We start from the raw sequence: 72,089 nt of genomic DNA on the forward strand, positions 1-72,089 counted from the left end.
AGTCAGAAATATTCACAGAGCATCATGAGCGACAAACCAAAAGAATAACAACCTCCATCCGGATGCTCCAATCATCAGGATCTTCAGATGGCACTGGGTGTTTTAGGATTGAAGAGAATTGCTCCATCCAAGGCTGGAGCATTGGTAGCAGCAAGGCACTTGTTTCCATCTAATCACCAGTAATCAATTCACTAGCAGTCTAGCAATAATAAAATACATTCACTCAATCAGCCAGCTTTTAGAAGCAATATACCTTATATACACCACTCAAAACCCCGAGCACTGAAGTGCAATTGTACACTATTGAAAGCGCTTTAGACCTGAGACATTTATCATAGATCTGTAATGATAAATACCCACAAAAAAAAAAAAGATAAGTGGATTCATATGATGTCTTGTACATGAAAGAAAACATTTCAGAATAATTTTGCGAACCTACAATTAAAGCATCGATTTTTCTCATATACTTGAATGGAAAAGAACATGAATATGTAATTAAGAAGAAAGGTAAAAGGTGACTTGAGTTCCTCTATTGTTGCATCAAGTTTCTGATTTCTTGAGTTAAAAAAATCTTCAGGTGAAGCCAAGACAAACAAAGAGTTTCTGCCAAGCCACATAATATAATACAATTCACACCCTCCTAAGGTGCCAGCATAATGTCCATACACATACACCTTTTTAAAAATAGGATCAGAAGACAAGCACCACAAATAGCATTCTTCAGTCAATAAAAGTACACAAGCACCTGTTTAAAAAATAACCTCCTTTTCTTACAAAGATAAATTAATGGATGTAGTTATTGTCTCTAAATTATATATTAAATACATCTTCTAATCCATAATGTTCTAACAGAATAAAAAGATATAACTAATTCTAGAACAAGTAAGCGATGGCAAAGGTTCCCAGAGCCCAATATTAAGAAAACAAAAGAATTTTTCAGGCTCTCGTTTAGAATTATGAGTCCCATACACAAGTGCAAACGTTTAGCCTATACTTATTATGTAAAGTAACAAATAAAGGGGTATAAAGTGATTAATCAGGTTGTGCTGGTGATCTCTTTATTAACCTAAACCTGTACTGTACCTTTAATGTGACTAGTTCTTCTCATGATACGGATCAGAAATCTAGTGCAACTGCAAGTCATAGCTTCCAATACTTGCTGATAAAATGTTGGACTAATACAGTTTCCAATACTTGCTGATGGAGTGATGGACTAATACAATGTATATTGCTCGTCTAAACATGATAGTTACTGCCTAAAAGTTTAAAAGTAGTGTCTCATATCACTTACTTGTAATTTATTAGATAACTTGGATATGAACATTTTACCTGAGGAGATGACACAATTGTGAGCAAGCACGGGAATAAAACTGGTATAAGTTTAGGAACCATCTTATCATCCATATCTGAAGAAATAAGTGCCAAGCATCTTATAGCCCCGTGCACTGGGACAATCAGCGACAAAGATTAGATTCACTCACAAAAAATTAATGGGCAACTTCAAAGGAAAACAAAGGACTCACCAGCGTTCAGTTTACTCTGGTCATTAATCAAACTTAAAAGGAAGGGAGCTAGATCCGGCCAATCATCCGGCCAGTCATACTGTGCAATTGTTGATACAGCCACACTAACCGCAGTACAGATCTTCTTGTGTGGATCATCTAACAATGAAAGAAGTATTCCACGTATGGATGACTGAAAAATTAACAGAATGAGGGGTCATTTTATATGTAACAGATTTAAAAGATATCTAACTTCTCATGCTTTCCACTTTATGAAACCAATCCAGGGAAGCAACCATGATGTGGAATCGGTTTGAAGAGAAGATTCATAGGCCCAAGTTTCGGACAATTGTGGCCATTTCAGTTAGGCAAGTGATAAATTCAAAGGAATAACAAATAAGAGTTGAAGGACACAAAAAACTGCGACCTAAAAGTGGTTTTAGATGATTAAATGAAAGTAAAACTCAAGTTCTAGATAACTAAATGAAAGTAAATTTCAAAGTCGAGATCTTTAGACGAAGGCATTCCCGTTTCTGCTGAAACTCATAGATTTGATCCATGGTGAGATATGCATCAAGAAAAAGGAATAACCTTTTCATCACTGGAAACAACAGGATGCTCAAAGCCTTCCTCATCTTCACTCCAGTGTTTCTTTATATATTGCTTTAGCAGGACTGCTGCTAAGTAATGATTGTTAATTACACAACTAAAATAGAAAAAGAAGAAAAATGCCCTCACAGAACAGACATTATGCAACTAAAATATGGAAAATATCATCTATTAAAACAACTGGAGCACAGGATATCTGTCTTAATCCAAATGAGAGATTTCGGTTCGCAGCAATGCTAGCTAAGGCCACACCAAAACCTATTCAAATAAAACGAAAGCAAAATCAGTGGCCATACTTCAATGAGGAAGCATAAAAACAAATAATAAAATGACTTTTCTGAAACAGTAAATTAGTGTTTGCAAGAGCTTATTTTAAGTGCTTCCAAGCTTCTAACCAGTTAAATGTTTGGAAATTGCAAGAAGAAGCTCTAAAGCAGTTAAAACAAGTTCTTGCAAACTCATGGCATTTCTCAAATCATTATAGAATTGCATCACAAACATCGAAACGCCTGCTTCAATCCTCCAAGGTAACGCACTACTCGGCAAAATGAAATTCAATTTCACAATTTGCATGTCTTTAGAGTTTAAAGTCGTGACATTGGGTTTGCCTCGGAAAATTTCGGGAGTTTCATAGCCGCTCACAATGGAAAACCCAACATCCAAAACTTAAAAAGCACACTGAATCGAACCCAACCAACTGAAAATCACGACAGAAATTCATATCGCCACGTGAATGAAATTAGAAAAAAAAATCCTCAATTAAAAAACTTTTTAACCATCCAAGTAACGAAGATAATCAGAATCAAAGACAGAAACATCACGTCTAACAATCGACTCAATCAACATAACTACAGCGCGGATCGACCTGACTGCGAAGACACTTGCTGAAGTGAGGTCTCCGCGAATGTTCGAACTTGGTGGTCGGGATCGAGCGACGCGTTCAAGCAGCTGATGAGCCATTGCTGATCTTGATCCATGAACAGATATACAAATACAAATACAAAGTATAAAATGCGTGAGTGTATCTATATGTGCGCGTGAATTCACCGCAAATGTGTGTTTTCGATGCCAGAAAAATGCGGCAAAAGGGAGGGAAATATATGTCTCGGGTTTTTGTAGTCGGGGGAGTTTTATAGTTTGCTAGGGTTTTTGTACTCTCTACTTTGACTATGTTCACTATACATAACTGGAATTACCCTTTACCCCATTTGAGATGTTTTATTATTATTATTTTTATTTTGGATCATGCTACATGTACAAATTGGATTACAAGTTGGTTTACAAATTGCATTTCCTCCATATCTTTTTGAAAAAAAAATTTCAAATAAAGTGTAGAAATAATTTTGTCAATTCAATTGTATTTTGTAACCCAACTTGTAATGTCATTTGTACATATAGCATTTTCCTTTTATTTTTATATATCAATTGGAAACATATTCGTGGACGCCCTTAAAAAAATTTAACTAGCCACGAAGCACACGCGCTGCGTATATATAAAATTATTTTTTTAAAATTAAAATATATATTATTTTTAAAATCTTAATATGGTGAAATTTTTTAGACAATCATGCACTCTATTTTAAAGAGCAAAATTATGAATTATAAAAAAAATTGGAAGTTAGTTAGTGGGTATGTTACTAGGTATGCACCTGTGCGTGAATTTAGAAGCGAACATGTGAAATTTTAGAACTAATTTAGGTATGTGTATTAAATATTTTTACTCTTTTTTTAGTTAGTAATGCATGTAATTATAATTTTGAAAGAAAGACCATTTTTACAGAACACTTAAAAATATCAAATATAATTAATATAATTTGCTCTTACTTTATTAATAGTAATAGATAATGTATGTAATCTCTAAAAAATAAGTCTTAATATTGCTCGAATATAGTTTGCCTAAAATTAGGGATACCAATCACGTAGGTCGGATTGACGCTATGACTCATAAAAAAAATTTCTCAATCCGAATCCGAATCTGAAATTACCAACCCGAACCTGATTAAGCCAAGCAATCCAAACCCAATCTTATTTGATTTTTTTAACAAAATAATAAAATAAAAATTCAAAACAAATAATAATAATGATAATAATAATAATAATAATAATAATAATAATAATAATAATAATAATAATAACAACAACAACAACAACAACAACAAGAGTAATATTTAAATTTAAACAAATAATAACATAATTTTTGGTTACATATGATTTAAATTTGAAAGTATAATAGTAAAAATTTAAAAGATACCACACACAATAAACAATTGTTTAAAAGAATAAAAATTTTACAAAATAAATGTTATATGATGAAAAATTATGATATCAATGTACTAGTTTTTTCTTCAAACATAAAATATATAAAAATGTAGTCAATGTTTCTTATTTTTATATAAAAAATAATTTTAAAAAATTCGAATCAACTCGGGTCAACGCAGGTCGACTCAAACCACTTAATTTTTTCGAACCATATTCCGGACCCATCTTTGAATGACCCGAATAACCCCCAACTCTAACCCTATATTTTTCAGGTCGGGTTGACTAGCCGGATTCATTTTTGACATCGCTACCTAAAATAGCCTTTTTTTCCCCAAATATATTTCTTAGTTTCCCAAAGATAATATTGTATTATATTCCTAAAATAATATTTAAAATTACAAATTTTTCAATAAATAAAAAAGTATATTTAGATTTTTAATTTTTAAAATTCAGTTACTTACGAGAATTTAATTTTTTTTTAAATTGTTATGGACAAACATATATATTTTGCGAATTTTTTTTCCACATGTGTTAATCTTTATAAAAGTTTGATCATATTATATTCTTGATCAGAATATAAAAATTGTCCTATATTTTAATGATAATTAAAAAATTTATGTAAAATATTATAAATTTTTTAATGAAATATTATAATTTTTAATGAACTAATAAAGTGTAGGACAAGAACACGAAGTGTAAGATAAACTGCTTACTTCCCGGGTTAGTTTATAATGGTATTCCGTATCACTGTTCGGACCTTTTTTTTTTATGATTTAACAGTTCGATTGTCGGTTCGATTATAAAAACATTGCTACCAACTTCATATTTTTAGGATAATTTAATTTCTTATTTGATGATCACCGTCACAAATTGAAACCTCCTTTCTTTGTGAGAATAAAATAGAGGGGAGAATTACAATTTTGGTCCTATAATTTGCACATTTTTCATTTTTGGTCCTGTTAAAAATAATTTTGTAATTTTAGTCATGTAACTTGCATTTTTTTTATTTTTGGTCCTATTAACATTAATTCGCATTTTTAGTCCTGTAACTTTCATGAATTTTTTACTTTAAGTCTTGTTAACATTGAATTTACAATTTTAATCTTGTAATTTGCAGTTTTTTTTATTTTTAGTCCCGTTTGCATTGAATTTTCACTTTTTGTCTTGTAACTTCTATATATTTTTTCTTAGTCATATTATCAATGAATTTATATTTTTAATTCCATAAATTTCATACTTTTTTATATTTTTATTTATAATATATTATGATTTACATATTTTAAAGCTTTTAAAATTTAAATGAATTAAATAAAAAAATTCAACTAAAATTATTCAAAACAATTTCACACTAAATATCATCTTATTATAAAATACATAATATAAATAAAACTATTAATCTAATGTGAATCATGTTTTTTTGGGTTTAGTTTTGATATATAATATGAAATCGAACCATATAATTTTTTATTTTAAATTTTATATCCGACCAAAATTCCATTTTTGTTTTGGTATTTTGTTTCTTGAGTTTGGATTTATGGTCATTTTTGTTTTAACCAAATCTTAAGTATTCACGTCATCTATGCTTGTTGTTATGATCGAAAATATGTGTAGAGGGGGGGGGGGGGTGAATACACTATTTTAAAAATTTAACGAGTCTTCGATCTGATTTGTTAAAATCAGACAGAAGTTTTTGTTGCTTAAAACTTTTGATCTACTCGAAAGATATGAAAGATAACATGCGGAATAAATCTTTCTTGCAGATTGAATATATGTAAAGCTAAGGCAGATAAGGTAAAGTAAGTGCAGTAAATAAACGGATAGAGTTGTTTCTGGATATTCGGAGATGAATTCTCCTACGTCACCCCTTCTTCTGTTTCCAAAAGGATTTGACTAAAAGATTTTGATTTATACAAGGCTTTGTACAAATCCAATCCAATCAATCCTTTGAGAGGAACTCCTAGCAATACTTTCTCTTGAAGCAGATCGAACTTTCTGCTTTGAATTATACAGTACAAATACAGAGTGTATTTCGGTATTTTGATCTAGATAGCTATGAGTGACTTTGATCTGTATCGATTTCGTATATGCTTCCTTTGAAGTTTGATCGATCTTGAGAATATCTTCTAACTCAGAATATCAAGACTCTTATCTGATAATGTGTGTATCTGAGTTATGCTAAGTGAAGGCTTTTTGAATGAACTTCGATTTAGATATCTCGTGTTTTTCACTCTTGATCTCGTATTTGAATCTTTGAAGTGTTTGAGTATTTATAATCTTCAAAAGTAGTCGGTGAGCCGCCAACAATTTCTGATGATGAGCCGCCAATCAATCTCTGATAGATAGCGCCAACATATCTTAATAAATAGCTCACAAATATTGACTTTGATGGAGTCAGATTAACGTTCAAAATATCATTAAATGATTTTGTCTTTTCTTCAACAATCTCAGCAACGGTTACTTTGAAGTGAAGCTTTTGATCTGGTTGAAAGCATGTTAGATCTGTCTTAGATCGATCTGTAAAATCCGTTGAGATTCTTCTTGATTGATCTGGATATCGGACACTTGTTCTGGCAATTTATACTTCAATTTGTTTATCCGAATATCTTTCATTTTGATCTGGCATTATATTTGATCCGCTTGAAATCTCGGACATTTGATCTGGAAGAATCCGAATAGATTTAGCCCTTAGATTATTTTATTACTTGGTTTTGTTTTGACTTGTTATCACCGAAACTATTAGGGTTTGATCTCCAACAATTTCCCCTTTTTTGGTGATGTCAAAACCAAGTTCATTTTCGGATCAAAATTTGATAAAGGTGATAGATCAAAGAGCTTTCCAAAATTATTTTATCATAGATCGAATAATAATTTTAGACAAAATAAATGTCAAAAATTAATTTTCCAAGATGATCTGATCTACTCTGCTCTTCTTCTGATCTGGTGGTCATTACTTCTTTCATTTGCCTTTGGCTTTAGATGAGATAGCCTTTTCCCCCTTTTTGGCATCACTACTCTCAGATAGAAGGTCGAGGATAACCGTGAGTTGGGTACCAAAAGTGTCATGAATCTGTTTATTGTGAGCTTTTGTAGAGGCTTCGAGTCTGTCAAGTTTCCGAAGAATATTTATATATTCTCTAGCTTGTTGCTTCTGAAAACTCAAAACAGATTCACTGATGTTATTTATTATTGTCAGCACGTGTGATTTGAAATCATAAAGTTCTTCAGATGTCTGGATCTGATTAACGTGCAATTCTCTGACAATAATAGATAGTTGAGCCAAAGATTCAGACAGAGAATTATCGGACCTATCTTCATTTGGACGAGTAGATGAAGTTGCTGTAGCTTCAGATGAGGCACAAATTTGAAGTAGTGGAGCAGAGATAACCGGAGGTGTAAGAACAACATCATCCATAATCTTCGACGATACATCTGGATCTGTGATCTCTGAGAGGGTTGCAGATGGAAGACTTAACTTGTCTTTGTACATGATGGTAATAGGCCTGAATAGACTATGAATAAGATCAGTCCTAACTACCTTAAAGATAGGAGGCAGATCCATTACCAATCGTTCAGAAGAGACAATCTTCATAGAATCGTCATATAAGTGATGACTTTGTTCATCCACTGGAACGAACGGTACCATTGCTGTGTGCGGATCAATAGCAGAGATCTTCGTTCATTTTGGAGAGTCCACGATCATTTCTTCAATAAAAGAATCTTCTTGAGCAGAAGTATCAATTGGCAACTCATGTGCAACTAGTTCTTCTGTAGGAATAAGAGTTTCATCTGGTAAGTTTGTGAGAACAGTTGATGCAGCCAGTGGTACTTCTATTTCACTTTCAAAGTCAGGATGTACAGAGAGGTCAGTTCGTTTTGTAATGATAAACTGATCACTCGATGTATCTAAAAAATGAGATGAAGTCATTGGTTCCTCGGATAGGGATTCCTGAGCATATTGATATGTGGGAGAAACATCAATGATTAATGACTTCTGTGGAGAAGAGGCAACTCTAACAAATGAGACAGTTGGAGAATTTGGATCAGTAGATAGACTGAGTTCATCCGATAAAATAAAATCATCTGTGGCAAATTGCATATCAAATGAAGAAGCCTGTGCTTTGATTGGATCTTCCAGAGGAAAGTCTTGTCTCATTAAATTTGCCTTTGTAGTTAACACATGAGCGTCATTCTCCATTTGAGTAAGTGCGGCAAATATATCAAAGTTGTTCAAACTAGTGGGATGAAGCTTTGCTCTCTGTATTCGAATGTGATATCGAAGAATGCTTTCCTGAAGCCTGAGTTTTACAAACTGTAAGGCCCTGAAATTAATCATTTTGGGATTAGTGGAATTTATTAATTATTAGAATTGAATTGATGGGAATTAGTTGAGCCGAGATGGAATTGATTTAATTTGGAGTTTCAGGGATCGGTTTGCGAATAAGTTGGTTGACTAGTCTTTGGGGACTTATTATTTTTATCTACCCTACCTCTCTCCTTAACCCATCACTTATTCTCTCCCCCATCCCTCCTTCACGTCGACCGAGAGGGAGAGAAGCCATGGCTATCGATTCCAAAGCTTCTTCTTTCGTCCGATTCGCTCAATCCGACCGTCAGATTTCAGATTCGAGTTGAGATTCTCGATCACCGCAACGAAGGCTTCGTTTGGACGTAAGTTTTGCTACGATCCATGAACTTTGATTTTTGTTGGGTTGTCAGAATTTGATAATCTTCGAGTATGTTGTTCATGAGCTAGCATAGATCGTGTTTTCGAAGTCGGTTCAGAAAAAGAACGAAGTTTGGATTTTATATGATTTTTGGAGGTTAATTTCGAAAATGAGTCTTGGGTTTTGTTTGGATTTTGGTTGTTTTATGGGATTGGAAGATGGTATGAGTTGGTTTGTGTTTTATTGAGGAGGAATATTGATGTTGATGATTTTTGGTTTGACCGTTTATAGCCGTTATGCCGTCGAAATTGAGTTTTGGATTATCGGTTGTTTATTCGGTTTGATTTCCGGGTTTGTTTGAATTAGTAGATTGATATCGAATCCGTATGTTCAACATTTCAGATTTGAGTTGAAAGATTCGGGTTTGGATCGAACTTGGGAGTTGAATCGTCTCGAGAATTGAAGACGGTATAGTATTTAACTTCTTGCTTGGCTTGTTTTGATTCAATTCGATATTGATTGAGTTCGTTTTTATTTTCAGATTTGAATCCTCGGCGAACTTGGAAAGGTAAGAAGACGACAATGGAATGAATGGGACGATTAGCTCGAATTTGAATTAATTCGAGTGCCCAAAAGAAATCACATACTTGCATGCTACTTGAATTATATGATATTTGTTTTACTTGAATGAGTTTTGACTTGCATTGCATTCATATTGAGCCAATTACCTTGGTTTTACGGGCAAGAGAGGCCCAAAAGAGTTAGACGTTCTGTGGACTATAGTTGAGTGACATTGGTTAGCAGATTTTTACCAATTGTCGAGAAACACTCTCTATAGGTGCCCAGAATCTAGAGGAGTAAAATATTCACCGTCCACCTCGATCGGGAGAGTCGGTGAGTTGGTGATATTTTATCCTCGGGATCCCAAATAAGAGAAGAGAACCTTTACCTCGTGATTATCCAGACTTGATAATCCCAGAGTTTTAAAGACATGCATTGCATTGTATGCATTTGAATTGAGTTTAGACATGCTTTTGGAATTGCTTGTCTTGTATGTATATATATATCTTGTTTCGATATATTATTTGATATGCATGTTTTGTCTCTTTTACTGGAAATTGTATTCTCACCAGATTATCCGGCTGTCGTTTTGTTTGTATGTGTACTTGACGACAGGTGGGGCAGGATCGTGTCAGAAGATACATGACTAGATCGAGTTGGAAGTGATAGAGTGAGACACTGTCTAGAAGTTTGTTCTTTTAGCAATCTTGCATTATAGGGTTGATGAAATTTCATGTCTTGATTTATGTATAGGAAACTCGAATTTATTTGATTTGTCGAATGACCCTATCGTCAAACTTCTTATTGTATTTTTTGGGCAGAACTTAGAATATTGTATGTTCTAAATGTTTATATATATGTGTTCTTGAGTTTAGAATTGATCGGAAATGCTCTTGGTTGTTTTTTTCAGTGTTTCCTGGTTTCTGTCCATTTGGCCTGCGCGTGGGCGAGGCTGGACCTCACGCGCGCGCGGCTAGCTTGGAGGGGCTCTGGAAGTTTTGCCCCCGCGCGCGCGAGCACTTCCGTGAGCCTCTGGACCTTTTGCCTGCGCGCGCGCGAGGAGAAAGATCGTGCGGGCGCGAGGCAATCCTTTTATAAAAAAAAAAGAAAAATTGATTCAATTTTTTTCCGCGGCTCTTCGTGATTGATTGTGTTTAATTATTCGAGATTAGATGATTAGAAACGGGGTCTCACACAAACTCTCTTCTTTCCAGAGCTCGAGAAATGACTTGAGTCTCAACCCATTCAAGAATTATTTCTTCAAGAGATGCAATGCTCTCCAGTTTGTTCAAATTTTTGATATTGGTGAAGTGATCCTTAGTGCGATGAAATACCCATTTATCAAAGATCTTCATCTTTAAGCCGACATGTTTGACAATGCGATCAGCAGTAAGATCAATTAGTTGTTGAGTCTTTGATTGTGGATTTGATACACCATCAGGATTTTTGAAAAATCCAGAGCAAAAAGCAGTGATTTTCATCTGAGGTACTGGAGGGACAATATGTTCAACCATAGAAATAGGTATGGCGGGAACTGGTTCAGGTTGGGTAGGCATAGGGATCCGAGGGGGGAGTCTAAATGTCCTCCTTCTCTTTTGAAAATGTGGTGCAATAATGTCTGCAAGAATCATTTGATCTGATTCTGAGGTCTCTGAGTCAGAAGAATGAATCACCACCTTTCTTTTTGCTGAAGATCTTTTCTTTGGAGTAGCCTTTTTGTAAGGTGATACTTCTTTAGCAGCTTCGATTAATAGAGGCTTGCTTTCATCTGGAAGAGTAAGATCTTCAGTTTCATCTGAATGAGATGAACTATGTTTGAAGACTATTAATTGTTTAGCCATGTAAACTTCAATTGCTCTCTCATTCAGAGTCTTATGCGGATGAAGTGCAGATGAGGGTCCCAGATGGACATTCAGATCATTCAATATATCTCCAATCTGAACTGCAAATCCCTGGGATTGTTCTGCATGAGCAGTTATCATAGCAGATAGGATGTTGAACAGAACAACAGACCAATTTACAGTAATGCCAGCAGAGATAGCAACCATAACATCAAATTTTTCAGATGTAATAGCATCAAAAGAACCTGCTTTGGCCAAAAGAGACTTGGCCACAATATCATGCAAAATTCTGAATTCCATCTTCAATTCCTTCTTTTTGCAAGGAATGCGGACTGGCTTGTCCGTCAAGGAGTACATGCTCTTCATCTGTTTCTTTGTTTCAGTAGAGATAGTCAAGAAATCAGTGATGCCCTGTCGAGGTAGATCGAATGAAGTGGTGAATAAATAAGATGTAAGTTGGACTGATTCTCCACCCAAGGTTGCAAATATAACACCGTCTTCGAATTTGGCTGTCTGAAAGAATTTGGGCAAAGCCTGCTTGTATAGCGATTTCCCTCCTTTGAGAAATTTCCTCAGTACAGATGCTTCAATTTTTCTGAACATGTCCACCATTCCTTGATCTGTAAGATCGAATATGATGTGGAAATCTACTAGAAGAACGTTTTGAGTAATGGGTGTCATGTTGTTCCTGCAAAGATCAAAGATACGAATGCGAGTATTCTGTTCTTGCTAAACAAATTTAGGGCTTCGTAGAGATTTGAAGAAGAATAAATCCGATAAGTTTCAATAGCCTAAATACGTGGCACATGACGTAAGCAACTATTCAAATTCAAATAAAATGCGGCTGATGAGATATATCAAGCACGCGACAAATAAAATAGTATTTTAATAAATTCTGGGGAATGTAAAACGACAAACAAACATCCCCTTATAAATAGGACACTCGGATGAAAGATCTGAGTAACCTTTCACAATTTAAGAGAGAGAGAGAGAGAGAGAGAGAGAGAGAGAGCAAATAATAGAATCATGAGTTCCAATCAGTTTGTTGAAGAGTTTAAAGAGGAATTGCAAGAGTTCATCCTAAAATGGGTGATGAGGCTTTGGTTCAAGGTTGAGGAGATACGGATGTATCAACAAGCGCCATTCCCTCCACGCAAATATGAGGATGATTGCGAGTTAGAAGATCACAAGGATAAGTATATGGAGTTGCTGGGTGCCATCACTGTTGATGAGATTCTTACACATCAGGGGGTGTCCTTTCTGAGGTATAGGAAGGAGGTGAAGGTCCTTACTCATCTGATTAATGCAGGTGAGTACAAGGGTAGGCGATTTGATTCGGCCCTGATTGAGTGGTTGAACCTGTGGCGTCTAGATGCTGATATGAGGAAGAGGGTCTGGGGTCCAATACGACAGACTCTAGGTGATTAGGGTAGGTATTTTGAATGATGTAGTTGTATTTTGTAAGCTTCCGAAGTTTATGAAATGAAATATTTTGCTAAAAACTTTCTATCTTGTTCAGTAGATTAAACGAAGTGAGGTAGCATATAATACAGAATAAGACTATGAAAACTTCTAAAGATAAATAAGGGAAAATCAGATGAGATTGTTCCGGATGAAATTTTATCAACGCTTCATCGAAAGCAGATGAAACATTTAAATAGTCAGAAGAGAGGTTTCCTAGAAACTGAACAGACAATAAATTAAATGCATAAGGTCATAATGATATTTTGAAAGTTTCGAAGCAAGATAACACATAAACAGAAAAAGAACTATTTATGATTGGACATGCTGTCTGTGAAATAATTGCGTGACTAATTAATTTCTTGCATGGAATATGAACTGATATTAAAGTCAAAGTAATTTTGATAGGCTTTGAGAATCTCAAGAAGGATTGATGCAATCCTCTAGATATGCAGATTAACTTTTATCAGCTCATAAACAACATTGATTGGACAGTTGTGAGGTTGATACAATCGATGTCCCTTCATTTTCTTGCGATGTACCTATAAAAGCAAGACTAAAGGAAACATTAGAAACACAAGATAAAGCATTCAGAAGATAATAGCTAGTATGAGTAATAGTAATGGTTTATCAGTTGAGCAAGAGTATGAGATCCGAAAGGAACTGTACAGGAGGAGAGTTTTCGAGAAGGGAATGAAGATGTGGCATTTTCTTGACTCTCTACGTTGTCCTCGTCGTGCTAACCTTCCTCCATTGACTCCTGCAATGCGTCGCCGTAATCATGCTAGAATGCGATGGTGCAAATTCATGCTTGGTACTCAAAATACTCGAGATGTCTTGAAGTCTTCAGGAGTTCGGCTTCTCATTCTTCTCAAGGAGCGAGATGAGATGCAGAACATATGCTTTGAAGATGACTTCTGCAATGGTCAAGGCTCTCTAAGTGCTTGGATGATCAACTGGAGCCAAGAAATGCGTAGTAGAATAGATTCTGCTCGTGTAACTTATGATGCAGATCAATGAATGAAATGCAATATCTTTATGTTTTTCATATGTTCCTTTGTTCTTGAACAAAAAGTTTTATTATTGTATATCAAATATTCCCCCTAAACAAGTTCTTAACTAATTAATATCAATTAAACCAAGAACATTACGAAAATAAGAAAACTTAGCGTCGGGTAAAGACTTTGTGAAAATATCAGCAACTTGCTGATCAGTTGAGACATGTTCCAGATGAACATCTTTCTTTTGAACATGGTCTCGGATGAAGTGATGACGAATGTCAATGTGTTTTGTTATGAAATGCAAGATAGGATTATATGTAATAGCAATTGCACTTGTATTGTCATAGAAAATAGGTGATTCAGATGAATCAACACCATAATCTCTGAGTTGCTGTTGAATCCATAACAATCGTGCGCAACAACTTCCTGCGGCTAAGTATTCTGATTCAGCTGTAGACGTAGCAATAGAAGTTTGTTTCTTACTAAACCAAGAAATAAGCATGTCTCCAAGAAATTGACAAGTACCACTTGTGCTTTTATGATCAATTCTGCAACCTGAATAATCTGCATCTGAATATCCAATAAGATTAAAACTTGAATCCTTTGGATATCATAATCCGACGTTCTGAGTTCCTTTAAGATATTTGAAAATCCTTTTGGCAGCAATGTAGTGAGATTGCTTAGGATCAGATTGAAATCTTGCACACAGACTGACTGAGAACATAATGTTCGGTCTGCTTGCTGTCAGATAAAGTAAAGAACCTATAAGTCCTCTGAATAAGGTTTGATCTACTGAAGGTCCAGCTTTATCTTTATCCAATTTGATAGAAGCGCTCATTGGTGTACTAGCAGCAGAGCAATTCTCCATTCCAAATTTCTTTAGGAGTTCCTTTGTGTATTTAACCTGATTTATAAATATTCCTTTGTCCATCTGTCTGACTTGTAATCCAAGGAAGAATGTTAATTCTCTCATCATACACATCTTGAATTTGTCATACATCATCTTAGAAAATTTCTTACATAATTTGGGGTTAGTTGACCCAAATATGATGTCATCAACATATATTTGCACTAATAAAGTATGATCGCCTTTGGAAAATTTAAAAAGAATTTTATCTACAGAACCAACAGTAAAACCATGAACATTAAGAAAAAGTGAGAGAGTATCATACCAAGCTCGTGGAGCTTGTTTCAACCCATAAAGAGCTTTATCCAGTTTGAACACATGATCTGGATAAGTTTTGCTTTCAAAACCTGGGGGTTGTTCAACAAATACTTTTTCTTGGAGAAGACCATTGAGAAATGCACTTTTAACATCCATCTGGAATACCTTAAAGTCCTTGAAGGCAGCATAAGCAAGAATATTCTAATAGCTTCAAGTCTAGCTACAAGAGCAAATGTTTCATCAAAATCAATACCTTCTTCTTGTCTGTAACCCTGTGCTACTAATCGAGCCTTATTTCTTATTACCGTACCACTTTCATTGAGTTTATTTTTAAATACCCATCTATTTCATATTATAGATTTATCTGAGGGCCTAGGAACTAAATGCCAGACAGAGTTCCTTTAAAATTGGTTCAGTTCATCTTGCATAGCTTCTATCCAATTACTGTCAAGAAGAGCTTCTTCTATCTTCTTAGGTTCTATATGAGAAATAAAAGCAGCATGCATGAATTCATTAATCATCTGACCTCTGGTTCTCAAAGGTGCCGATGGATTACCTATTACCAGACTTGGTGGGTGAGTTTTGGACCATCTGTAATGATGATCTGTGTTTCCTTGTTGGATTTGATCATTGTGAGGTTCAACAAGATCTGTGTCAATTAGTATGTCATTATCAACTGGAGGTTCTTCTGTTCTCTGTTCTTCACCCTGATCTGGCTCATATTGAATTTCTCTGTTCTGTATGATATGGATCTCTTCCTCATCATCTGTGTCAAGCTTTGAATATTTTATTCTGATACTAAGATCATTTAAGCTTGGAGATTCATTAGTGATAGATGTTTCATCAAACACAATGTGAACTGATTCTTCAACTGTTAGAGATTTAGTATTAAACGCTCTATATGCTTTACTAACAGATGAGTAACCAAGAAATATTCCAGCATCTGATCTGACATCGAGTGCAGTCAGATGAGTCTTACCATTTTTATGTATGAAACATTTACAGCCAAATACTTTGAAATAAGATATCACTGGAACTTTACCATACCAGATCTCATAGGGTGTTTTTCCAACTTTCTTATTAATCATTGATCTGTTCTGAGTATAACAAGCTGTGTTTACAGCTTCTGCCCAAAAATTTTGTGAAATACCTGAATCAGCAATCATTGTTCTAGCAGCTTCCTTCAGAGTTCTATTTCTCCTTTCTGCAACACCATTTTGTTGTAGCGTTCTAGCTGCTGAATACTCATGCTTGATTCCATGATTTTCAAGATAAGTAGACAGAGTTTGATTTGTAAACTCGGTTCCTCTGTCACTTCTAATTTTATCAATCGATTGAGATTTCTCATTTTGAAGTCTTAAGAGAAGTTTAATCAATTGGGTGGCAGTTTTATCTTTGTATTTTAAAAATATCGTCCAAGTGAATCTCGAGAAATCGTCAACAATAACTAGGGTGTACTTCATTCCCCCTAAGCTCGTTACTGGTATAGGACCAAAAAGATCCATGTGCAATAGTTCTAATCTTTTGGAAGAAGATTTACATCCTTTTTTATTAAAAGTTGATCTGATCTGCTTACCCAGTTGGCAGGCAGAACACACTTTATCTTTTGAAAAATCAATTTTAGGCAGACCTGTAACCAATTCATGTTTACTCAGATTGGCTAACGCTTTGAAGTTTAAGTGATTTAGTCTCTTGTGCCATACCCAATTTTGGTTCATCTTTGTTGTTACCAGACAGACTGTAGTGAGTGGTTGATCCGACCAATTACCTTATAAGTATTTCCACTTCTCTCACCTGTCATAATGGTTAGTCCAGATTGATCTTTTACAATGCAAGTGTGCTTTTGGAATTCTACACAGTAGTCATAATCACACAATTGACTAATACTAATCAGATTATATTTTAAATTTTCTACAAGTAATACATCTTTAATGCGAATATTTCCATGGATAAGCTTACCCTTACCCATGGTTGTACCTTTAGAGTTATCTCCGAAGGTAATCTTAGGTCCTGATCCTGGAATATAGTCAGATAGCATTCTTCTGTCTCATGTCATATGCCTTGAGCATCCACTATCCAAATACCAAACTGTTTTCTTAATGAGTTCATTTTTGTTTACCTGCAAAAGTAGAGTAAAATAACTTTGGTCCTCATTCCTACTTAGGTCCACGCTGGATTAATCCCTTTGGAATCCATACTTGTATTATTCTTACAGGCTTTCCATGGTGTCTTCCTTTTGAGATAACTGATTCATCTAATGACCTTTGTGCATTGTGCTGTGTATGCCAAGTGTAGTGATCATATTGATTGTTACTTTTTGACTTCCAATACTTTCTATAAAAGTTATTAGAATGTGGTTTATGTTGAGTTGATGAAGTTCTTTGCCTTTCAAGACCATGTCCAGACCAATTTGATCTAGGTTTAGTCCATCAAGACTTAGATCTGTCTGGCTCAACATATCCCAGCCCTCTATGTAAGAGTTTACTCTGTTGAGGTATTGAATATGTCATAGGAATCTCTGGTTCATATATCGTGCTAGATCTCACAAACTTCATGGATTTAAAGTTGTTATTTTCCAGGAAAGATTGAGTAGTTGAGATAGATGAACTTCCTTCATTCATGCTGTAGCCTAAGCCAGATTTATCTCCAGCTTGCTTCTGCATTCCGGTAAGTTTATCTAAGGATATCGATGCTTTATTCCAAGAGTTTACTAGATCTGTTAATATCTGATTTTCAGATAGAGTTTCTTGAAGCTGACTTCTCATATCATTGTTCTCAGTCATTAACAAACTTATCTGAGCTTTTAGACTGTCTGATCCAGTGTACTCATCTGAGTTACTTTGATCTGACTTATCTGTTGAGCTCTTTCTATTTGTTCTGACCTCATCAAACTTATGAGATAGCATGTGATATTCATTAACCATATTATTTAATGCATTAATAAGATCTTCCTTACTAAATTCATCAGAAGTAAAGTCAAGTACCTCTCCATCATCTGGAATATCAGCGTCATTAGCCATAAGACATTTGTTAGCTTCATCTCCACTTTCACTTGATGATGTTTCTGAATCAGATGAAGTGGAGTCCGATTCAGCCCATTTGTTGTTGCTTTCATCTGCTAATAGGGCTTTTTGTTCTTTCTTCCTGCTAAATCTCTTCCTTTCTTCTCTTGAATTCTTCTTGTATGATGTTCTTTTCTCATCTTTCTTAGGTTTGGTACAATCGGCTATGAAGTGTCCTTCTTTTCCACAATTGTAGCAAGCTCGATTTTCTTCAGCTGGTTCCTTTGGTTTGAAGCTTGATCTGTTTGTTCTTTGGAAATTATTGTGATTCTTCCTCTTGAATCTTCCAAACTTCTTAACAAATAGTTACATTGCATCACTACTGATTTTTTCTGCGGTTTTCATTGCTGGGATTTCATCTGATGCAGTGAGAGCTTTAGTAACTTGTGATGTTGATGTGTCTTCCTCAGTTCGAACTCCCAGCTCGAACTCATAGGCTTTGATATCTACAAATAGATCATGTAGTTCGATCTTATTGAGGTCTTTGGATTCTCTCATTGCTACTGTATTCACATCCCATTCTCGTGGAAGAGCTCTCATGACTTTGAGTGCTACTTCACGGTTGCTGTAACTTTTTCCGAGTGCATTTATCTCAATCATAATGCTGCTGAATCTTTTATCAAATTCATTCATTGTTTCTCCTGGTTTCATCTTTATGTTATCAAACTTTTGAATGGCCACCATGAGTTTGTTTTCCTTTGTTTGATCATTTCCTTCACATAGTTGGGTGAGCTTTTTCCATATTTCTTTGGCAGTAGTGCAGCTTTTGATCTTGCTAAACATGTTCTTGTCCAGAGTTTTGTATAGTATGTCTCGGGCTACATTGTCCAGATTGGATTTCCGCTTATATTCAGAAGTCCATTCAGATCGAGGCTTTTCTATCATCTGTGGAGCACCTTCAGTGATAGCAACTGCAGTGTTAACTTTCATAATCTTCATTGGTCCATCTGTTACTACGAACCACATGTCATCATCCAGTGCTGATAGATGTGCATGCATACGAATTTTTCAGTCATCATAATCTTCTTTTGAGAACATAGGAATTTTACTAAACGATGTCATAGCTAAAGATGCCATAGTTTAAGAGACGATTCAGGTGATAAGCAAGAACTGCTCTGATACCACTTGTTAGGATCGAAAATATGTGTAGAGGGAGGGGGGGGGGGTGAATACACTATTTTAAAATTTTAACGAGTCTTCGATATGATTTGTTAAAATCAGACATAAGTTTTTGTTGCTTAAAACTTTTGATCTGCTCGAAAGATCTGAAAGATAACAGGCGGAAGAAATCTTTCTTGCAGATTGAATATATGTAAAGCTAAGGCAGATAAGGTAAAGTAAGTGCAGTAAATAAATGGATAGAGTTGTTTCTGGATGTTCGGAGATGAATTCTCCTACGTCACCCCTTCTTCTGTTTCCAGAAGGATTTCACTAGAAGACTTTGATTTATACAAGGCTTTGTACAAATCCAATCCAATCAATCCTTTGAGAGGAACTCCTAGCAATACTTTCTCTTGAAGCAGATCGAACGTTCTGCTTTGAATTATACAGTACAAATACAGAGTGTATTTCGGTGTTTTGATCTGGATAGCTATGAGTGACTTTGATCTGGATCGATTTCGTATATGCTTCCTTTGAAGTTTGATCGATCTTGAGAATATCTTCTAACTCAGAATATCGAGACTCTTATCTGATGATGTGTGTATCTGAGTTATGCTGAGTGAAGGCTTTTTGAATGAACTTCGATTTAGATATCTTGTGTTTTTCACTCTTGGTCTCGTATTTGAATCTTTGAAGTGTTTGAGTATTTATAATCTTCAAAAGTAGCCGGTGAGCCGCCAACAATTTCTGATGATGAGCCGCCAATCAATCTCTGATAGATAGCCGCCAACATTTCTTAATAAATAGCTCACAAATCTCGACTTTGATGGAGGCAGATTAATGTTCAAAATATCATTAAATGATTTTGTCTTTTCTTCAACAATCTCAGCAACGGTTACTTTGAAGTGAGGCTTTTGATCTGGTTGAAAGCATGTTAGATCTGTCTTAGATCGATCTATAAAATCCGTTGAGAGTTTTCTTGATTGATCTGGATATCGGACACTTGTTCTGGAAATTTATACTTCAATTGGTTTATCCAAATATCTTGCATTTTGATCTGGCATTATATTTGATCCGCTTGAAATCTCGGACATTTGATCTGGAAGAATCCGAATAGATTTAGCCCTTAGATTATTTTATTACTTGATTTTGTTTTGACTTGTTATCACCGAAACTATTAGGGTTTGATCTCCAACACATGTCACAAACAATTTTTGGTATAAATATTAAAAAATGAAAAAAATTACAAATTACATGGTATAAAAATAAAAAATGTGCCCTTCATATGAATAAAAATAAAAATTAAGTGTTAACAAGGCCATTGAATTCCCCTTTAATATGATTAAAAATAAATAAAATTATATGGTTCGATTTCAGATTATATATATAAAAACTAAATCGAAAAAAATGATTCATATTAGATTAATAGTTTTATTTATATTATGTATTTTATAAGATGATATTTAGTGTAAAAAATTTTCGAATAATTTTTAGTTGATTTTTTGTTGATTCATTTAAATTTTAAAAGTTTTAAAATATGTAAATCATAATATATTATGAATAAAAATATAAAAAAATATGAAATTTATTGAATTAAAAATATAAATTCATCGATAATATGACTAAAAATAAAAAATTATGAAAGTTACAAGATAAAAAAATAAAATTATATGTAAACTGGACTAAAAATGAAAAATAATGCATGTTATAGGACTAAAATTGTAAATTCAGTGTTAACAAGATTTAAAATGAAAGTTCATGAAAGTTACAGGACTAAAAATGCGAATTCAATGTTAATAGGACCAAAAATGAAAAAAGAATGCAAATTACAGGACTAAAATTGCAAATTTACTTTTAACAAGACCAAAAATAAAAAATGTGCAAATTACAGGACCAAAAGTGTACTTTTCCCTAAAATAGAGCAACATAATGTTATCCAAAATATGCAAACTCAAAACGTGAATATTACAGAAATAATATTACAAGAAGAAAGAATGATCGTATAACAATTCAATAGTATAACGAATACACAAATACTGAAAAGTATAAAGCAAACAAGTAAGGAAATAGTCAAGCAAACCGAGGCCTGTAACTAGTACAGTTTCCTTAAAACAGATTCGTCCACTCCACTAGATGCTTGAGGATCAATACGTATAGACGTTTGTTTCCCAGGATACAACGGAAAAACCAGTAGCAAACTAAGAACAAATTCACTACTCCGGCGAACTTGAATCGTACCTTCACTTTATCACCAAAATTTAACGGAGGCCAAAAGAAAAGCTAACAATATGAAATGCAAGAGAATTCTTGAGTGAGATCTTGAATAATGTGTGTGTTTGGATTGAGGAAATGAGCACACTATTTATATGCTTCAAAAAGCACACCAAGAGTCATAAGATTAATTAACTCAATTAATCTTTCATTTAACTCAAGAATGTGGAGAGCCAAAAGCCTCAAATTAATTCAAGAATGTGGAGAGCCAACAGACAATCACACATTCATGATCCATTATTTTCATTCAAAATTTTTATTTAAATATATTTCCAACAATCCCCCACATGAATGAAAATTGATACGAATTTTGTTAATAAAGCTCTACAGTTGAATCCTGCAAAGGATAGGTAGGTGTTATCCTTTGAACCTTTCCTTGTGAAAGCATAGTAATGTACTGGATTGAGAATCTTTAAAAGCCCTGTGCTTATCCTCAACATTCACTGTTTGCAATAGGAATAGACTAGGGATAACCCCCACAGTGATCTACCAAACCAGTGCGATTAGGTTATCCCATTGAACCTAGTTCTTGGGATCTCCAGTCAGCATAGGTTGGGTTTTTTTTTTGCACCAATTTATTCCATAGGCTTCAGTATCATTCCTTTTGAAGATTTTTCAGCTAAATCTTTGTTTAACCCTTTGGTTAACGGATCCGCTATATTATCCTTTGACTTTACATAGTCAATAGAGATAACTCCAGTTGAGAGTAGTTGTCTAATGGTGTTGTGTCTACGACGTATATGTCTAGACTTTCCATTATACATCTTGCTTTGTGCCCTTCCGATCACAGATTGAGTATCACAATGAATGCAAATAGTCGGTACAGGTTTCACCCATCCTGGAACATCTTCTAAAAATAGACGAAACCATTCAACTTCTTCAGCACACTTATCAAGTGCAATAAACTCAGATTTCATCGTGGATCTGACTATTACAGTTTGTTTAGAAGATTTCCAAGCAATTGATGCACCTCCTAAAATGAATACAAATCCACTTGTAAATTTTGAGTCTTTCATATCAGATATCCAGTTTGCATCATTGTATCCTTCAATAACAGCAGGATATCTGGTATAGTGCAGCTCATGGTCACGAGTGTATCTTAAATACCTTAGCAATCTTATAATTGCTTTCCAGTGTTCATCTCCTGAATTACTGGTGAATCTGCTCAATTTGCTTACTGCATAGGTTATGTCTGGTCGTGTACAACTCATTAAGTACATCAGACTACCAATGACTCGAGAGTATTCTAGTTGGGAGATACTCTCACCCCGATTCTTCGATAGATGTTGACTCGTATCTATCGGGGTTCTAGCCAATGCAGAGTCATCATTATTGAATTTCTCAAGAATTTTGTCCACATAATGTGACTGACATAGAACCATCCCTTCTGATGTTCTATGGATTTTAATTCCAAGAATGACATCGGCTAATCCCAAATCTTTCATGTCGAATTTTGAGTTTAACAATTTCTTAGTGGATTTGATCATCATATCATTGCTTCCAATGATAAGCATGTCATCTACGTAAAGACACAAAATGAAGTAGCCACTTTCAGTGTTCTTTACGTATACACATTTGTCACACTCGTTGACTTTAAATCCACTTTCTAGCATGGCTTTGTCAAATTTTTCGTGTCATTGTTTTGGTGCTTGCTTTAAGCCATACAAAGACTTCACCAATTTACAAACCTTATTTTCTTGCCCAGGTGCAGAAAATCCCTCAGGTTGTTCCATGTAAATTTCTTCTTCTAAATCTCCATTTAGAAAAGCAGTCTTTACATTCATTTGGTGTACTTCAAGATTTCGCAAGGCGACAATTGAAAGTATCACTTGAATTGAAGTTATTCTCGTTATTGGAGAATAAGTGTCAAAGTAATCAAGCCCTTCACGTTGACGGTAACCCTTGATTACGAATCTGACTTTATACTTATCTACTGTTCCATTTGATTTCATTTTTCGTTTAAAAATCCATTTATAACCTAGTGGTTTGCTTCCCGGAGGAAGGTCCACTAGTTCCCACGTATGATTTTGCAAAATGGATTCTATTTCAGAATTTATAGCCTCTTTCCATTGAGGTCCTTCAGATGAATTTACAGCTTCCTTGAAGTTTTGAGGTTCACTTTCCATCATGAAAGTGATGAAATCTGGACCAAATGATTTCTCAGCTCTAGCTCTTTTGCTACGTCTAGGTTCAACCTCGTAGTTAACCTCTTGTTTTTTTTTTTTTTTATTGTCTCATGTAATCTTTTGGATGAACTTGGTTCTTCCTTAGATTTGCAAGGGAACACATGTTCAAAGAACGAAACATTTCTTGATTCCATTATCGTATTCTTATGAATGTTGGGAATTTGAGATTCATACACAAGGAATCGATAAGCGCTACTGTTGTGTGCATATCCTATTAAAATGCAATCAACAGTTTTTGGTCCAATTTTTACCTTTTCCGGAGTAGGTACGGCTACCTTGGCAAGACACCCCCATACTCGCAAATATTGGTATGAAGGTATTCTTCCTTTCCATAATTCATATGGACTTTTATCTTGCTTCTTTCGTGGTATCTTATTTAAAAGGTAATTAACTGTTAGAACAGCTTCCCCCCCACATGTTCTGTGATAAACCAGAACTCAGTAACAGTGCATTCATCATTTCTTTCAAAGTGCGATTCTTTCGCTCTGCGAAACCATTTTGCTGAGGAGAGTAAGGTGCAGTTCTTTCATGTCTGATACCTTGTTGAGCACAAAACTCGGCAAATGGTGATTCATGCTCTCCTCCACGATCACTTCTTAGCAACTTAATTTTCTTGCTAAGTTGGTTTTCAACTTCACTTTTGTAGTGAACAAACTTCTCAATAGCTTCATCTTTACTTTTAAGAAGATACACATAACAATATTTTGTGCTATCGTCAATAAAAATAATGAAGTATTTGTTTCCACCACGTGTTTGTACTCTTTTTAAATCACATAGAACATAGTGTATCAAATCAAGGGGTTCACATTCTCTTTCAACTGTTTGAAAAGATGATCTTGTTAGCTTTGCCTCAACACAAGTTTCGCATTTGTGTTGTGTATCAATTTTGAATGTAGGAATGTTTTTCAAGTTAATTAATCTACGAATCGTATCATAATTAACATGTCCTAGTCTACCATGCCACAAATTGAAAGACTCAAGCAAGTAAGCTGAAGATTTCATTTTATTGATCACGGGCTTAATAGCCATTACATTGAGTTTGAACAAACCATTGCTTGCATAGCATTTTCCTACAAACATTCCACTCTTAGAAAAAACAACTTTATCTGACTCAAACACAATGCGAAAACCATGCTTGTTAAGCAGTGACCCAGACACCAAGTTTTACGGGTGTCTGGCACATACAACACATTGTTCAAAGTCAGCTCTTTTTCAGAGGTCATCTTCAAAACCACTTTTCATTGTCCCTTGATTTCAGAAGTTGCAGAATTCCCCATGAACAGCATTTCCCCGTTCATGGATTCCTCAAGATTTGCAAACATCTCTTTGTCAGAGCAAACATGGCGAGTGACACCAGTGTCAATCCACCACTCCCTTGGGTTTAAACCAACCAGATTCACTTCATAAATGACAGCACAGAGGTTAATGTTTGAAACCTCATGGGATATGTTCTCCACCATATTCACCTCTCGATTTTTCTTTGGCTTCTTGCACTCAGAGGCCTTGTGACCAGTACCATCACAGTTGAAGCATTTCCCGTAGAACTTCTTCTTCGTAATGCCTCCTTTTGGTCCCATCTTCATCCTTTTCTTCGAAGGATTGAAGTGTTTCTTTTTCGAGCTTTGGCCATGCTCCACAACATTTGATTTAGCAGCAACTGGAGAAAACAATCGTCTTTCAGAGCTCTTGTTGTCTTCCTCGATACGAAGTCGAACAATGAGTTCTTCAACATTCATCTCATTTCGCTTGTGTTTCAAGTAGTTCTTGAAATCCTTCCATGCCGGTGGTAGCTTCTCAACAATGGCCGCCACTTGGAAGGATTCACTCAACGTCATCCCCTCAGAGTGAATCTCATGAAGAATCACTTGGATCTCTTGAACTTGACTGATAACTAGCTTGGAATCCACCATCTTAAAATCCAGAAAGCGGCCTACAAGAAACTTCTTGGCCCACGCATCCTCGGTTTTGTACTTTCTGTCAAGGGATTCTCACAGCTCTTTAGCCGTTTTCTTTTCGCAATACACATTGTAGAGCGAATCTGCCAATCCGTTCAGTACGTAATTTCGGCATAGGAAATCAGAATAATTCCATGCCTCCAAAGCACTGACGGATTCAACATCTCCCTCACCCTCCTTGAGCTTAGGAGCATCCTCCGAGAGGAATCTGGCCAGGTTCAACGTCGTCAAGTAGAAGAGCATTTTCTGCTGCCACCTCTTGAAGTCCGCACCAGTGAACTTCTCAGGCTTTTCTCCGTGACTGTTTGAAACAGGAACGGCAGCACCACGTGGGGCAACAGGAGGAACGACACGATTTGGAACCGTGACAATAGGGGCAACATGAGTAGTCTCACTTGAAGCAGAAGCCATTTCTGAAACAAATCACGTAGTGGAGTTGACGAATCTGTTTTAAGGTTGTTATCCAAAATATGCAAACTCAAAACGTGAATATTACAGAAATAATATTACAAGAAGAAAGAATGATCGTATAACAATTCAATAGTATAACGAATACACAAATACTGAAAAGTATAAAGCAAACAAGTAAGGAAATAGTCAAGCAAACCGAGGCATGTAACTAGTACAGTTTCCTTAAAACAGATTCGTCCACTCCACTAGATGCTTGAGGATCAACACGTACAGACGTCTGTTTCCCAGGATACAACAGAAAAACCAGTAGCAAACTAAGCACAAATTCACTACTCCGGCGAACTTGAATCGTACCTTCACTTTATCACCAAAATTTAACGGAGGCCAAAAGAAGAGCTAACAATATGAAATGCAAGAGAATTCTTGAGTGAGATCTTGAATAATGTGTGTGTTTGGATTGAGGAAATGAACACAATATTTATAGGCTTCAAAAAGCACACCAAGAGTCATAAGATTAATTAACTCAATTAATCTTTCATTTAACTCAAGAATGTGGAGAGCCAAAAGCCTCAAATTAATTCAAGAATGTGGAGAGCCAAAAGACACTCACACGTTCATGATCCATTATTTTCATTCAAAATTTTTATTTAAATATATTTCCAACACATAAACCACTACAAAAACCTACAACAACAACATCTCTTCGAAGTTGTTTATCAGGATAGTGGATACCACATGCATATGCTGATACGCATTCACACGTCAACGAGCCCGTGGGATTTGGTGGGAATGGATTCTCAACCATGAACATCATCTATGCTTTAGCCGACGGAGGATCGAAATTGTGATATTGTTTTCATTCTTTATTTTGTTGGACAACTTGGTAGGATTGAACTCTAAAAAGAAATTGTAATCCGAAAGACCTGATGGCCGATGGGATTTCATATGGTTTGGATACAGAAGCTTTAAAAGTTTAAAAAAAACACTTAAATAAGTTAAACTTTTTTAAAAAAATATTATTAAAAAAAAACAGAAGCAGTTTTGATGTTTGGAATGTCAAAAAGTGCTTTTATTTAAATTTTTAAATAGCCTTTTTAAAAAACACTTTTTAAAATGCATTTTTAAAAAAAAATTAACCAAACAAAATTGAAGGTCATATGATAATTTCATGAGAAGTTCTTATATAATTGTTTTTTATTAAATATCGATATGATCACTTAATCTAATAATCAAAATTTCAAATACTTCCGACTAAAAATAATGACTATAAACGATGACATTGAAAGAAGAAAAAAATTGAAAAAAAAATAAATTCAATGAACTTTCTAATCTCACGAATAAAAAATTATTAATACATAATACAAATAGAATAAAAATCATCAAACTAAAGAAGTGTAAAAAATTTATTTTTCATAAAACAAATAAAAACTATAATTTAAACTTAGTAGATGAAATAAATAATTATGACCGATTTTAGTAAAAATCAGCTCAATAGCCGAATAAGAAATTACAAAATTTTAGAATCAAAAACTAAAAACCAAATAAATTAAAAATAAAACATCAACCGCAATATATAAATAGATCACAATAAAATTTCATGAAAAATGACAGATAGTTGATAGAATCAAATTTACCTGAATGAAGCAATTTAACAAAAAAAGACGGTTTTTTTTGTTTCCAAAGAAATAAGTTTTTTTTAACCCCTAGAAATGAGAAAAAAAAACAAAAAATCGATCAAAATTTCAATTTTTTAACAAAAATATTGAGAAACACACCTAATATTCTAAATAAAAAATTATTAATAATTAAATAAAATTTAAAAATTGAGGCCCCGCACCAAGGAAAGCCCTAGGCAAACCGCCTAGGTTGCCTTCCCTTGGATCCGACCCTGCTCCTTGCAATCAATTGACTTTGATATCAATTGTAGGACTGAACATTCGCTGTTTTAAACCGCACAGCAACTCAAACGTCACAGTTCGATCATTTTACCTACTAGAGAAAATTATTACACCCTAACAATGGAGGTAGGATTTGGAACGAGTTTAGAGCCATTATCTATGTCCGAGAAAAATTGAATTATGCTTTTTTTTAATAATTATCTAAACACGATGATTTTTTGTTATTTTAAATTATTTCTTTTTATTTAATATAAAATTTTAAAAATTTAATTTATTAAAGCAGAGAGCTTTTAATTAACTATATTTCAATTAACTGGTGAAATTTGAGATGAAATTATGATTATATCCTAATTTAATTCCAAACAAAACCAAATTTATTAGATAAATTATTCATTTTATACGGTCTTCTCTTTTTTTAGCCATTAGATTTTATCTTATTTATCAAAATGACATTCGCTATCTTTGTTTGTATCTTTAAATTTTTAGATTAAATATTTATCACTTTTAAACATTTGAATATCTAATTTATCAGTGACATGTAAAATTAATGTACATTAAAAATTGGAAGATATGAAATAGTTATTCAAAGGTTCTCAAGCTTTATATAGACTAGTAACTATGCACATGTGTTGCATGTGTAACGCAATATATAAATATTATATCGAATATACTTGTAACACAATTTTAGCTCTAAAACATTTGATTTTGTTATGACATTGTATAAAATCAAATAAGTTGTGACATATTTTAGCATTTTTTTCCGATATATCTAGTCTAGGAAAAAAAAAGTAAAAGTGTTATGCATGCCAAAAAAAATCCAGCACATTTCTATAATTATAATATTGACTCAAGTAGGAAAGTATAGATTAAACTCTTTATTAAAGATAAAATATATGAAATTATATTGAATAAATAATTAATATATGCTTAATTAAAATGATTATGTAAGTGGATAAAAATTAAAGAGCAATAGACTTAAGAGTCATAGAACTTGCTACAATAAGAAAATTTGTGATTTGCATCACGTTGTGCATTGGATATTAACATTATCTTCACCAATCAGACCGTAAATTTATTCATATAATGACATTGTCATAACATATTAGCAAAAGACCTCGTTGGATATCCAATTCTTTTTCTGAATCTTCACCTTCAAGAGAACACAGAGCTGCAGTTATTGAAGTAGTCTTGAGCCACATCTAGCTACAATATACTCAAATCTACTATGCTTGAAAAGAAAATAGGACAAATCCATTAGAGATATATATCTATCACATACAATAAATAATTTAATGAAAAATAAAATAAGAAAAATATTAAATACCAAAAGTACACATCAACTGTATAACAGTCTTATCACCATCTCGTACGAATTTCAGAATCTACTTACAACCAAAGAGTTCACACTGTTGCTCGTTTGGGGTCATTCGACCTTGCAGAGGGGGTAATACCCCCTCTGCAAATGGACGGCCCGGATTGGCCAAAAGCCAATTTCCATCCGGGCCCCACATGAAAATTGTGGGGCCCGGATGGTAATTGGCCAATCCGGGCCATCCCTGTAGGGTCGAAGGACCCCTCGTTTGAATATGCAATTAAGTAAAAAAAAAAAAAACTAATGAGGTAAACATGGTCTTAAACACCACAAAATAAACATTTTTTGAGAAGCCAATAACATCATGAGCAAATCTTTCTCTTTCCTTTGTTGTCATTCAGAATTGAATTTAATTAAATATATTAGATTTGATAGATCATATATTGTAATATTATAGTCACCAAATTAAATTTTAACTCCATGTATTATCAAAAACAAATAATGAAAAGCGGCAAAAATTGAAGCATCTAAAAATTTTAGACAGATTTTATAGTCTAATTTAGATGCATTATTATTATAATAGAGATGCAAAAACATCGATCATTTTCAACATATTGTATATCAGTTCATTGATTAATTATCATGTCAGTCCATTGTTAACACATGTTGATAGCTCGGCTTTAGGATAGATGAATATATTATTAAATTCAAAAGTAAGTATGCATTTCACGTTTTAAAGATTCGTTTTAAAATTGCAAAAATTCAATTTTGAATTATCATGCATATTTTGTCAAGGAGTGAGAAAAAATACCGAAATACCGAAAAACCGTACTGAAAAAATTACCGAAAAAATCGGTATACCGTACCGAAATTTTTGGTATCGGTATCGGTATGGTAAATTTTTTTTTCAGTATACCGGTATATACCGAAAAATAATTTTTTTAAAAAAATATATATATGAAAATTTTCGGTATACCGATTTTTTTGCCGGTATACCGAATTTTTTTCGGTATACCAAATTTTTTTTGAATTCGGTATCGGTACACGGTATAGATTTTTGACATACCGAAAGTTCGGTATACCGAAAATTCGGTATATTCGGTATACGGTACGGTATCGATATGAAAAAATTCTATACTGATTTTTTTGGTACGGTATACGGTATCCGATTTTCGGTACGGTATACCGTATACCCACCCCTAATTTTGTCTAGTAACTTAGTTACCACATCATGTGAATATTATGTATAAAATATACGTAGGGCTTGAAAACTTCGATCATAGTAGGTGGAACATGTGTTAATAGGAGAGATCTGTCCATTCTAAAGCACTTCTTGCTATAAAGTGGTCACATGCGAGAGCTTCGAAACAAACACGCATGAAATAAAATCTTTTCGCTTAATTTGCTCAATTTTGAACCATTTTGATAAATTTTTACTTTAAAAACTAAACTGTCACGTAACAAAATTAATAAGGCTATCAGCCTAACAATTTGGCCAACAAAAAAAAACAAAATTAGATGATAATCGTACTCATATGACATATCTATCACAACAATAATCACGCAATCACCAATGAAGAAAATCCGTAGCACTTAAAAAAATTCAAGATCCATACCTAGAGTCAAACAGATTAAATTAGGAATCATAAAATTTTTAAGTTTGGGACGTGCAGTCGTGCAGATTTTAAAATCCAAATTTAAAAGTACCCACATAAATAAATACTCAAACAATAAGTAGAGCAAGTTTGCAAATAATAAACAACAAACTTAGATAATAGCCATACCCAAATCAAAATATCCAAATTTAAAAGTACCCACATAAATAAATACTCAAACAATAAGTATAGCAAGTTTGCAAATAATAAACAACAAACTTAGATAATAGCCATACCCAAATCAAAATAATAGTGGACAATGAGCGATGCATGAGGGAGATGTTGAGCCTACTTGGGTAGAGCTTAGCACAGCCGAGAGAGAGACATTGATAAGTTGGAATTTGAAATAGTAAGATAAGAGAAGAAATACTGATTATTAGTTTTTTTTTTTTTAAATTTGAAAATCCAAACTAAATTTCTATGTTGAAGGAAAATGGGAAACCGTTCTAAGGTGGGAAATGGAAGGAAGTGGAAAGTGGCCATGTATATAAATTTTATTGACACCATGATTCAGTGGTTGTAATGTGGAGGTTATCCAAACGTGAAGGATCTGCATGAAGTAATTCAAGAAAAGAAGAGGATACCCTCAAGGGGTGTCCAAGTTGATGGAGTAGGTGAACTCTTGACCAGAGGTCAGGAGTTCGATTCCCCCTGCCAACACTTTTTTGGACTAGCCTGTCGCACAGAGTTTGCCCTTTTTCTCTTTTTTTTCCCCTGACTAGCGTAGTTTGCAGGCTATTGCGTTAGTCCGGAGGTTTACCCAGGGTACACCGAAAGATAGCGATTGCGGGTTCCCACGTCACAAAAAAGAGAGGGTAATATGGGAAAAAGATCTTGGTGGGCATACCAACCTACTACTAAAGAAGTTATTATCAATTGCTCAAGTTTAATAAAATAAAAAAGATGAATTCTTATATACACTAGCGATAGAAGCACACACAACTGCGTTTGTGATATAATATATGATATTTTATGATTTTTTATTTATGAAATAATATATTATTTAGTAGTGAAAAATTCGTTATTGAAAAGATAATATAAATTTAATATACTACTATATTCAAAAAAGTAGAAGAGAAAAAATTGATGAAAAATGTGGATAAAAGTGTAAAATTAGAAGATATTTTTTATGTGTCATGACACACCAAAAATTGAACTCTACTCCGCAGATATTTGCGGAGGGAAACCATGTATGGTGGAGAAATAAACAATATCAGATCTTCTGTTCCATTTGCATAGAATCATCATCATGGCCGAAATCACAAACATCATCAAAATTCTCTCGGATTTTACAAGAAACCAAACTATAGCGGATTTTTGTAGAATAATCACAAAATTTGGAATATTAATGAAAAAATATTTACAAACATAAGAGGGTTAAAAATCTTGATTCTGAGAAAAGAAGTCATCCACCAAATAAATACCAACAAAAAAAAACATTTTGTGATTGCCTATACCAATTCTGGGATGCCAAGAAATCACCATGATCGGTTAAAAAGCATCATTAAAGGATACCCAAAGAAACAGAAATGTTCCATAACAGCAGTTGAACTCTGTCTGCATCGAGCCAACGATAAAGAAATCACCGATTTTCCAACAGAAAACGGCATTCTAGGACTTCCACTTTCACCAACTGGAATTTTTGTACCGTTGGCCAATCGGTTCAGAAGATCCCATCTGGACCAGATATTAGCATGCTTGAAGGTCAATTGGCAAGTTCCTCGGTTTTTTTATCATTGTGAAAATGATCAACCACATTATCTCATTCTATGTGCCCCCAACACAAAATGACAATATACTGATCAAATGTCATTTTAAGGATCTATGTATAAACTCCATATATCATAGCCAAGCTAACAATTCACCTACAAAATTAAAATTATCTAGCAAGGAGTTTATTCTTGTTAATTACGAAAGTAAAGATGAAAAAGATCCACAAACTATGAAATTTCATCAACTACTCAACATTGAAATATATTCGTCAGTGCAAAGTTAAGCAAGAAATGAATGGTATGTAACTAATGCTTGCATGAATGTTACTAGACAAGGATGAGAGAAGCAAGGCACAATTTCCTCTCACAACTCAAGATTTTCACCAGCTTCCTTTCAAGCAAATCACATGAAATAATTGGTTTCTGCCAGTCGATTGAGTGCATTCTTTGAAACTATGAAACAGAAGCCCGCCAATTATGTGTTCAAGGCTGACTTGATCCTAAATAACACTATAAACCACAAGAAGGAACAGGTTGTCATCCGAGCTTACATAATTAGCATCATACTAATTTGTTTCTAAGAGAATCAGATTTATAATGCCCCCATAATATGAAATACAAGTTCATGATATTAAATCACATACAATACCAAGAAAAGTATTGGCACATTTTCTGCTATCAATTGAGATTGTCCTTCATCTTCCATTTGCAAAAGGTGAAACAAGGCTCTCAAAATAGATATCCGCTTCCAGAAATTTCTCGAGATTACTTATTTCAGGAATCCTGACAGAATTATCTCTCGGATTGTACACTACAAAATGCATCCCGAAGACCAACAAAAGTTCACCATTGTGTAGCATGAACAATGGTTTCGAGTACAACAATTTCCCAGGAACATCCATGTAAGGAACCGTAGCCACTTTAGTCCAAGACTGCTTAACACCATACTCTTTCAAGACCCACAAATCTGCATTGATACATAGATAGTTGCAAAGAACACAAAGGCATTCTCCCAGCACCCCTAGAGTTGAGTCAAATTCTCTCTCACCATAATTTGGTTGCTCCACTATCCCATACTCCTCATTTTTCATATCAAGGGAGACAATATCCCATCTGAAATCCAAACCAAGTTTACTAGAGGCGGACCAATGAAGCTTCCCACTAGCAAACTTGCCCGAATCATCTAAAGGAACACCACCCTTGAAATCCTCCATCCTCTTCCAAGAATTGGTCTTCGAACTATAAATCTTAACCATTGACTCATATGCACCCGCATTTCCAAACACACAGAAAATTCCCACAACCTTGTAATCGTCATCACACTCGTTATAACCAAAGCCATATATATTGTAGAAACCTCGCTTGATATTGACATTCACAGGCGGCAATTTTTTTGATTTTCTGGTGGATGGGTTCCAAAAGAACAATTCTTTTTCATTTAAAGCCAAGCAAATCAAACCATTACAGGAATCCACAAACCAAACAGCTCTTTGCGTATGCTTTTTTGGATAATCGATGCTACAAGCATCAGTCGAAGGTTCTTGCATCAAGGAGCTCAATGGACAGTGTTTGAGGTCAAAAGTGGGGCTACAGATTGTAAACATGATTCTGTAATTCGATAAATTCCTACCCACTCTAGAATTATTGAGGTGGCTTTTGATGAATTGTCGGCTACAAATCAATGTGAGCCACGATTTAGAAACACACCTGAACTTCAAGAGCGACTTGACTGGTAGTCTTGCAAGTATTTCCACTATAATTTCTTCAGGAAGACAGGGGATTCCTCCATTGACGGGTGTTTGAGGCTCAAGGGGCGCTTTGTTTTTCTTGGATTGATGATTGGCTGAAGAATCTGGCGAATCTCTCCCAGATTCCATCGAAGAGTTCTCGGTCGATGCTTTATCTAGACGATCGAAAATTTGCCCTAATTAAGGTCTCTCCTAAATGAAAAAAGAAAAATTATTCTGCTACATCAGTATGACCTGATTTGATAAATATGTACCCTTGATTATTAGAACTAAAAATTATGTGCACATATCTTAATTATGCATAAGTGAACTTGATTTTTTGATATTAAAATCAAAATTTTATACAGTTTTTCTTTTATGTGCAAATTGCTCAAAAATCCCCAATGCAAACATGTTTTGCTCTGCAGTTCCTAGCAACTTTTTTGTACCACAATTTTTGTTAATTTGTACCATATTTTGTATAATTTTGTATCACATCTTGTATGGTTTTGTACCACATTTTATGACTAAGAATCCAAAGCAAAACATATTTGCATTAGGGGATTTTTGAGCAAATTGTCTTTTTTTTTTTTATAAAACACGATTATTTATTTCAGCAAGCTAATATTTTGTTATTTTTAGTTTTTTTTAAGCAGATGATTATATGTTTTCTTTGTTAATATATATATATATCCTATCATAACAAAATGAACGATTGTTGCTCATTAGGGAGTGTATCAACTGATTGAAGGGTTTTTTTTTTTTTTTTTGTTATTATATATATATATATATATCGATGGTTATACGTCGGATTATACATTGCATTTAAAATATCAAATTATCTTAAATACATTTTTGAAAGATTTTTTATAAATAAAGTGCAATGATAATTTTATAATTTCAAAGCGAATGTGTAACTCTACGTGTACACGTAACATTTTTCATTAATATATTTTAAATTTTAAAGATTTTAAATATGTATATATATATATAATTTTATGTTTTTGTTATATATATATATATATATATAATCAAAAGATCAAATATATTTATATATAGTTTAAACAAAAAAATCAAAATAAGCTCAAATACTACTAAAATAATATTTTTTACAAAATTCGAAAACAAATAATCATATATATAACCAAAGATAATGTTGTGAAAAAGTAAAAATTTACGGTAAAAAGTAAATACTCCAAAACTAAAAATATAACAAACTCTACACTTTATAATATTTTTCTCTCAACTCAATTGTATTTTTCATCACAAATGTAAACCTATTTATAAATCCACATTTGAGATTAGTCCAAAAATTAATACATCATCATCTACATCATCACACACTAATTTTCCACATTTTACAACTCAATATTCAACATTCAACATTCAATATTCAACATAATAATAATAATATATTTTTCAACACTCCCCCTTGTGATGATGATCGTGATATGATGACTGTTTTCATTACGTGTTTTATATTGCCTCGTTAAAAACCTTACTAGAAAAAACCCAGTGGGATAAAAACCATAGTAAGGAAAAAAGAGTGCAGTCACGTAAACTCCCCCTCACATATTCCGTAGATTGCGCATCTCAATGCTGTATATATGCTTTCTGAATATCGTCGTGGGAAGTGCCTTTGTGAAGAGATCTGATGAGTTCTCACTTGATTGAATGTAACAGATATCAATATCTTTATTCTTCTCAAGCTCTTGAGTGTAGGCAAAGAATTTTGGGAGGATATGTTTGGTTGTCACTTTTGATGTATTCTTATTTCATTTGAGCAATACATGAAGCATTATCTTCATATAGTGTCACATGCTTCTTGTCTACTGTCAATCCACACGATATTTGAATATGTTTGGTCATTGACTTTAACCATACATATTCACAACTTGCTTCATGTAATGCAATAATCTCGGCGTGATTTGATGAAGTTGTTACGAGTGTTTGTTTATGTGAACGACAAGAAATTGCGGCGCCTCCACGAGTAAATACATATCCGGTTTGGGAACGTGCCTTATGTGGATCAGATAAATATCTAGCATCAGCATAACCAATGATACTTTGATTGGTGTCTTTTGAGTACAAAAGTCACAAATCTGTCGTTCCTCGTAGATAACGGAATATATTTTTAATTCCGTTCCGGTGCCTCTTTGTTGGATATGAACTGAATCTTGCTAATAAATTTACAGCAAAAGATATATCAGGTCTAGTGCAATTTTCAAGATAAATAAGAGCACCAATGACATTTAGATATGGTACTTTTGGACCAAAAATAACTTCATCATCTTCACATGGACGGAACTGATCATTTTCTATATTTAATGATCTTACAACCATTAATATAGTACTTAATGGATTTTATTTATCCATATTAAAACGTTTAAGGATCTTTTCTGTATAATTTTTCTGGTGAACAAAAATTCCACATTTTTTTGTTCGATTTGCAAACCCAGACAATACTTGATTTTTTCAAGATCCTTCATTTCGAATTATTCCTTCAAGTACATCATAACTTCTTGAATTTCTTTATTCGTTCCAATGATGTTTAAATCATCAACATATACAACAATAATTACACATCCGGATGTTGTTTTCTTGATGAAAACACAAGGGCATATTGGATCATTTACATATCCCTTTTTCATCAAGTGCTCACTTAGCCGATTATACCACATTCGGCCGGATTGCTTTAACCCATATAATGATCTTTGCAATTTTACAGAATAAAATTCTCTGGGTTTTGAATTTTGTGCTTCAGACATCTTAAATCCTTCAGGGATTTTAATGTATATATCACTATCAAGTGATCCGTATAAGTAAGCTGTAACAACATCCATAAGACACATTTTCAAATTTTCAGACACTGCTAAACTAATCAAATATCGAAACGTAATTTCATCCATAACAGGAGAATACGTTTCTTCATAATCAATTCCAGGCCTTTGAGAAAAACCTTGTGCAACAAGTCTAGCTTTATATCTGACTATTTCATTTTTCTCATTTCGCTTTCGAATAAAAACCCATTTGTATCCAACAGGTTTTACACCTTCAGGTGTGAGGACTATAGGTCCAAAAACATTACGTTTATTCAGCGAATCCAATTCAACCTAGATGACATCTTTCTATTTGGCCCAATCATGATGAGTTTTACATTCACCAAAAGATTTTGGTTCATGATTCTCATTTTCATTTATGATGTCACAAGCCACATTATAAGAAAATATCTCATCAATATCTTCTATATCTTTTCGGTTCCATATTTTTCCAGTATTAATATAATTGATAGAGATTTCACGATTCTCGCAGTTTGTGGTTCCGACATAACATTTTCAGCATCAGGTGTTTCTTCTGGAACACCATTTTCTATTTTATGATCATCGTGCTTCTCTATGAATTTTCTTTTCCGAGGATTTTTATCCTTCGAACCGACTGGCCTTCCACGCTTCAAGCATTTTATGACATCATGAGTGTCTTCAATTTGTTTCTTTGGAATTTCAATTCGAGCAGGGGCATTTACAACATGTATATATGATTTTGTTACCCATTTTGTGTCTGCAAATGCATCTGGCATTTGATTTGAAATTCTTTGTAAGTGCACAATTTGCTGTACATCTTTCTCACATTGTTTGGTCATTGGATCCAAATATAACAATGATGGTACATACCATGTGATTTTTTTTTCGATGTGTTTCTTTTCTCCCCCTAACATTGAGAAGATTTCTTCATTAAAATGACAATCAACAAAGCATGCTGTAAACACATCGCCTGTCTGAGGCTCAAGATATCGAATGATTGATGGACTATCATAACCGATATAAATACCGATTTTTTTTTTGAGGACCCACTTTTGATCGTTGAGGTGGTGCAATAGGCACATACACCATACATCCAAAAATTCTCAGATGAGAAATATTTGGTTCTTTACCAAATGCAAGCTGCAATGGGGAGAATTTATGATATGCACTTGGTCTGATGCGAATTAATGCCGCAGCATGTAAAATTGCATGTCCCCATATAGAAATAAGAAGTTTTGTTCTCATAATCATTGGTCTAGCAATCAGTTGTAGACGTTTAATCAATGATTCAGCTAATCCATTTTGTGTATGAACATGAGCAACATGATGTTCAACAGTAATTCCCATTGACATACAATAGTCATTGAAAGTTTTGGAAGTAAATTCCCCAGCATTATCAAGTCTTATTTTCTTGATTGTATAATCGGGAAAATGATTTCGCAATTTTATTATTTGAGCCATTAATCTTACAAATGCCACATTTCGAGTTGACAATAAGCATACATGTGACCATTAGAGGCATCGATCAATACCATAAAATATCGAAATGGTCCACATGATGGATGAATTGGCCCACAAATATTACCCTGAATGCGTTCAAGAAATATGGGTAGTTATGTTTGGATTTTAGCTGGCGATGGTCTTATAATAAGTTTTCCAAGAGAACATGCTTTACATTGAAACTTATTATTCTGAAAGATCTTCTGGTCTTTCAATGGATGATCATGCGTATTTTCAATAATTCTTCGCATCATTATTGAACCAGGATGTCCCAATCGATCATGCCAATTTGTTAATATTGAAGAACTATTAATCACCATATTTGATTCGATTGACCTTATATGTGTATAATGCAATCCAGTAGGAAACATTAATAATTTTTCAACCACATATTTTTTTCCTGATTTATATGTGGTAAGACACATATATTTCTGATTTCCATCAGTTATCGTCTCAGTATCATACCCATGAAAATATGTCATTAAAACTCAACAAATTTTTTTTTGATCTTGGTGAATACAGAACATCATTTATCAAAAATTTTGTACCATTAGGTAACAAAAAATGTGATTTTTCATAACCTTCAATCAAGTCTACAGGACCTGATATTGTATTCACCATTATTTTTGTTGTTTTTAATTCCAAGAAATATCTTTTATCTCGAAGAATGGTGTGCGTTGTACCACTATCGGGTATGCAAACTTCCATGGGTTTATCTTTGCTCATAGCATTTTCCATACTTCAAAAAAATGCAATAAAAAAAATCAAGGATAATATATATATGCAAAATATAACATGTTTCATAAGAATGCATGAAAAATATAGCATGTTACATTTCAGTCCCACCAATATATTAATCAGTGTTCTCGAAATCATTTGAAAAAATCGGCAGCATTGAAATAATTTGAACCACTTAAATGGTTACTGTTTTCAAAAAAATTGGTCTCTTTTTCTTTCCCTTTTATCGATACTTTAAAGAGCTTACATAAGTGCTCAGGGGTACGTGACCAATGTCTTGGAGTGCCACATTTATAACAAGCACTCTTATATCTTTTTGAGTGATTTTTTATTTTCACTCATATTTTCATGCTGCCTTTTTGGGTGTTTCGTGACGTTCTTTTGAGATTAGTTATTGAAGTAACTATCTCGATTATTTTCATATTCATGGCCGTGACCACGACCGCGATCATTTCTACGTCCACGTTCATGACCACATCCTCGACCTCAACCAAAATCTAGTTTATGCCTTTGATTTTGGTTTTCATTTTTACTTACGACATTTGCTTCTGGAAATGTTGTAGATACATTGGGTCAGGATTTATGATTTCTCATTAACAATTCTTTGTTCTTTTCAAGTGATATCGAGATCAACAAATTTAAGCTTTGCCAAATTTGACATGGTGGTACTAGAAAAATAACAATGCATTTTATAAGTTAATTTCCATTAATATGACAATACAAAATAATGGATAAACGATGAGTACGCGTATGTTTAAAAATAGATGAAAAGTGTGCGGTGGATAATCGCGGGTGAGTACAAGACTCGTGAGCATGATGATCATAATCGTTATGAAAAATAGCCTTAGAAATGCCATCATCTTCATCTTCGAAAAAAAACCGAGGAGAAAATATTTTGAGAGAAAAAGTGAATTTTGGTGTGATTGAAAATGAGTTTGAGTGAACATATTTATAGGCTAAAAACTAGCCGTTTTGTTACCGTTTGTGACCATTGGGGGTAAGGAAAAAAATTGAGTATGTGTTGAATACAAATTTGTGATAATCATGTGATGCATATAATGATAATCATAATTAAATAATTATGTATATCATATCACATTATTATAAGTTCGGTGCCATAGACATCCTTTTATATAATAATATGAGATTATACGAATATGATTAGTATATAATACACAATAATATATATCATATCACGTTATTATAAAATCAGTGTCATAGACAACTTTTTATATAATAACATGAAATTATATTAATACAATTAGTATATATACATAATAAATATATTTCATATCACGTTATTGTTTAAAAATTTTAGAGGCTTTTATACTTGTCGTATCTCTTACTGGGAGTGTGGGATGTCGTCTTAACATCCTCCCAGGATTTATAACAAGTTTTTTTAAAAACTAATTTTTTTTGATCATTTCTGATAATAACATGATATTATATATTAAATATATACACAACAAATAAATAAACAATAAAATAAATATTCTTACTTTTGTTGCCTTTTTCTTGTGTTTTGGAGCTTGGAAAAATATGGAGAACTTTTAGAGCTTCGTGCTGATAACGTGTTGTGAAAAAGTAAAAATTTACGGTAAAAAGTAAATACTCCAAAACTCAAAATATATCAAACTCTACACTTTATAATATTTTTCTCTCAACTCAATTGTATTTTTCATCACAAATGAAGACCTATTTATAGATCCACATTTGCGATTAGTCCAAAAATTAATACATCATCATCTACATCATCACACACTAATTTTTCACATTTTACAACTCAATATTCAATATTCAACATTCAATATTCAATATTCAACATAATAATAATAATAATAATATATTTTTCAACAGATAAAACATTGTGAATTTAATAGAGGAAAATATTTTTTTAGAAAGAAATATATGAAAAAAAAAAATTTTAATTTTTTTTAAAAAAAAATAGGCAAACCGGGTTCTTGACTGAGTTGGATCGGAACCGTGACCGGTTTGCGGTCTGGTTTAAAAAAAAAAACAATTGGTTATCATCATTCATGAGTGGGGAAAAAGACATGCAAAATTGTCAAGATGAAGCCGCAAGTTGAATCCTCTACAGGTATTGGATGAGTGACCAAAACCTGCAGTGGGATGGGAGTTGGTAAGTGGGTGGTGAATAAACAAGCTACAGGTGTATGATATATATATAGGGACATCCTGGTTCAACATTAATGAACGGGTTGTTTGGGGTGGCTCTGTGTTAGCTTTGGGGAGCTAGCAAAAGGTGGTACATGTCTACTTACAGGATAGGCCAGAGACATAAGTAGGCAGAGTTGCAGCAATTTCCAGGTTCGATATCTGCATGTGATGGCCGTATGACAACTATCTTTGCGTGGAAGATACTAGACATTCAATCAAACTAGCTTTTTGACGATCGTGATCGTAGTCCGTAGAGTATAAACGAACCGAATCGGGCGAAATAATAGCAAATATTTAAGGCTTGAATTAAGTATATTCGAGTTCGATTCGAAGCTTGAAAATCTCAAATATTTTGGCTCGAGTTCGGTTTGAAATATTAAACCTATTCGTGAACTATTCGAACTATATATTGCTTGGACGTAATGGTTCGTAAAACTCGAAACGTTCCAAGAGGTTCAAAATGTATATATATTTATTATATCATTATATTATATTAATAAAATATTAAGGCTCGCAAATTATTCGCGAACTATCGAACGAAATAATTTTGGCCCGAGATCGGCTCGAAACAATGTTCGAACATGTTCGGATTCGGCTCGAGTTCGAATAAAAATCAAATATTTATCGAATCGGCTCGAAAAATTCACGAACCAGTTCGATTCGATAACACCCCTGTGAGTCGAATAAAGATGAGAATCCCCTAAGGCATTAAACATTAAGTAGTTGCTTGGGATATAGGGTAGCGGTGCTCTCTTTGTAACTTAGGGTTGAAATCATGTTCCATGAGCTGAAGGGGATGACAAGGGGCGAACCAGTCAAGTAATTAAGGGAGTTCTTGAGGAACCTATAATATAATGTTTGGCAAAATGGGATATATCTTGGTCCCATGAGCGGGTGAATCTTGGGGTGATCATGCCATCATGGTATGGTTTGCATGCGCGGTTGTTTCTTTAAACTCAAATCGAATTTCCATGTATGGTGTCAATGTTTTTTGTATGTTGCAGTTTATTAATTGAAATGCACGATTTCGGGTTGTTATGCGGTTTGTTTCTTGTTTTTTAAAAAAATCACGTAAAAAATTTCAAAAGGTACAGAATTCAATTTAATCAAACAAAAAAATTAAGTAATATAGGTGAATAGTAAATACAAAATTTATTAATTTTATTTATAAATAAATAAATTTGTTAAAAGATCAATAGATCTTAAGAAAATATATATATAGTATAACAGTACTTCAATATAAATATAAATTTATGAAATGAATGATTAAATTTAATTTTATATTCGAATTCGGCCATTTTCATATATAAGTAAATTAGATTTATCTTTGCCTCAATGGGACTAAGGTCCTAAATAATTTTGCAAAAGATGAGAAGCTTTGAGAATTTTTTGAGAGTATTGAAGAAACAATGACTTAACATAGCAATTATAAGTAAGATGCAAGTGAGTTTGTTTTAAGAACTTAAATTTTTTTTTTTAAAAAAAACAATTGTAACTAAGATTTAGGTTAAATATAATGATAATTTTGTCGGGAGTTGGACTGACAACTCATTAATGAGTTGTTGGTAGTTGAAAAAATGGCATCTTAATGGGGAGAAGAATTGTCGCGGTTTGCACGCGTTCAGACGAAAAATTTCACCTATAAATAAGTGCCTCATTCGGCATTTCAAAGTATCCTTCAGCCTCAAGTTCTTTTTTTTAGTCTTGAGTTTTCTTCTCCTATATTTCTATATATATTTGTGAGATATGTTTTTTCCTGTATAAGAGAGTGAGTGTCTCTTTAGAAACACAGAGAGAGGTTGTAATTCTCCAAATATTATAGTGGAATCTTTTGGTCTTGCCTGTAGTTTTTACCCTAATAATTTTTTGAGGTTTTCCACGTAAATCTTGGTGTCTATTTTATTCTTCAATTTCCATAGTTTCTATCTCGTGATGCCGCACCTAGGACCAATAAGTGGTATCAGAGCCTTGGCATAAAATTTCTTAAAATTCTGAGTATGCTCTGTGGTTGCAGCTTTGACTGATCTTCCACATCAGAAAAGATTTTTTGAAGATTTTATAAGGCAGGATTCTTGTAGTCAAGATGTCGGCAAAATACGAGATAGAAAAGTTCAATGAGAGCAATTTTTTGCTGTGGAAATTGAAGGTGCAAGCAATTCTAACAAAGAAGCGTTGCTTGGCAGCTATTGGAGATAGACCGGCGGACGTCACGGACGATCAAAAATGGAATGAGATGAATCACAATGCTGTTGCCAATTTGCACTTGGCTATAGCGGATGAAGTTTTGTCAAGTATTTCTGAAATAAAAAGCGCAAAAATTATTTGGGATACTTTGGCAAAACTGTACGAGGTCAAGTCACTACACAACAAAATTTTCCTAAAAAGAAAGCTTTATACTCTACGGATGGCGGAATCCTCATCGATGACCGACCATATCAACACATTGAATACTTTATTTTCTCGGCTCACGTCTATGGGGCATAAAATAGAGGAAAAAGAACGTGCGGAGCTTCTACTTCAGAGTCTACCAGATTCATACGATCAGCTCATCATCAATGTTACCAACAATGTTCTTTCGGATAATTTAACTTTTGACGACGTATTAACTGCGGTTCTTGGAGAAAAGAGTCGTCGAAGGAACAAGGAAGATAGTTTGGCAACGTCGAAGCAAGCAGAGGCTTTACCGATGACAAGAGAAAGATTGAAGGAGCGTGACTCCAGTGGGAGCCACATATATGGTAGATCCAAGTTAAAAAGTAAGAAAAAGAATATTTACTGTTTTAAATGTGGCAGTAAAGGGCACTTCAAGAGAGAGTGTACGAAGAGCATCGAGAGAAATGTGGTCAGTACTTCAGGCAGTGGTGAAATATTATTCAGCGAAGCAGCAAAAGTTGTGGAAGGCAGACACAGATTTTGTGATGCATGGATTATGGATTCAGGAGCGACGTGGCACATGACGTCAAGGAGAGAATGGTTCGATCAGTATGAACCAGTCTCAGGAGGATCTGTATTCATGGGAAACGATCATGCCTTGGAAATCGCTGGGGTCGGTACCATCAAAATTAAAATGTTTGATGACATTATTCGCACCATACAGGAGGTACGACATGTGAAAGGCCTGACAAAAAATCTTTTGTATTTTGGGGGCAATTGGATGATATTGGGTGCAAAACCCGTATTGAGAAAGAGATCATGAAGATTGTGAAAGGCGCGCTTGTGGTTATGAAGGCGGAAAAGGTTGCTGCAAATCTGTATGTATTGTTGGGGGAAACATACAAATAGTCGAAACTAGCTGTTGCATCAATTGGTTCGGGAGAAGAATCAACAGTGTTGTGGCATAGAAAGCTCGGGCATATGTCAGAACGAGGAATGAAGATTCTCTCTGAACGGAAGCTGTTGCCGAGGCTTAAAAAGGTGAATCTACCCTTTTGTGAGCATTGTGTTACCAGTAAACAACACAGATTAAAATTTGACACATCTACTGCCAAAAGCAAAGTCATATTGGAGCTGATTCATTCTGATGTTTGGCAAGCACCGGTGGTGTCCCTAGGAGAAGCGAGATACTTTGTCTCGTTTATTGATGATTTCTCTAGGAGATGTTGGGTGTATCCAATCAAGAAGAAGTCAGATGTTTTCAAAGTCTTCAAAGTTTTCAAAGCGCGGGTTGAACTTGATTCTGACAAGAAAATCAAGTGTTTGAGGACGGACAATGGAGGAGAATATACCAGTGATGAATTTGATGCATTTTGTCAGCACGAGGGCATCAAAAGACAGTTCACGACGGCTTACACGCCTTAGCAGAATGAAGTGGCAGAGTGGATGAATAGAACTTTGTTGGACAGAACAAGGGCCATGTTGAGTACTGCGGGTCTACCAAAGTCATTTTGGGCAGAAGCAGTCAAAACCGCTTCTTACATCATCAATCGTTCTCCTTCAGTGGCGATTTATTTGAAGACTCCGATGGAGGTGTGGACTGGTAAGACAGCTGATTATTCTCGGTTACATACATTTGAAAGTTCGGTGTACGTTTTGTACAATGAACAAGAAAGATCGAAGTTGGATTCCAAATCCAGAAAGTGTATCTTCTTGGGCTATGCTGATGGAGTAAAGAGGTTTCGTTTGTGGGATCCTACTGTCCACAAGCTTATCATCAGCAGAGATGTTATGTGACGACTAGAATCCAATCTACTAAATCGCATGAATTAATTTAATAAATATTGAGATTATTATTTTTAAGTTTAATTGATTTAAGTTCTTTATGTGAATTATGTGTTAATAAATATTTTTAATATTTATTCAAATGATTTTATTTTACTAACTATTTAATTAATGTTTTTAATTGTTTAAGTTTATCTGTCCAAATGATTTTATTGCGCAATTTAAATTGCTTTAAATATTTTAAAGGTTTAAGCTTGCATATTTAAATGATTTTAATTGTTTAGTTTATTCATTTAAATGATTTTTTTGTGTGGATGTGTAACTATTTGTTGAGGAAAGATGGACTCATCCTCGAGCTGAGCTTCGATCTAGTCCATTAAATACTCGACATATTTTGGTGCAGATACCTCTATAGGCTTCTTTATGGTCACACCATCAGCCCATCTGTACTCAAACCTGCACATCCAAGAATGACTTCAAATGTCAATGCAAATCTTGTGCTACTTTAGTACACATCCTGATCATAAATCAAGTGTGGCATATGTGTTGAAACGATTCCCATTAGTTAAGCAAAACCACTTTGATATAACATGTCAGAGGCTGCATAAGATATCATAACAAAGAACATATATAGACAAGATAAATATATACATCAATGAATTAGATAACATACTTTGGTTCAGCTGACATCTTAATTAGGACAAGTTTCTGATGTGCAAAATTCAGTTAGAGTAATGTAAAGAATGCTTACATGATTAAAGAAGTCAACAACTGCATAAGGGAGAAAGAACTAGTAACTCCAAAACTTAATAGTGGTTTATGCTTTACTTGTTCCGATCAACTTTAACAGATAGCAGATGCCACCAATTATGTTTATGTTTCGGTAGTTGGAAAAAAACAAGCAGTAGCATTTAGTACTATAGACTTCTACAAAATTAGGAAATTCCTAGCTGAGAAAATGATTCAGTAACAAATCATTTTTTGATGACATTCTTAAAAATAAAATCAACCACATTCTAAATAAACTTCTTCTGCCGAGATAAATTGTCAAGAATAATTCAATTTCCAACTAAGAGAACAGAATCAGAAACAATAAGCGAATATCAATAATGAACACAGTGTGAAGCTAACTATAAACGAGGAAGGTATCAAAATGAGAGCAGTCAAACCTTGTGTCCTCTTCGGAGGTGACACTGATATGTTCAGATCACTCACAATGTTGAAATCTTGAATAAATTCTCAAGCAAAGAACGAATACTTCCACTAAGAGAATTGCTAGAAAGATCCATGTAAAAACAGAAAAAATCAACCACATTCTAAATAATCACATTTTACGGTCCAAACAAAGTTCAAATAAACATAACCAAATACAATAGCTGGAAATCGAATTAAATCAAAGCGGGTAAAATCCCATTTTCCCGGCAGCCTGTTATACCTCAACCTTACTAGCTGGAAAACGAGTGTAAAAGCTTCAATACTCGAATCCAAGATGATCTAGAATCTGACCAGCCACTTTTCGAGGTGGTAGCGCGGCGGCAGCTTGCCGAAAAACCCAAAACGCGACTGAAATGGCAGGAAAGATTCGGGTCTACCTCAAGTACTAACAGACGCTAAGAACCCAAAATAAACAACATCGAGAAGACCAAAAATCAGCTGGAATCGAAAGAGAAACGCTTACCTAACTCGAATAGGAAACGGTCGCGAGAACAGCCCCGAATCAAGATCGTTTTCTTCGACCGAAATAGGGATGACAATGGAGCGGGAACGATGATGTCTTCCCCATCCTCGTCCCCAAATTCAAACCCCGTCTCCATCCCTGCCCCGATCCCCATAATTTCTTATCTGGGATTTCCCATCCCTATCCCTGCAGGGACCAAGTCCTCATCCTCGTTCTCATACTCAAATATATATATATATATATATATATATATATATATATATATATAATTAGTTAATTTTGTACTCCTGCACCCTTGGGTGCAGGCTGGCGTCCCATCATTTTTCTTTTTAAAATATTAGTTATATTATAATATTATGTTAATGTTATTTTAGTTACACTGTAGTATATTTGCTAGTTATATTATAATATTATGTTAATGTTATTTTAGTTACACTGTAGTACGTACATTTGCTAGTGTTCTTTTCGTTATATTAAATTATTAATTATAGTAAATTTCCTTATGTTATTTTAGTTATATACTATAAACTAATAAAGCATGTGAAAAATTTAAAAATATGCATAAAATAGAGAAATTAATCAAAAAAATTTACATTATTTGCATAAAAACCATCAGTTAATCACCTTTTTTTATTATACAAATATCAGTTTTAAAATATGGAAGAACACGACACATGCTTGTCATGTGATACGCAGGGATATTTTAGTTTTTTTAAGTTGACAGAGAGCTAAAACAAAAACAAAAACATTATATGCTAGAGACTGAATCATGATTTTATTTATTTAGGGACTGAATTATAACTTTCCTTTTGACAGTGGAATTTTAGAATGACTACCTTTTTTTTAGGGAATTGATATTTACACTCAATTTTTTGTTATTTGCACTCCACTTGTGAGTAAATTAAACACATATTTTACACATGAAGTGAATTGTAGATAACACAAAATGGAGTGTAAATATCAACTCTTTTTTTTATATAGAGCAAACACCCTTTTTTTAAAGTGCAAATTGCTAAAAAATCCCCAATACAAACATGTTTTAGCTCTGCACTCCCTAGCCACTTGTTTTGTACCACATTTTTTGTTAATTTGTACCACATCTTGTATGGTTTTGTACCACATTTTGTATTGTTTTGTACCATATTTTATGACTAGGGACCCCAAAGCAAAACATGTTTGCATTTGGGGATTTTTGAGCAAATTGCCCTTTTTTAAACACCAAATATAAAATAAAATTATTTCATTTATTTGCGAATTTATTCCTATTCATTAATTAATTTTGTAACGATGATAATACCATAATAGGGCCCATCGGCCTGGTATGTGCGAGTCATGACCTATGGGGTAATTTAAATAATTTTGTTGATGTGCCTGTCAACAATTGTGTTGATTTATCTGAAAATTTGAATGCAGAAGGTGAGGTTGTTCAGAAATTGGTTGAGACAAAAATTTCAGATATTGGTGAATTGAAGAAGGGTGAAGATGTATGTGCTGATGGATTGGGTAAGGGAAAGGGTGTGGCTGGTATCGAGTTTGAGATGAAAGAAAGTATAGGTGTTGATGACTTGGGGGATGGAAAAGGTGTTGTTGGTGCTGAGCTTGGGAGGGATAAAAATGAAGAAAGTGGTGACATGGGAATGAAAAAAAGCAAAGCTGATGGAGAGAATTATCTTAACGGATCATGTGACGGTAGTAGTGAAGATCTGAATGAGATTGATAAGTTGTTGGATAATATTATAACAAAAGTGGTTAAAGAGAATAATGTTTCTGCGGGTGATATTTCAACCAACGTGGTTGAAAGTCGTATTGATGAGGATACTTCTGACAAAAGTGGTGGGGTGGACGAGACTGACGATAATTCTGAGAAGGTTGATGAAATCATTAATTTTCAATCTTCTATTGTCGATAATGTCAGAACGAGGGGTGATCGGGTAAAGAAAAGAAAACCGTCAATGTTTGTGACTCCACCCAGTACCACGCCAAAGAGGAAGGGAAGAAAAAAGGTTTAACTTTGATAGAAACCTTCCTTTAACCTTGATTATTTGATATTGAAGTCCTATATTTTAATTCGTGGAAATCTTTATTGTTTTTTACCATCTTTGTGTATTCTGACATAGGCAAATAAAGTAATTGATGTTGAGGAGCTACCTGATAACGACTTGAGTAAGGCTTGGACTGGTGAATATCAAGGTAGAACAGATTTCTGTGGACATGAAGAAGCCACTGACGAAGAGAAAAAATTGTTGAAAGAATATCTTTTGAGTGATGACATAGCGTATGACTTTCTATCTGAAAGATCGTGTATTAATTTTAATCTTTTTTTGGGATCTTTTTTTAATACAAAATAATTCGTATTTTCTTGTAGTGTTGATGTTTGGCTAGACGGAATTGTCCATTTACCAGGGTCCATTTTCTGTGATTTCTTGTTTGGTAAGCTTGTTAGTCATGAGATTATAAATGTTCAAATGTGGATGATGGAAAAATTCAGTGTGGATAATGGAAATGAAATATTTTGCATGGACACTTTGGTACATGTTAGTAAAATTTTAATATTTTACGTTTGATATACTATATACTTGAGTTAGTTTTTCATTTTTCTTGTTCTTTCATTTGCAGGCAGAATTGTTTGAGCACCTCAAAAAATTTGGGAAAAAAATGAAGGTTCAAAATAATGATTACGACTCCTTTTTTTCGCGACTCTCTTCTGTCTCAAAGTTATTTTTGCAGAAAATGAATGATGATTTGTTTAAGAGATGCAAATACCTCATTTTTCCAATCAATAGCAGAGCGCATTGGTTTCTGCTAGTGTTTCACGCAAAGGAAGGGGTGTTCAAAATATGGAATTCACTTCCCGATTCGTTCAGCCTAGGGGCATGTAGAACGTTGGTGAGTTTTCGTTGTGTCATGTTATGTGAATTGTATAAATGTGTTTTGATAATATTTATCTTTGAAGGCACGTTTTTGGGTTGGTTGGGTTCGTCATCATTCAAATTTCATCATACCCGACTCCGCTGTGTTGAGGGAACGTATGCGTCATCAAGGTGAAACACTTGACTGTGGTGTTTATGCATTCATGTGGGTAGAGTGTCTAGCCCGTGACTCAGATGAAATGTGGACATATCAAAATACTGTGAATATGGACACCTATCGTGCAAGACTGGCTGCAAGTATTTTATGTCACGAAAGGGGAATGCTGAAAAACAACTTTGATTAACATGTATAGTCTTTGTATGCTTTTATGGTTTATGGAGATACAGTATGTAAGTATGTTTAAAAATTGTGCCCCACTTTGTCTATGGTGTAGGAGGAATACATTGATAATTCACCATTTGTGGATGTCCACTAACAACCAATGTATACTATTGTGGTATATTTTCCGAATTCCATACTTGAGAGTTGCTTGATGTGATTTATTCTAGTCTAAGACACCAATTTGTGGACTTTCACTTGGTATAATTTCACTCTTCTATAATAACACGAGACTCTGAGATCGAGCACAACTAGTAAACAATAATGGGATAATTGTCACTTAATAGAGAACAATTCGTTCTGATTGTAGGACATACATTGTGTGACATGAGGATCTCACTCTCCTATTGGAAGTGTCTTTGGATCAAAATGTCAGTTATGTAGAATAATTACATATAAATTGAGAATAATCCTCTCGAAATACGGCACAATATGATTTGTCCTTGTGAACATGCTCCAATAATTACATATAAATTGATTGTGGTGTTTTTGCATGCATGTGGGTAGAGTGTCTAGCCCGTGACTCGGTTGAGATGTGGGAATATCAGAATACAGTGAAGATGGACACATATCGTGCTCGACTGGCTGCAAGTATTTTATCACACTCCCCTAGTGGAAGTATCTTAGGATCAAAATGTCAGTTATGTAGAACAATCCAATATGAATTTGGAACCATCACCCAAGTGTTCCACTCCAATATGGTACAATACGGTGCATGACACAAGTGGAGAGGAGTGTTCAATCCTTAGAGATTGGTGGAACCATCACCCAAGTGTTCCAATTGTAGGACAAACACTTGTTTAATATGATTTTTTCTCGTCTTTAAGGACAATCATTTACTCTAATTCCACTCATCTTTAAAAATAAGTCAGTGAGAGATCGAGCACAACTAGTACGCATGGATGGGATAAATATTATTTAATCGAGAACAATTCGTTCTGATTGTAGGACATACATTGTGGTCCATGAGGATTACACTTTCCTACTGAAAGTGTCTTTGGATCAAAATGTCATGTATTAGGAACAATCTTTGAATTATGAAGAATAATCTTTTCCATATGAGGAACAATAAGACATGTCCATGTTAACATGCACCAAAATCATATAATACACTGCATGACACAAGTGGAGAGGTGTGTTCAATCCTTAGAGATTGGTGGAACCATCACCCAAGTGTTTGTCTAGTAATGTATTGTGCTCTACATTGTCTTAGGTGTAGGAGAGAGACATTGATCATGACCCAATGAGAGCACCATTTGTGGATGTCCATTGCCACCCAATGTATATAATATGGCTATATTGTCCGAAATCCAAACTCATTACTTGTTTAATATGATGTTTTCTCGTCTTTAAGGACTATCATTTACTCTAATTCCACTCATCTTTAAAAACAAGTCAGTGAGAGATGGAGCACAACTAGTACGCATGGATGGGATAAATATTGTTTAATCGAAAACAATTCGTTCTGATTGTAGGACATACATTTGGGCCATGAGGATTACACTTTCCTAGTGACAGTGTCTTTGGATCAAAATGTCAGTTATGTAGAACAATTACATATAAATTGAGAATAATCCTCCCGAAATACGGCACAATATGATTTGTCCTTGTGAACATGCTCCAAGATTGTACAATACGCTGCATGACACAAGTGAAGAGGATATTTCAATCTATAGAGATTGGTGGAACCATCACCCAAGTATTTGTCTTGTAATGGCTTGTGCCCCACTTTGTCTATGGTGTAAGAGGAATACATTGATAATTCACCATTTTTGGATGTCTACTAATAACCAATGTATACTATTGTGGTATATTTTTTGAATTTCAAACTTGAGAGTTGTTTGATGTGATTGTTTCTCGTCTAATACACCAATTTGTGGACTTCCACTTGGTATAATTCCACTCATCTATAATAACATGAGACTCTGAGATCGAGCACAACTAGTAAACAATAATGGGATAATCGTCACTTAATAGAGAATAATTCGTTCTGATTGTAGGACAACCATTGTGTGACATGAGGATCTCACTCTCCTATTGAAAGTGTTTTTGGATCAAAATGTCAGTTATGTAGAACAATTACATATAAATTGAGAATAATCCTCCCGAAATACGGCACAATATGATTTGTCCTTGTGAACATGCTCCAAGATGGTATAATACGCTGCATGACACAAGTGAAGAGGATATTTCAATCTATAGAGATTGATGGAACCATCACCCAAGTGTTTGTCTTGTAATGGCTTGTGCCCCACTTTGTCTATGGTGTAGGAGAAATACATTGATAATTCACCATTTGTGGATGTCCACTAACAACCATTGTATACTATTGTGGTATATTTTTTGAATTCCAAACTTGAGAGTTGTTTGATGTGATTGTTTCTCGTCTAATACATCAATTTGTGGACTTCCACTTGGTATAATTTCACTCATCTATAATAACACGATACTCTGAGATCGAGTACAACTATTAAACAATAATGGGATAATCATAACTTAATCGAGAATAATTCGTTCTGACTGTAGGACAACCATTGTGTGACATGAGGATCACACTCCCCTATTGGAAGTGTCTTTGGATCAAAATGTCTATTATGTAGAACAATTACATATAAATTGTGAATAATCCTCCCGAAATACGGCACAAGTGAAGAGGATATTTCAATCTATAGAGATTGATGGAACCATCACCCAAGTGTTTGTCTTGTAATGGCTTGTGCCCCACTTTATCTATGGTGTAGGAGGAATACATTGATAATTCACCATTTGTGGATGTCCACTAACAACCATTGTATACTATTGTGGTATATTTTTCGAATTCCAAACTTGAGAGTTGTTTGATGTGATTGTTTCTCGTCTAATACACCAATTTGTGGACTTCCACTTGGTATAATTTCACTCATCTATAATAACACGATACTCTGAGATCGAGCACAACTAGTAAACAATAATGGGATAATCATAACTTAATCGAGAACAATTCGTTCTGATTGTAGGACAACCATTGTGTGACATGAGGATCACACTCCCCTATTGGAAGTGTCTTTGGATCAAAATGTCTATTATGTAGAACAATTACATATAAATTGAGAATAATCCTCCCGAAATACAGCACAATATGATTTGTCCTTATGAACATGCTCCAAGATGGTACAATACGCTGCATGACACACATTGTGGGCCACGAGCAACACACTACTTTAGTGGACATTGACCAATCAAATACTTTGACCACCACCTACCCCCTCATTATTAAGCTTTGTCGGTACACTTCGTCTCTTCCATTAGCTTCTTGGTTTCAGTTTGGTTAGGGTTTTGCTTTTCGAAATAAAATTTTAATTCTCAAGATCCAGCACAATGAAAATGAAAATTGCACCACAATGTATATGTGGTTTTGGAGAAATGATATTACAAAGAGCCAGAACACAATCGACCCGCCCTGGGGAGTTGTATTACCTCTGTCCTCGTGAGCTGCAACATCAAAATCGCTTTTTCTGATACGATGATTATCACGATGAATCTCTTCAGAAATCGTCAAAGTTGAAACCAAACACAAGTAAGCAAGGTAAAGAGAGCTGCGTGTATTCAATGCCTCAACATTCTGCCTCCTCCTCCGTCCATGATTCAACGGAACAGTTGAATTACAAGCTTAACGAGCATTCGTCCTCTGAGGCTCTACACAACCAGCCTACTAGTGCATCAGTACACGACCATATTATAGGAATATGTTGTTGCTTTGGTTGCACATGTTTCGTTCTTGTGCTAATATTACTTGTAGCGCTGTGTATTGTAATAATCCGACATTAAGTTCCAATTTTATGCAGCTTTATTCCATATTAAATACAAGTTGTACGAAATACATATCACTTAGCACTTGCCATTTCAAAATGTAAAACAACGACTTATTTGATTAGTTAACTGAGAAGGCATCGTCCACTGAAAAGTAATGACAAATATCATTTCTCAAATTCAAACATTACATATTTGTTTACCACAAACAGAGAGTTGGTTTCAGAAGAACTTAAGACAACACAATACACTTATCTACACTATGACCCCAGCTCAAGTTAAAATGTGACAGAAGATGGTTCCACAAAAGCCTCAAACCAAGCGCAATCCAGCAATGCTTCCACTCGAACGTGTGTGCCTTTTCGAGGGCAATTTCATGCTCGAACCAGCTTCCAGTAATCGCTTGCCCCTGCATATTTTTTGAACAGTCAAGATTAAGTTTTTAATAAATTCTGTTAAAAAGTTATGCTAATAACCAATAATTGAAACATCATATTTTTAAACAATTACATCTACTCTATAGGTTCCTTGCAACTGCGTCTATTGTGTCCTCTAGCATGACAACGACCACATGTTGAGACACGTGTATTAACTTGCGATGGTATTCTCTTCTTCCTTCTGCGACCGGGCTGACTACGCACAGAAGGAGCTTGGATTGTATCGGATTCAGCAACACATGACTCACTGATGTCAAAGGTTGGGATAGGATTAATATGTCCTTTGTACGCAGCGCGATACGATTCGATCTTGAAATACTTGTCACAAAAATCATACACAGACAGAGATTTTGTCTCAATGGCAGAAATGGCGTGCTTGCACGAAATCTTATTGATCTGCCAAACTCTGCATGAACAAGTCATATCCACTAAATCCACGGCAAATGACTTTTCACCATCAACAACCTCAAACTTCCAATCACACGACCGTTGAACTCTTAATGTTCGGGATTCCATATATGCGCTTACAACAGACTTTTCTTTTCTTGGACTTAATTCCTTGGTCATGAATAGAGTTGATTCACGTCGTCGGTGCATCATTTTCATTATCTGCACACGTATGTGATCAACCATAGTAACAATAGGCAGATGACGAGCTGGCCTAACCCAACTATTCCAACACTCGGCTATATTATTATTTATAACACCCCATCTATTGCCAACAAACAATGCATTGGCCCAACTCTGTGGATCAGAATTTACAATAAACCCTCTGGCAAGTGGCATTGACTCTAATATATTGTTTATATGTTGCTCGTACTCTTGAAAAGACGGAGCATACGCAGCTTTCTTGAATACCGAAGACCAATGTTTTTTGTTATGTCTGGGATAACTTCTCAACACCTAAAAATATTAATAAAAATTTAGATCCAGCTTAAAATTATCAGATAATATGAGAAATTTAAAGTAAAATTGCTCAAGGATTCGTAATTTGGAATTTACCTGCTTAACGAAATTATCCACTAAATGTCTCAAACAATAAGCATGGTGACTCCCAACAAATACTTGATTCACTGCCTTGATGATACTGGGATGTCTGTTCGAGAAAAATGTGAAATCGTCGAATGGAATGCATTGATAGTAAAGAAGCACACGACTCAAATGATAACAAAACCAATCCCAGTTCGCATCATTCTCCGCATCTACTATGGCATAAGCAATTGTGAAAAGATCATCGTTCACATCTTTCGACACAGCAACTAAGATGCATCCTTTATACTTATTCTTTATATGAGTACCATCCAAAAATATCAATGGCCTACAACCACTAACAAAACCGACGACACATGCATGAAAACAAATGAACAACCGTCTGAATTTTTTAGTCAAAGGTTCAATCTCACACTCTACAACACTACCAGGATTAGTATTTTTAACAGCATCACAATACCATCTTAATCTATCATAGCATCCTTCATCTGTTCCATGAATATCATGCATCGCCAACTCTTTACCCTTCCACACAAAGCAATCTACAATATTTTATCTTTAATTTTTTATATTAAACATGTTACTAAACATATCGAAATAGGAGAATGAAAATATACGTTTAATAATAAGTAAATGAATTTTACCTCCCATCATTCAAGTTGTTGAACTGTTCATTTCTTTTCTCTGCCCTCAATTCAATTGTCGTAAGCTTTACACACATATGAAGATGAATCATATTAAGGACATCATCATCATCATTCAAAGACACAAGCATCTTATGCAGTGGAGCTACGTAGTGAAGCATAGTGGATTCCGGAGATATTTCTGCACATTTTTTGCTCAGACTAGAAAAAACATCCGTCAAGCTACAACCACTGAAAATTGATATGACAAACAGCTGTTTCTTGAATTTACAGCAACCCAAAAATGAAAGATTGCAAGGACCACTTCCAGATTCCATCCTCAAACTACAAAAGGGGCATGCTCTTCAATACAGTAAATCGAAGCAATAATATATTTTTTCATCATATATTACACACAAACAGTACAAAATAACAAATTCAGAATACTAGATTTTAATTCAAATAATTTAAATCACAATATAAATGTAATAGTACTGAACTAAAACCCCAAAATTAAGAATTAAAACATTATAATCGAGAATAATACGAAATATATGCTTATATATCACAAATGCTCATGAAATGAACTGCATTCCCAGCAACAGACGTAAAAATTGATATTGGTAAGCTAGTCTGTAAAACTTTATTCTCAAACTACAAAAGGGGAATGCTCTTCAATACAATAAATCGAAGTAATAATATATTCTTTCATCATATATTACACATAAACATTACAAAATTTCAAATTCAGAATACTAGATTTTAAGTCTACTAAATTAAATCACAGTATAAATGTAATAGTATAGAACTAAAACCCCAAAATTAAGAATTAAAACATTATAATCGAGAACAATACAAAATATAAGCTAATCTATCACAAAAACTCGTGAAATGAACTGCATTCCCAGCAACAAACGTGAAAATTGATATTAGTAAGCTAATCTGTAAAACAAACGCGATGCCCGAAAATTCAACACCACCTCTATAATCATAAAAAATCTCAAATAATTTCATCAATTCAACATTTTAAATTTGTAAGTCATACATCAAGCCGTGACAATAATTTATTCACTCCAAATTTATAAGATTTCTAATCTAAAAACTAACCTGCAAATATGTGAAAATTTCCGTTTCAGCACAAAGATGGGAAATTCCCTCAACCCATGTCAATGTAGATCTTCAACATTACCCGAGTAAACACAGATCTGCGACTTTGGTTGATGGATTAAACGTTTAAGATTGAGAGAAGAAAAGATTCGGGAGAGGAGAATCAAGAAGAAGAAACAGAGGGAAAATAACGATTACAGTAGAACAATCCTGTTTTTTTTTCATAAATCATTTTAGGGGCATTTTTGTAAACTTACCCAAATAAGGAGTTCAAACAAAGAGCAGACTTTTGTCAGGGATTGAGAACAAATAATGTCTGAAACGGGGACTGAGGATGAATTCGAGTTTGCTATGAGGGATTTATCACAAATTCTCCCTTGATGTATTGTGCAATAAAAAAATATGGAGGAGAGAGAAAAAAATCAATTAAAAACTAGAGATATATTAAATTATAGGGAAGCTGATATATTGTGCAGTAAAAAGTGGATATCTAAATTTAATAAAGTAGCTCTTTTACCCTAAATTTTAGATTTTATATAAGGAAGCTGATGTGGTTGCTCTAATGCCTGTAAATGTAGGTTGAAATGAACTCCCAAGAACAAAGTTTTAACTTACTTTTTTGCTGTTTATTAACTAATGATTGTATGCTAATTAATCTTAATTAATTAAGATAACTACCCTCACATGTACTGTGTGCAAAGAGACATTAGTAGTGAATAATTTAATGAAGGACAATATGTTATTACTTTAAACTTTAAAGTTCAAACCCTTAGAATAACTAATTTTGGTGTCATGTTGGCAACATAACATATATAGAATTATAAAAGTACTCCATGTTATTTAATAAAAAAATATTATAAAAATCTATTTTAGAACACTTTCCAAAAATTTTGAAACTACTAAATTTTTTCTTTAATCTTTTCAAAACTTTTGAAATTTTAAATGATTATATCAATTCTATATAAAAATTATTATTAGAAACCATTGAACAGAAAAATAACACAAAAAATATCAATTACTATTATTAAAATTAAACCCCATAGTGGTATGTTACTAGTAGATCGTTTTTAAAAATTTCACCAATATCATTTTAACGTCTTCCACATGATTTCACTTCTCTCGCTTTTCTCTATATGCTGTGGGTATCTCTTTAATTGTATAAAAAACTATAAAAATAATAAAAACTATTTAGTGTTTAATATAATATAAATATTTATAACTTCTGTTATTGTTCATTCAAAATAAATTATATATAGTACCGTTTGGTTTGAGTGATGAGATAAGTAATATATAGATAAGTAATATAATTTAATAAAAAATAAATAAAAAATGATAGTTAATATATTATTTGATTTGATGAATATATTATAGGTTATTTGATTTGATTGATGTAAAATTAATAATTAATAAATGGCTAAATAATATGACGAGAATAATGCGAGATTAGATAAGATAAGTTATGCCTATATTAATAATACACCAAACCAAACAGTGCCGTATACTTACTAGAGCATACGACTGGTCACATATTAATTCGAGAATGCATTTGAAATCTATTTATTAAAGATTCATAGAATTCAGTGAAATCAAATGAAACCAAATTGAGATTTTTAGTTGTTCACAGATAACGAATTTAGACTTAGAAATTTGAAATCTCCTCGTTTTCAAATCCCATCAAATATTTAAATCGGAGTTCACGGATAAAGTTTGTAAATCTACGATATTTTATAAAATCTGGTAACAATGTATCAAATCCACAAAAATCTATATGTGAATTATCGGTTTCCTACCGTATCTATAACATACTTTGACTTTATTATTATTATTATTTTTGAGAAAATATTATTATTATTATTTTTATTATTTTATTATTATTATTATTATGATTTTATTAAGGAAGCCAAAAAAATAAACACTTCCTCCTATGACCTAAACCTATACGTACACGAGACTTTTCATAAAAAGCAAAGATCTTCTCCGATCTTAATTTTTGTTCGTTTGGGGAAAAAAAGAAAAAAGGTTTCCTACTATATTTATAACATATATACTTAACTTTATATATATATATATATATATATAAATATAATTATTTAATTCACGAAGCCAAAAAAATAAACACTTCCTCCAATCTTAGAATTTTTCGTACACATCTAACTCTCGAAAAACTCTGATGGATTGGGGTAGATATTCGCCTGATTCTTCTTCGACCAAGAAAAATAAAGCACCCTTGGATGGTGGAATCCACAATAATCTTCCTGAAGAAATTCTAGTGGAAATACTTGCCAAACTACCAGTCAAATCCCTCTTGAGATTCAGGTGCGTCTCCAGATCGTGGCTCGAATTGATTTCTAGCCAACACTTTATCAAAGCCCACCTCAATAGTTCGAGGCAGGACTTGAATTTATCTAATTACAAAATCATGTTATCCATCCGTGAGTTCCCCACTTATGACCTCAAATACTGTCCATTGAACTTCTTGTTGCATGAACCTTGGAGTACCGATGCATCTAGTATTGATTATCCGAAAAGTAGTAGTGTTTGTGTTGTGGGTTCCTGTAATGGTTTGATTTGCTTGGTTATAAATGAAAAAGATTTGTTCTTGTGGAACCCATCCACCAGACAATCCAGAAAATTGCCGCCCGCGAATTTCAATATGGGACGAGCTGGTTCCCCCAATGATCATTCCTTTGGTTTTCACGAGTCTGGTGATGACTACAAGGTTGTGAACATTCTCTCTGTTTTTGAAAAAAAGGGTCAATACAAGTTAATGGCTATGATTTACAGTTTGAAGAGTGATTCTTGGAAGAGAGTGGGTGATTTCAAGGGTTGTTTACTTAAGGATGATTTCAAGGGTCGTGTTATTGAGGATGATTCGGGCAAGTTTGCTAGTGGGAAACTTCATTGGTGCACCGCCCAAAGTAGATTTACTCATGAGGATGCTGCAGAGTGGGATATAATTATATCTCTTGATATTGAAAGTGAGGTGTTTGGGGTATTGGAGCAACCAAATTACATGAAGAAAGATAAGTGTGAATTGCTTCTGGGGGTGCTGGGAGAATGTATTTGTGTTCTTTGCGAGAACTATGAAAACAGTACCACAGACTTGTGGGTTTTGAAAGAGTATGGTGTCAAGGAGTCTTGGACTAAACTAGCTGTGATTCCTTCCACGGATCCTATTGATAGTTTGTGGCACTCGATGCCGATGTTCATACTACCAAATGGTGGAATTTTGTTCAGTACCTATGGGAGGTATTTTGTGGTTTACAATCCCAAGGATCATTCTACCAAAATTTTTGACATAAATAATAGCAGGTATAGTGAGGCGAATATTTATGTCGAAAGTCTTATTTCACCCTTATTGCAAACATATATAAGATAATGGATAATCTTTATTCATGTATATTGGTGTGGTGTATTCGATATTGCAACCATTTATCGCGAGCCACCATAGATTAGATTTGAGTTCATTTTATTTGTCTATTTTATATAACTACTTGTATGTTCTATGGTGCATGGAATATATATATTGTTTGTTTTATTTTATTTGGGCTCCAAACATGGATGATGACTCGATAGTTTTATATTTGAAGTAGTTCGAAATTTGCAATTGCAGTTACGTTTCTTTACTTCGAATGAAACACAAGCATAAGTTTGACGATTTAGAGGTTGAACTAATTAAAACAAGATCTTTTTTTCTCCATTCAAGAGCTTTCATTATTCAATCTTGGAATTGGGTTTCCGGATGACCATAAAAAAATCAGTGAAACGCCGCATCTTATCTCACTATAGGATAGTGCAATCAAATATGTGTCCCATAGAAAAGAATTTACATGAATAGTGATCACACCTATGACTAATGATATATTTAATATTTTATGTGTCTATATATGCGTATTTTTTGGGGAAAAATAATTTTTTTTATCAGCTAACTTGTCCAATTTTACGTTTTTGTCCATTAAATTTTAAAAGTGTGGTTTTGACGTAGATTGGAGAACAAATTCGCGAGATTCTCCATCCCATCGTAAGTCCACAAAAAACAAAGTCACTCAAGCGCAATCACCGTCAATGGAGATACCCCCAATCTTTCCAAAAATTATAATATTACTTCCGTTTGAACATATACTTATAAAACATTTTTAGAAAAAATATTTTTTAAAAACTTTTTATAAAATATTTTAAAATTTGTTTTAAGAATAAATATTTTTTTGGACAACTATTCTATAAAAAGCATTTTAACATTTCAAAAATAATATTGTTCATCTTTTCATTCAATAGTTTCATTCTAAAACATATGAAAACACCTCTAAATTATTCTTTAAAAACAATACTTGGAGAACACGTTTTAAAAACAGTTTACAAAAATTTTATACAAACACACACTTTATGTTTTTTTCACTTATAAAACACTAAAAACGTTTTTAAAATACATGTCCAAACAAAACCCGATGAATATTCTTTATATATCCAAAGGATTTCTACATATGAGAGTTTCAATCAATAGAGAGGACAAGAGTGCAGAATATAAAAGAACTTGATCAAAGATTTTCTGAGGAATTTGAATTAGTCGATTGTTGCTTTTTCGTTATGCAATCATGCGTGTTGGAGACATCGAAAGATAACACTATGAAAAATTGTTGTTTGAAGATAATTTGTTTTGTTGCTATAGATTTTGGCACACAGATTTGCATTCTTTAGTTCGATTGTTGCTTCTTCGCTATGCTGTCATGCGTGTTTAATTAGAAAATTAGGGAAGGATTGGTACGTTGGAAATGAATAAAATAGAAATGAAATCATTTTTGAAATGGAATGAGATTGAGAATGGAATGGTGGTTATATTATATTTCAACAAGTGGTACCGATGAGAATGAAAAAGAAATGAAATGAAATTATTTTTAATAAAAAATCATATTTTAATTACATATATCAAAACATATAATACTTATTCATGCGATGATTATTATTATTATTATTATTATTATTATTATTATTATTATTATTAATGTATTACCTATTATAAAATTATCATTATATAGTTTAACTAATTTAAATTTATATTTTTATTATAATAATAATTATTTTATTATAATAATAAGATAAAATTATAATATTATTTTTTAATGTTTATAATAAATAAATAATAATATTTATTATTTTAAAAATAATATTAAATAATAATAATATTTTTCATAATAAATAAATAATAATATATTTATTAATACTTTTATGAATAATAATAATAAATAAATAAATCATAATACTAATATATATACACACTAATTCACTAGAGTTTATATCGATCTAGGTTCATGTGGAGTGGTAAGCTTTTCTTGTAGTTTGCCAAATCTTCATGGATTTACTAATGCTGATTGGACTGGCAACCCTGATGGATTCGGGTAGAGATTCTTCTTCAATCCATGATCGATTCAAGTTGCTCGCCGTACCCGTAGGTCCATCTCTGTTCTCGAGAGCATAAGGTAGCTGATATTGCATCGCATGGCGTGAATTCTACTGTAGCTTCTTTTATTCTTTGATTACCTAAATCATCTGCTTTATTTTAGTTTGCATTTGGGTTTTTTCTTTGTAAATTGCTCATATATTAAAGTACTGACTACTTCCACTGATGGAGTCTAGCTTAGCCTTATAAAAATTTTAGCTGTCATTCTTTATATTTATGACAACCTTTGATGTTTATTTTCTGGTGATTTTACTTCTTTGCTTTATCTTTCACTTGTAGTGTGATGAATTAGTGTTTTTTCCTGAAGTTCTAAAATGCATGATAGTGTCTAGTCAAATATCAATGGCTCATGGTACGTACTTCTGATGCTGAATCAACTCAGTGTACGCCTGGTCTCATAAAAGATCAAGTTAGATTGGTCAAATGGTAGGACTTAGATTGCTATGAGATTGCTCCAATAACCGATAGCGTGTCATCTGAGAAGGGGTTTTTGGTAGTCGTTCGGGTATGGGCACAGAAGCACGATGGGCTTGTATTAAGAGGATTAGATGGTCTGTCCGGTGCTGGAAAGACCGTATTTACTGAAAACGATGCTTAATTTTACTTCACTAATTTATTCTCCATGCTTTTGGACAATTTTCATACCTTCACATCTTGGATAGTATTTATAAGATTTTTTTTTTGAAACAGTATTTATAAGATTTTGATATTGTGGCACAAAGGCACGCCTCTTATTGACTATTAGACTTTGCTGCGGCAAGTGAGATTTAATGGGGTGAGGCCCACATTAAATAAAACATTAAGAAAAAAAGGAATCCCACATCGGAAGATTATCGAAACTGAATGAGTTCATCTCCTATAAATAAAGCTCCCTTATTTCGATTATTGTATCTCATTTCTCTCTTCTATATTAACATTAGAGAAGAAAATAAAGAGAGAAAAAAAAAGAGTTGTTTTTTTTTTCGGTGATCTTTTGTGTGAGTTAGAGAATTATTTTTTCGATAATACTCGGGGCTTGGGTGTGGTGAGATATAGTGTTTTGTATACACTTGTAATATTTCTCTGGTAATAAAAGATTTGCAGCAACTCCATGGACGTAGCCTATATTTGGTGAACCACGTAAATCTTTGGTGTTTTTGTTGATTATTTTATTTCGCAATTTCTATTATCGTCATGTTCGCTTCGGCATAATCCATAACAACTGGCATCAGAGCAGTTACGGTGGTGTCCGGGAGCCTTGGTAAAAAATTTCTTAAAATTCTGAGTATGCTCTGTGGTTGCAGCTTTGTCTGATCTTCCACATCAGAAAAGTTTTTTTGAAATTTTATTAAGGCAAGAGAAGCGATGGCCGGAAATGACGGATCTGGACCGGAAATCAATAAGTTCGACGGTACAGATTTCACGTTCTGGCGGTTACAGATTAAAGATTATCTGTATAGCAAGAAGTTGCATCAACCTCAATCCGGAGTAAAGCCAGAAAAGATGGAGGATGATGAGTGGGAACTCCTTGACCGACAGGTGTTATGTGTAATACGATTGACCCTAACAAAGAACGTGACACACAACGTGGCGGAGGCAAAAATCACAGAGGAGATGATGTTCATTTTGTCGGACATGTACGAGAAGCCATCAGCAAATAATAAAGTGTTCCTCATGAAAAAGTTATTAAACTTGAAGATGGAGGAAGGTGTTTCGGTGGCGGCACATATAAATAAATTCAACACGATTGTTTCACAGCTAACATTGGTTGAAATCAAATTTGATGATGAGATTCAAGCACTTATTCTTTTGGCGTCTTTACCAAAGTTTGGGAGCCTATGCGGGCAACGTTTAGTAATTCTGCTGGCGAAGAAAAATTACAATTCAATGATGTCAGAGATCGAATTCTTGGTGAAGAAGTTCACAGGATGGATTCGGGAGAAGCTACATCATCGAGATGTGCCCTTAATCTCGAGAATAGAGGCAGAGGCAGGAGCAGCGAAAAAGGTTCTAACCGATGGCGTGACAGATCCAAATCAAGAACTGGAAAAGACAAAAATACCTTTTGAAAAGAAATTGAAGTGCTGGAGTTGTGGTGAAACTGGTCACATGAAAAAGGACTGCCGATCACCCAAGAATAATGCAAATGCTGTTACTGAGGATGTACATGATGCCTTAGTACTATCCATAGAAAGCCCGGTTGATTCTTGGGTTATGGATTCGGGAGCTTCATTTCATACCACCGGCGATCGTGAGGTATTCAGTAATTACATTGCTGGTAATTACGGAAAAGTTTTTCTAGCTGATGGAAAACCTTTGGAGATTGTTGGTATGGGAGATGTCCGGTTGAAGATGTCAAATGGATCTGTCTGGAAAATCAATAAAGTCAGACATGTACCAAGACTAACGCGGAATCTGATCTCAGTGGGACAGCTCGATGACAAAGGCCATAATGTAACCTTCGGTGATGGTTCCTGAAAAGTGAGCAAAGGATCCATGATTATTTCTCGAGGAACAAAAACTGGAACCCTCTATATGACTTTCAGTTGCAGAGACATGTTAGCAGCTGTGGATGCTGGAGCTAACTCAAGTCTATGGCACTGTAGACTTTGACATATGAGTGAAAAGGGAATGAAGATGCTGATATCAAAAGGGAAGCTACTGGAGTTAAAAACTGTCGAACACAAACTGTGTGAAAGTTGTGTTCTTGGAAAATAGAAAAGGGTGAGCTTTTCGAAAGGTGGTAGAGAACCGAAAGCAGCAAAGTTGGAGTTGATTCATACTGATGTATGGGGACCATCTCCTGTGACATCCCTTGGAGGCTCAAGATACTACGTCACATTCATCGACGATTCGAGCAGAAAAGTTTGGGTTTATTTTCTGAAAAATAAATCTGATGTTTATGAAACCTTTAAAAGATGGAAATCCATGGTGGAGAATAAGACCAACTTGAAGGTGAAGTGTTTACGGTCTGATACGGAGGAAAATATGAAGATGTTGAGTTCAAAAAGTATTGTGCACAGAACGAGATCAAAATGGAGAAAACCATTCCTGGTACACCTCTACAGAATGGTGTGACTGAAAGAATGAACAGGACCCTGAATGAATGTGCCAGGAGCATGAGATTGCACGCTAGACTACCGAAATAATTCTGGGCTGATGCAGTTAACCCTGCAGTGTATTTGATCAACAGAGGGCCTTAGGTACCACTTGATTGCAGAATACCAGAGGAGGTCTGGAGCGGCAAATGAGTAAACCTTTCATTCTTTAAAGTGTTTGTTTGTCTCTCATATGTTCATATCGATTCAGCCAGCAGAACAAAACTTGATCCAAAGTAAAAGAAGTGTTTCTTTATTGGTTATGGAGATAATGATTTTGGTTATCGGTTTTGGGATGACCAAAATCGAAAGATCATTCGGAGCAGAGATGTCATTTTCAATGAGCAACGCACAAGGACAAGTCAGACATTGCAGCATGAGATAAATTTCCTGAATTCCAAAAGTCAAATGAAGTGTCATTGATAGATATTCTTATGAATGAGTCTAAGGATAGTAACCAAGAAGAAGAAACTGCACAAGAAGTTGATCCATAAACTCCTGTGATTGAACTCAGGAGATCGTCGTAACAGTCAGAACACCTCAGAAATACTCCCCTGCACTTCATTATATTTTGCTGACAGATAAAGGTGAACCGAAAACCTTTGAAGAAGCAATGAAAAATGATGATTCAACTAAGTGGGAGTTAGCCATGGAAGATGAGATGGATTCACTGTCATCCAATCAGACGTGGAAGTTGACGGAACTTCCAGAAGGCAAGAAGGCATTACACAACAACTGAGTGTACCGGATCAAAGAAGAAGTTGATGGCAGCAAACGGTACAAGGAAAGACTTGTTGTAAAAGGCTTTCAACAAAGAGAAAACATTGATTACACCGAGATTTTCTCTCCAGTGGTTAAGTTAACCACTATCAGAACAGTACTAGGACTAGTGGCCAAGGAAGACTTACATCTGGAGCAGTTAGATGTAAAGACAGGTTTCTTCATGGTGATCTGGATGAAGAAATTTATATGAAACAACCACAGGGATTTGAAGTACGTGGGTCAGATAAAATGGTGTGCAAACTTCAAAACAACCTGTACGGTCTCAAACAAGCTCCAAGACAGTGGTACAAGAAGTTTGATGGATTCATGAATAACAACGGTTTCCTGAGGTGCCAGGAGGATCACTGTTGTTATGTGAAGAAGATTGATGGTTCTTATATCATTCTAATACTATATGTGGATGACATGTTGATAGCAGGAGCGTGTCTGGAAGAGATTGATAAACTCAAGAGAGAATTATCAAAAGAATTTGCAATGAAGGATTTGGGAGCTGCAAAGCAAATTTTGGTATGAGGATATTAAGGGATAGGGTGAATGGAGTCTTGAAGTTATCTCAGGCAGAGTACGTAAAAAAGGTGCTTAGCAGATTCAACATGGATGAAGCTAAACCAGTTAGTACTCCTTTGGCTAGTCATTTCAAACTAACCAAGACGGAGCAGGAGCATGCTTATATGAATAAGATTCCTTATGCCTCTGCTGTCGGAAGCCTCATGTATGCAATGGTGTGCACCAGACCAGACATAAAACATGCAGTGGGAGTTGTGAGCAGGTTTATGAGTAATCCGGGAAAACAACACTAGGAAGCAGTAAAGTGGATTCTCAGATACTTGAAAGGTACTGCTGGTTTATCTCTATGCTTCAGGAGGACTAATCAGGACTTACAAGGATATGTCGATGCCGACATAGGTGGTGACCTAGATGGGAGAAAGAGTACTATTGGATATGTGTTCACATTGGGTGGTACGGCAGTAAGTTGGGTGTCCAAGTTGCAAAAGATTGTTGCACTTTCGACTACTGAAGCTGAGTAAGTTGCAGTCACGGAAGCGAACAAAGAGATGATTTGGTTGAGATCATTCCTTGAAGAGTTGGATCAGAATCTTGAGGATAGCACATTACACTGTGACAGTCAGAGTGTTATTCATTTGGCAAAAAATCCTATTTATCATGCTAGGACGAAGCATATACAGGTTCGGTACCATTTCATCAGATCAGTTTTGAAAGATGGAATCTTGATGCTTGAGAAGATTTCTGGAAGTAAAAATCGAGCTGATATGTTCGCAAAGGCCGTGACCACTGACAAACTGAAGTTGTGCTCAAATTCAGTTGGATTGCAAGTATAAGCGAGGAGGCATAAGCTGCTGCATTGACTGTATGAAGCCATGATTAAAATCAAGTCTTCAAGTGGAAGAATTGTTAGGCAAGTGAGATTTAATGGGGTGAGGCCCACATTAAATAAAATATTAAGAAAAAAAGAAATCCCACATCGAAAGATTATCGAAACTGAATGAGAAGATCTCCTATAAATAAAGCTACCTTATTTCGGTTATTGTATCTCATTCATCTCTTCTGTATTAACATTAAAGAACAAAATAAAGAGAGAAAAAAAGAGTTTTTTTTTCGGTGATCTCTTGTGTGAGTTAGAGAAATATTTTCTCGGTAATACTCGTGGCTTGGGTGTGGTGAGATATAGTGTTTTATATACACTTGTAATATTTATCCGGTAATAAAAGATTTGCAACAACTCCGTGGACGTAGCCTATATTGGGTGAACCACGTAAATCTTTGATGTTCCTGTTGATTATTTTATTCCGCAATTTCTATTATCGTAATTTTCGCTTCGGCATAATCCATAACATAACCTTCATGAGTTTGAAGGCAGAGAAGCAGGTTGTAGTCCCGATATGTGATTTCAAATCTAGTTCATGCACATGATACAGGTTTGTATCTTACTCAGTGATCACTCAGTTTTGACTCACTAAAGCCCTTGCAGTTTTTTGTCAAAGGCTACTTAGGTTAATATGTAAGCAATATTGTTTCTTGATACAGAGTCATCTTCTTGTTTTGTTTTCTTTGATTTTTGGGGGTGGTGGTGTTTTGCTGTTACCATTAAGCTTAAGTTTAGATTCAAATACTTTTTTTGTTGCTCACTTAGATTATAATTTATACAATAAGATTGGATTTGAGATACTTGACCAAAAATCACGACAATACATCCAAATGGAGCACAGATAATGACAAACGTTTATCACCACAAATGATCTTAAATAACAAAATTATCTCAGTAATGTAAAATAAAACCACAAAAATTGTTCATTAAATTTAATATTTAATTATGTTTTTGCTAAAGTTGTATTCTCTTATAGATTTTGATTACCTTTCTCTGTTTGCGTTTTACAATTACATATTATGGATAGTTAATTTTTATATCGAAGTAGATTTTTTATAAATTAAAATTTATGAATATTAAAGTGAATAAATATTTCAAATAATATGAATCGCATAAATATGTGTAATCAAATACATATTTAAATGACATAATATTTTAAATAATCAAATAAAAATATCACATGCAAAAGATTTAATCTTAAAAAAATACTAATAAATCATAACCATAATTCATATTAAGGATAATTGAATTCAAGAGTGTTGTAGAACCTAAGGCTTGTTGTTTTAGCAAAAGCTATAGCTGGTGGTAATGGTGGTTCAATCGCTTTACCAACATGGACAATTATTGAACCTCAACAATCTCTCTTCCATTAGTTTCACTCCTTGCAATATTCAATGAGAATTGAACCCATTACCTTGGCTCTAATACCAATGTAGAATCGAGCGCTTGTCGCTTTACCAAAAACTATATCTGGTGGTAATGGTGAAAATCAAATATTTTAAACTGCACAACAACTTAAGCGTCATAGTTCAATCGCTTTAACATCAAAGGAAAAGAATTACAAAGCGGAGGATGCTGGCCTTAAAAAATTCATTGTTGGATGTTTCTTAGATTTCAAGATGGTAAACTCCAAATCTGTGCTGAGTCAAGTGCAATAAATACAAGTACTACTGCACGAGATTCATGCGGAGGGAATGAGTCTAAGCGAGTCATTTCAAGTTGCTGCATTGATTGAGATCTCCCTCATTTGTGGAATGATTTCAAAAACTATTTGAAACACAAGAGGAAGAAAATGAAACTCAAAGATTTGATTACAAGACTGAGGATCGAGGAGGTAATCATGATACTGAGAACAAGACATGTAAGATGGCTGCAAAAGTTAATATTGTGGAGTCAAGAATCAAAGAGAAGAAGAGAAAGTTTGTGAGTGAACAACCACCACCAAAGTATCAAAAAAAGTTTAAAAAAAACTGTTACAACTGCAGAAAACCGAACCATATGACAAAGGATTGCATACGCCAAAAGAAAAGGAAGGAACAAGCAACATGGTTCAAGAAAGGTCGGTACCTTTTAATTTTTCTGAACTTTATTTAACTGCAGTTGTATTCGAGACAAATCTGGTGGACAACCCAAATGAATGGTGGGTTGATACAGGTGTTACCCGCCACATATGTTCTGACAAAGAAATGTTCTACACATATACTCCAATATCTGGGAGAAAGCTTTTCATGGGAAATTCTGCTACGTCAGACGTTGTGGGAACTAGAAAGGTGGTGTTAAATATGACACCAGGCGTGGAAGTGACACTCTTGGATGTGATTCATGTTCCTGAAATAAGAAAGAATTTGGTTTCAGGATCGTCTTTGGTCAAACATAGATTTAGGCTTGTATTTGAGTTTAATAAGTTTGTATTGACAAAGAATGGTCATTTTGTTGGAAAAGGATATTACGATGAGAGCCTTTTCAAGTTGAATATAATTGCTTGAGTATCCTGATTTATGGTATGTTCGTTTAAAACATGTAAATTTTAATAATCTACGATATTTAATGAATTTGGATTTATTTCCTAAGTACAGAATTGATCCAACACATAATGTAATATGTGTTGAAGGAAAAATGACCAAAGCGTCTTTCCATTCTATTGAAAGATGTATAATTCCTCTTGAATTGTTTCACATTGATATTGGTGAGAGATTAAAAAAATTATTATTAAAGAACATGCTGAGAATTAAGTTTTGGTGTTTATATGAGATAAATTGATGCGAGCTAAACTGTCTACATGAGGTAAACTGATATCTCGAAAGAAGCCAAAATGTAGAGCTAAACTGCCTTAAAAAGAGAAGTGTGATTTTATAAGTTAAAATTGTCAAACCGAGTCTTCAAAGAAAATAGCGACTTTATTAAGAAAAACACTAAACTGAAAAGCGCAAATTTAAGATAGTTAAACTAATTCCTTCGAAGAAAAGAGCCAAACTGAACCTACGCATGAGATACTAAACTGAAGATATTAAGCTGAGCCACCAAACTATTATTATGAACAAAAGTACCAAAGTAGTAGACTGATCCATTGAACGCCTCACACTACATCAGTCTACCATCATGATTTTTTTTTTGTGGATAAAGTTCCGTACTCTGACACTACCTGCAACAAAATGCCGCGATCCCAGAAGTTGTTGGGTACAGAGAATGTCGGTGAAAATGACGAGGCAACGGGAATAATTCAAATTCTATAAGAGACATTTCAAAATTATTACCGTTGGACTCCGAAGCCTATAAATAGGCATCTTGATCAGTCGTAGAACAACTTCTGCTTCCGCGAATATTTGAACATTGTAGCTCTCAAGTTAGTTAAGAAATCTGATCAAGAAACTTGAAATCACAATACTTAAATTGTTATTCTGATCATTTAAGTATCATTTTTGTGCAAGTTCAAATCGAGTTTGTAAAATTTGTATCTTATAAGTCTAGGACTGAAACTGAGTTGTAACTAGGAGTTCTAAGATAGGCTGTTGTGTGTAAGTCCTAAGTCTTGGAGTGGGGTTTTGCAATTGTGTTGTAAAATTCAAATTATTTTAGTGATATCTTTCTGAGGCGGAAGAAGGGATGACGTAAGAGTGATTGAAATCTCCGAATATCCATAAACATCTCACTGTGTCTTTCATCATTCTACTTACATACTATCAGTCTTGCATACACATTTAGATTAGTGTTTAGAATCTGCTTTTAACATATTTTCGCACATATATTGTTTGTCAACTTGCATCACTATTAGCTCATTCGAATATT

At 34.1% G+C, this 72,089-nt stretch overlaps 5 protein-coding genes across 10 annotated transcripts in view; 1 reads left to right on the plus strand and 4 right to left on the minus strand.

Annotated features, from left to right (window-relative positions):
• LOC140872511 (uncharacterized) overlaps positions 1–3,244 on the minus strand; it is a 13,238-nt gene extending 9,994 nt beyond the window's left edge. For 2 of the 6 annotated variants that reach the window (XR_012147833.1, XR_012147832.1), the window contains exons 1-7: positions 2,977–3,244; positions 2,308–2,369; positions 2,094–2,186; positions 1,524–1,695; positions 1,330–1,445; positions 254–340; positions 53–169 (exon numbers count right to left, since the gene is read on the minus strand). Coding sequence is in view for 4 of the 6 variants with exons in the window: in XM_073275356.1 (XP_073131457.1) it covers positions 53–169; positions 254–340; positions 1,330–1,445; positions 1,524–1,695; positions 2,094–2,186; positions 2,308–2,369; positions 2,977–3,088 (759 nt within the window). In the remaining 2 variants the exon portion in view is untranslated. Of the gene's footprint in view, positions 1–52; positions 170–253; positions 341–1,329; positions 1,446–1,523; positions 1,696–2,093; positions 2,187–2,300; positions 2,370–2,976 lie in introns of all 6 variants that reach the window. The other 4 variants (XM_073275359.1, XM_073275357.1, XM_073275356.1 and 1 more) reach the window with 3 other exon arrangements.
• Positions 3,245–17,110: 13,866 nt separating this feature from the next.
• LOC140872503 (uncharacterized) lies at positions 17,111–18,758 on the minus strand. The gene is made up of 4 exons (XM_073275348.1): positions 18,436–18,758; positions 17,610–18,366; positions 17,277–17,339; positions 17,111–17,182 (listed from the first exon to the last, which is right to left on the minus strand). The coding sequence occupies exons 1-4, from the start codon at positions 18,756–18,758 to the stop codon at positions 17,111–17,113; spliced, it is 1,215 nt and encodes a 404-aa protein (XP_073131449.1).
• A 6,163-nt stretch (positions 18,759–24,921) lies between these two features.
• On the minus strand, positions 24,922–26,049 carry LOC140872504 (uncharacterized). Its single transcript, XM_073275349.1, has 2 exons — positions 25,706–26,049; positions 24,922–25,657 (listed from the first exon to the last, which is right to left on the minus strand). Exons 1-2 carry the CDS (start codon positions 26,047–26,049, stop codon positions 24,922–24,924), a joined length of 1,080 nt encoding a protein of 359 aa, XP_073131450.1.
• Positions 26,050–33,131: 7,082 nt separating this feature from the next.
• LOC140872562 (F-box/kelch-repeat protein At3g23880-like) lies at positions 33,132–34,574 on the minus strand. Its single transcript, XM_073275431.1, has one exon. It carries the CDS (start codon positions 34,501–34,503, stop codon positions 33,322–33,324), a length of 1,182 nt encoding a protein of 393 aa, XP_073131532.1. The 5' UTR covers positions 34,504–34,574; the 3' UTR covers positions 33,132–33,321.
• A 25,168-nt stretch (positions 34,575–59,742) lies between these two features.
• LOC140872657 (F-box/kelch-repeat protein At3g23880-like) lies at positions 59,743–61,144 on the plus strand. Its single transcript, XM_073275546.1, has one exon. It carries the CDS (start codon positions 59,772–59,774, stop codon positions 60,978–60,980), a length of 1,209 nt encoding a protein of 402 aa, XP_073131647.1. The 5' UTR covers positions 59,743–59,771; the 3' UTR covers positions 60,981–61,144.
• The last annotated feature ends 10,945 nt before the right edge of the window (positions 61,145–72,089 follow it).

The sequence above is a fragment of the Henckelia pumila genome, unplaced genomic scaffold, assembly GCF_033568475.1.
Source record: "Henckelia pumila isolate YLH828 unplaced genomic scaffold, ASM3356847v2 CTG_466, whole genome shotgun sequence".
Lineage (NCBI taxonomy): Eukaryota > Viridiplantae > Streptophyta > Magnoliopsida > Lamiales > Gesneriaceae > Henckelia > Henckelia pumila.

What these genes read in the sequence shown, in the direction of transcription:
- LOC140872562 (XM_073275431.1), bottom strand. Translation starts at nt 34,503, where the DNA reads ATGGAATCTGGGAGAGATTCGCCAGATTCTTCAGCCAATCATCAATCC.
- LOC140872657 (XM_073275546.1), top strand. Translation starts at nt 59,772, where the DNA reads ATGGATTGGGGTAGATATTCGCCTGATTCTTCTTCGACCAAGAAAAAT.
- LOC140872504 (XM_073275349.1), bottom strand. Translation starts at nt 26,049, where the DNA reads ATGGCTTCTGCTTCAAGTGAGACTACTCATGTTGCCCCTATTGTCACG. An exon ending in GCAGATTCGCTCTACAATGT is followed by an intron (nt 25,658 to 25,705) that starts GTATTGCGAAAA and finishes ATCCCTTGACAG; the next exon opens with AAAGTACAAAACCGAGGATG.
- LOC140872503 (XM_073275348.1), bottom strand. Translation starts at nt 18,758, where the DNA reads ATGAATGAATTTGATAAAAGATTCAGCAGCATTATGATTGAGATAAAT. An exon ending in AAAATCAGTAGTGATGCAAT is followed by an intron (nt 18,367 to 18,435) that starts GTAACTATTTGT and finishes AAGAACAAACAG; the next exon opens with ATCAAGCTTCAAACCAAAGG. An exon ending in GAAGACACCATGGAAAGCCT is followed by an intron (nt 17,183 to 17,276) that starts GTAAGAATAATA and finishes CTACTTTTGCAG; the next exon opens with GTAAACAAAAATGAACTCAT.